Source organism: Stegodyphus dumicola, chromosome X1, assembly GCF_044657685.1.
Source record: "Stegodyphus dumicola isolate Sdum_Otavi_A_Nest chromosome X1, ASM4465768v1".
NCBI lineage: Eukaryota > Metazoa > Arthropoda > Arachnida > Araneae > Eresidae > Stegodyphus > Stegodyphus dumicola.
In genome coordinates, this window is record NC_140780.1 from 200,195,875 (window position 1) to 200,259,280 (window position 63,406).

At 32.1% G+C, this 63,406-nt stretch overlaps 1 protein-coding gene across 3 annotated transcripts; it reads right to left on the bottom strand.

Annotated features, from left to right (window-relative positions):
* Positions 1-45,916: 45,916 nt before the first annotated feature.
* Positions 45,917-56,348, bottom strand: LOC146993395 (THAP domain-containing protein 1-like). 3 transcript variants are annotated; one of them, XM_085807979.1, is made up of 4 exons: positions 56,084-56,348; positions 51,455-51,615; positions 51,086-51,178; positions 45,917-47,013 (listed from the first exon to the last, which is right to left on the bottom strand). In XM_085807979.1, the coding sequence occupies exons 2-4, from the start codon at positions 51,605-51,607 to the stop codon at positions 46,978-46,980; spliced, it is 282 nt and encodes a 93-aa protein (XP_085664105.1). In that variant the 5' UTR covers positions 51,608-51,615; positions 56,084-56,348; the 3' UTR covers positions 45,917-46,977. The 3 variants fall into 3 exon arrangements, with proteins under 3 accessions (XP_085664105.1, XP_085664103.1, XP_085664104.1); XM_085807977.1 differs by having other exon boundaries at positions 52,531-56,348; XM_085807978.1 differs by having other exon boundaries at positions 52,636-56,345.
* Between the last annotated feature and the right edge of the window lie 7,058 nt (positions 56,349-63,406).

Genomic DNA, 63,406 nt, shown 5'->3' on the forward strand with positions numbered 1-63,406 from the left:
TTCCTTTCTTAAACAGGGAATCCATATACTTTAATCTGTTTTTACACAAGTACTGTTTATGACTAATGGTCCAGGAGTAAAATACTTTATAGTTAATCCATCTAAATTTTTATTATTTCCGGTCATCTGTATAGACTGTTTATTTATCACGACTAAACTACCAATCTGCATTCTAGATACCTCATATAATTCTTAAAGTCACGTTTCGTAGCCTATCATTTCTAATACAGCAGGTACTTGCTGAGCGCAGACTTGTAAAGCGTGATTTTGCGTATAGCAGTACCTTACAGGATTCCATTTAATTTGTCCACTGCTAGAATTTCATTCATACGTGGTTCAACATTCATCCATCAACACCAGAAAGAATTTATCTGCTACTTTAAACAAATTCCATAGACTGAAAATGAAGTTAAAAAAGTCTTACAAATCTCAAATGTGAAGCATTCCGAAGAATTTTTACATATGGAAGATAGAGAAGTCAAACAATGAATCAGAAAATTACAAAAGAAGAATTGGGTGCTTATAAAACCCCTTGATAATAAAAGCGCTCATTACGAGAAAAAGCTTTTAACTGAAGATTAGATGAAGGAATCGTTAAATAACAGAGAAGCAATGTCTGATCTTCTAGCGGAGATGGACACAATTAAAGAAAAAAACGGACACTTTGAAAGAGCTACTGGGAAATATGTGCTCTTTACAGCGACATGGTTACAGTTGCATCAGTCATTCTTATAAGCAAAAGACGTCAGCTTTTTCAAAAAATAATTCTGCCATGTATTTGCCAAGAGAACGAAAACAAGTGCTAAAGAAACTTTCAGAGTGCTTTTCAAAACCAAGTTGAAAGTTAGTCTGCAGAATTTTACTTCGATAATAATAAAACATCTCTGATTTTATTTAAAAATGAATTTTTTTTTTATCGATTTTAAAGAGATCTTCGCAAATTGGTTCATAAAACTTCACCATATGCCAAAATTGTTCAGATTAGGGACAAAATATAATAAAGTATGCTTAAAACAACTAAGAAAAAGCACATTTTGAGCATCCTTAACAGAAGACAATTTGGCTCCACTAACTTTCTTTACAAGTATACATTAAATTTTTATTTACATTTCTTTTTTATTCAACACTTAACTTTCAATGGTTTTAAGAGAAACAGCACTTGATAGAGAGACTCTAAATTCGGAAAAAACTGAAACAAAATTGGTTTATACCCAGGCAGTGCAATTACACTGGCCTGTTGGGAAGAGAAGACCCCGTTGGACATGGAAAATATTAGGCCACACAGAGAGGAAAATGTTTAGCCTCCTCCTCGTAATGCGAAAGGAGGCCTCTTGGGAAAAAATTACACCACAGCAGTACTTTTGAAACCACTACGAAGCAACAGAACTCTAACAAATCTCAGACTTCTGATAATTATAGTGTGATTAACAGTTCAACCTCACTTCGAATATTACAATACAATATAGAGAAAGCACCAATTCAGACACTTCAATATGAAATTCAAAACCTACGAAATTAATGCACAAATGCTACCCTAAACATTAAAACATAATGTGACACGTTCATGTAACATAAATAACTAGTAAAGCTCCAATATAAAGCAACATGTGAAAAGGGATGGACAAATTATAACATTCAAGTATTTCTAGTGGAAATAAAGTTGATATAAAACAAGACTTACCAGCCACAGATGTCTTTTTGCTCTGCATTATTCCCCCGTTCTTTTCATCATCGTTCTTTTTCTTTCACGATATCATGTTCTGAATTCCAAGAGTGCACAAAAGTGATAAAAATTACACTAGAAGAGGCCAAAAGGGAAAAAAAATGAATCATTAGATTTTAACTACTTTGATATTAAAGAATAATTATACACAAAGAGAAATATCTAATATTGTTTCTTAATATATAAAACTTCAAGAGTCGCCTTCTTTGTTTTAAACTCCAGCAATGTGCTACTAAAAGCATGACTGCAATCGATAGAAAAGCTGATTTTCCTAATACGACAGAAGTACAAGTAAGCGAAAGGGGTTTTTAATATATGGGTACAACATGAATAATGAAAGAAAAAAAAATTAGACAGTTATTACGGATACACAGAATAAAAGGGAAAATGATCTTTGAGAAGAGTAAATAATTGCAGCGCTGGTAGAAAGATGGCACCAAAAGACAAAGAGCAGGTAATTTTAAATCACAAATAAACAAAATAAACTTTACTGCTAGCTTTGAAGCAGGTGTTATATATTAGACTATCTTAATTCACACACATTAATTACTGACATAACAGATCAAAATAGAGTAATCAAACTCGCAATACATTAATATTAAAAGAGCTATACATATATACTTTTAAAGATTTTTTTTAAAAAAGGGCACAAAAACACCTCTCTAAACACAGACTTGGAAGAACATCTCGGAAACAAAAGTCGTATACCATAAAAGAAATATTTCATTCAGAATTTTAATGTAAGAACCATTTCTAATTTTAAGTTCTCTACTTAGGTACTCTCATCCATGAGAGAGGACGGCTTAGTGCGATATACCAGAAATTATCTTGAAATATTACCAGGAGACTTTAATGTAATTACAGAAATATTTCACTCAGGGAAAGAACATATTGTGTAGCTGCCCGGTTTCGAGCCCAGCTTTAATATAGCAAGCTAAAACACATCAAATGCCATTGAATGATACAGCATTTTGAAATGTTACAAAAAATTCAAATGCAATTTCGTGGAAGAGCTATTGCAATTACCTACATACTAAAATTTTGACCAAAAATTCAAGAAAACTAAGATACTCCTTTTTCTTTCGAAGGAATCAAAGTCATACACTAATGTAGGGATGCTCAACCTATTGTACTATGAAACCTACACATAGGAATGAAATTTTGTCAGCTATGTGAGATGTCCAATACCGAGAAATTCCGTAAATTGTAGAATAGAACCTGCGTCTGAAAACAGACGAAAGGTAAAACATTATTCAAATACTTTACCTTTAGCCTTGAAGCAGGTGTTCTGTATTAAACTGTGTTAATTCACATACAGAATTAGTAATATATTAGCTCAAAATATTTTAAGAACCAAACACGCATTAAATAAACATTAAAAAATCTATATACATTTATTAGTGTTACGAGAGTTTATTCTGAAATATTATATTGTCACTTTCAAAGAAACGATAGAACTTTTCCCTCAGGGAAGGGACATTCTGTCTGGCTGCCCGGGTTCCATCCCAGCTTCTGTTACAAAAGTGTCATAGAAGAATTTTAAAAATCCAGAAACGAAACTTATGAAGAAATTATTGAACATACCTGGTTCTATGATTTAGCCATTCTTACAGACATAGTAACTAAATCTTAAATTTGAGGGAGGGGGCGGGAGAACTAAACTCAACTCTTTGAATTAAAGGGTATTATAAATTCATTTTAAATCAAAATTAATTTTGTGAAAATATTACACAAATATGAGGAATATACATTTTTACCATAATGTAATGTACGTTTTGCCCCTTTGAAAATCTGGAGAACTAAGGGGTAAAATATAAGAAAACTGAAAGAATCATTTGGAAAATCTCATCGAGCTTAAATTAGTTTCTAAATTAGATGTTTTGAGTGTATTTAAAATTAGGCTAACTACTTCATTCACTTCAAACCCATTACATAATACTAGTATTTAAGAAAAATGGTAAAAGATTGCAAATATGTTAAATAACAATTCTATTGATCTAGAAATGGAAATAACTGATTTTCATCCTAATTAAGATCAAGAATATCACAAAAAGCCATTTGAATAGTATTAGAACAGAAACATCATGAACAGTTAAACTTTTAAAAAGATAAATTCCTGCTTCCAATCTACTTAAAAATGTGAAAGAGGATTTTCAACAATGAACTTGTTAAAATCAATGTTTAGATACAGGATAACAAATCAACATCCCAACGACTGCAAGGATTTAGCCATAACATCGCATGTATCAGAGGCAAAAAAAAAAACTCGCAGAAGAAATGCAGTGTTAAATTTCACATTAAAATACGATTCCCCTGTATTTAACTTTCATCTTGCTGAATTTTTTGTAAATAATACAAAGAGTATACCTTTTCTTTAACATATTATACCACACGTTTTTATACTTTGTGTAATGCATTTATAACTGAAATATTAAAAGTGCACTAGATACTTGTAGCTCGCCAAAATTTTATAAACTCAAAATTGGCTCCCTTTAAGTTAAAGTTGCACATAACTGCACTAAGGGAAGGAATGCAATTTTATTTCTTTGTCTGTATTTGGTTTCATTTTCATACAAAAAGAGTTAAAAATAGGGTTATCTAATATTGTTATCTAGGTAACAAAATTTAAACAGACATTTTCAGTAAAAATTACAGAATAAAAGATTTTGTTTCCCTGAAGATGCAACACCTCGCTATTCCAGGTATGGTACAGACTGCATACTGTCAGAAAGAAATTCCTTTCTTAAACAGGGAATCCATATACTTTAATCTGTTTTTACACAAGTACTGTTTATGACTAATGGTCCAGGAGTAAAATACTTTATAGTTAATCCATCTAAATTTTTATTATTTCCGGTCATCTGTATAGACTGTTTATTTATCACGACTAAACTACCAATCTGCATTCTAGATACCTCATATAATTCTTAAAGTCACGTTTCGTAGCCTATCATTTCTAATACAGCAGGTACTTGCTGAGCGCAGACTTGTAAAGCGTGATTTTGCGTATAGCAGTACCTTACAGGATTCCATTTAATTTGTCCACTGCTAGAATTTCATTCATACGTGGTTCAACATTCATCCATCAACACCAGAAAGAATTTATCTGCTACTTTAAACAAATTCCATAGACTGAAAATGAAGTTAAAAAAGTCTTACAAATCTCAAATGTGAAGCATTCCGAAGAATTTTCACATATGGAAGATAGAGAAGTCAAACAATGAATCAGAAAATTACAAAAGAAGAATTGGGTGCTTATAAAACCCCTTGATAATAAAAGCGCTCATTACGAGAAAAAGCTTTTAACTGAAGATTAGATGAAGGAATCGTTAAATAACAGAGAAGCAATGTCTGATCTTCTAGCGGAGATGGACACAATTAAAGAAAAAAACGGACACTTTGAAAGAGCTACTGGGAAATATGTGCTCTTTACAGCGACATGGTTACAGTTGCATCAGTCATTCTTATAAGCAAAAGACGTCAGCTTTTTCAAAAAATAATTCTGCCATGTATTTGCCAAGAGAACGAAAACAAGTGCTAAAGAAACTTTCAGAGTGCTTTTCAAAACCAAGTTGAAAGTTAGTCTGCAGAATTTTACTTCGATAATAATAAAACATCTCTGATTTTATTTAAAAATGAATTTTTTTTTTATCGATTTTAAAGAGATCTTCGCAAATTGGTTCATAAAACTTCACAATATGCCAAAATTGTTCAGATTAGGGACAAAATATAATAAAGTATGCTTAAAACAACTAAGAAAAAGCACATTTTGAGCATCCTTAACAGAAGACAATTTGGCTCCACTAACTTTCTTTACAAGTATACATTAAATTTTTATTTACATTTCTTTTTTATTCAACACTTAACTTTCAATGGTTTTAAGAGAAACAGCACTTGATAGAGAGACTCTAAATTCGGAAAAAACTGAAACAAAATTGGTTTATACCCAGGCAGTGCAATTACACTGGCCTGTTGGGAAGAGAAGACCCCGTTGGACATGGAAAATATTAGGCCACACAGAGAGGAAAATGTTTAGCCTCCTCCTCGTAATGCGAAAGGAGGCCTCTTGGGAAAAAATTACACCACAGCAGTACTTTTGAAACCACTACGAAGCAACAGAACTCTAACAAATCTCAGACTTCTGATAATTATAGTGTGATTAACAGTTCAACCTCACTTCGAATATTACAATACAATATAGAGAAAGCACCAATTCAGACACTTCAATATGAAATTCAAAACCTACGAAATTAATGCACAAATGCTACCCTAAACATTAAAACATAATGTGACACGTTCATGTAACATAAATAACTAGTAAAGCTCCAATATAAAGCAACATGTGAAAAGGGATGGACAAATTATAACATTCAAGTATTTCTAGTGGAAATAAAGTTGATATAAAACAAGACTTACCAGCCACAGATGTCTTTTTGCTCTGCATTATTCCCCCGTTCTTTTCATCATCGTTCTTTTTCTTTCACGATATCATGTTCTGAATTCCAAGAGTGCACAAAAGTGATAAAAATTACACTAGAAGAGGCCAAAAGGGAAAAAAAATGAATCATTAGATTTTAACTACTTTGATATTAAAGAATAATTATACACAAAGAGAAATATCTAATATTGTTTCTTAATATATAAAACTTCAAGAGTCGCCTTCTTTGTTTTAAACTCCAGCAATGTGCTACTAAAAGCATGACTGCAATCGATAGAAAAGCTGATTTTCCTAATACGACAGAAGTACAAGTAAGCGAAAGGGGTTTTTAATATATGGGTACAACATGAATAATGAAAGAAAAAAAAATTAGACAGTTATTACGGATACACAGAATAAAAGGGAAAATGATCTTCGAGAAGAGTAAATAATTGCAGCGCTGGTAGAAAGATGGCACCAAAAGACAAAGAGCAGGTAATTTTAAATCACAAATAAACAAAATAAACTTTACTGCTAGCTTTGAAGCAGGTGTTATATATTAGACTATCTTAATTCACACACATTAATTACTGACATAACAGATCAAAATAGAGTAATCAAACTCGCAATACATTAATATTAAAAGAGCTATACATATATACTTTTAAAGATTTTTTTTAAAAAAGGGCACAAAAACACCTCTCTAAACACAGACTTGGAAGAACATCTCGGAAACAAAAGTCGTATACCATAAAAGAAATATTTCATTCAGAATTTTAATGTAAGAACCATTTCTAATTTTAAGTTCTCTACTTAGGTACTCTCATCCATGAGAGAGGACGGCTTAGTGCGATATACCAGAAATTATCTTGAAATATTACCAGGAGACTTTAATGTAATTACAGAAATATTTCACTCAGGGAAAGAACATATTGTGTAGCTGCCCGGTTTCGAGCCCAGCTTTAATATAGCAAGCTAAAACACATCAAATGCCATTGAATGATACAGCATTTTGAAATGTTACAAAAAATTCAAATGCAATTTCGTGGAAGAGCTATTGCAATTACCTACATACTAAAATTTTGACCAAAAATTCAAGAAAACTAAGATACTCCTTTTTCTTTCGAAGGAATCAAAGTCATACACTAATGTAGGGATGCTCAACCTATTGTACTATGAAACCTACACATAGGAATGAAATTTTGTCAGCTATGTGAGATGTCCAATACCGAGAAATTCCGTAAATTGTAGAATAGAACCTGCGTCTGAAAACAGACGAAAGGTAAAACATTATTCAAATACTTTACCTTTAGCCTTGAAGCAGGTGTTCTGTATTAAACTGTGTTAATTCACATACAGAATTAGTAATATATTAGCTCAAAATATTTTAAGAACCAAACACGCATTAAATAAACATTAAAAAATCTATATACATTTATTAGTGTTACGAGAGTTTATTCTGAAATATTATATTGTCACTTTCAAAGAAACGATAGAACTTTTCCCTCAGGGAAGGGACATTCTGTCTGGCTGCCCGGGTTCCATCCCAGCTTCTGTTACAAAAGTGTCATAGAAGAATTTTAAAAATCCAGAAACGAAACTTATGAAGAAATTATTGAACATACCTGGTTCTATGATTTAGCCATTCTTACAGACATAGTAACTAAATCTTAAATTTGAGGGAGGGGGCGGGAGAACTAAACTCAACTCTTTGAATTAAAGGGTATTATAAATTCATTTTAAATCAAAATTAATTTTGTGAAAATATTACACAAATATGAGGAATATACATTTTTACCATAATGTAATGTACGTTTTGCCCCTTTGAAAATCTGGAGAACTAAGGGGTAAAATATAAGAAAACTGAAAGAATCATTTGGAAAATCTCATCGAGCTTAAATTAGTTTCTAAATTAGATGTTTTGAGTGTATTTAAAATTAGGCTAACTACTTCATTCACTTCAAACCCATTACATAATACTAGTATTTAAGAAAAATGGTAAAAGATTGCAAATATGTTAAATAACAATTCTATTGATCTAGAAATGGAAATAACTGATTTTCATCCTAATTAAGATCAAGAATATCACAAAAAGCCATTTGAATAGTATTAGAACAGAAACATCATGAACAGTTAAACTTTTAAAAAGATAAATTCCTGCTTCCAATCTACTTAAAAATGTGAAAGAGGATTTTCAACAATGAACTTGTTAAAATCAATGTTTAGATACAGGATAACAAATCAACATCCCAACGACTGCAAGGATTTAGCCATAACATCGCATGTATCAGAGGCAAAAAAAAAACTCGCAGAAGAAATGCAGTGTTAAATTTCACATTAAAATACGATTCCCCTGTATTTAACTTTCATCTTGCTGAATTTTTTGTAAATAATACAAAGAGTATACCTTTTCTTTAACATATTATACCACACGTTTTTATACTTTGTGTAATGCATTTATAACTGAAATATTAAAAGTGCACTAGATACTTGTAGCTCGCCAAAATTTTATAAACTCAAAATTGGCTCCCTTTAAGTTAAAGTTGCACATAACTGCACTAAGGGAAGGAATGCAATTTTATTTCTTTGTCTGTATTTGGTTTCATTTTCATACAAAAAGAGTTAAAAATAGGGTTATCTAATATTGTTATCTAGGTAACAAAATTTAAACAGACATTTTCAGTAAAAATTACAGAATAAAAGATTTTGTTTCCCTGAAGATGCAACACCTCGCTATTCCAGGTATGGTACAGACTGCATACTGTCAGAAAGAAATTCCTTTCTTAAACAGGGAATCCATATACTTTAATCTGTTTTTACACAAGTACTGTTTATGACTAATGGTCCAGGAGTAAAATACTTTATAGTTAATCCATCTAAATTTTTATTATTTCCGGTCATCTGTATAGACTGTTTATTTATCACGACTAAACTACCAATCTGCATTCTAGATACCTCATATAATTCTTAAAGTCACGTTTCGTAGCCTATCATTTCTAATACAGCAGGTACTTGCTGAGCGCAGACTTGTAAAGCGTGATTTTGCGTATAGCAGTACCTTACAGGATTCCATTTAATTTGTCCACTGCTAGAATTTCATTCATACGTGGTTCAACATTCATCCATCAACACCAGAAAGAATTTATCTGCTACTTTAAACAAATTCCATAGACTGAAAATGAAGTTAAAAAAGTCTTACAAATCTCAAATGTGAAGCATTCCGAAGAATTTTCACATATGGAAGATAGAGAAGTCAAACAATGAATCAGAAAATTACAAAAGAATTGGGTGCTTATAAAACCCCTTGATAATAAAAGCGCTCATTACGAGAAAAAGCTTTTAACTGAAGATTAGATGAAGGAATCGTTAAATAACAGAGAAGCAATGTCTGATCTTCTAGCGGAGATGGACACAATTAAAGAAAAAAACGGACACTTTGAAAGAGCTACTGGGAAATATGTGCTCTTTACAGCGACATGGTTACAGTTGCATCAGTCATTCTTATAAGCAAAAGACGTCAGCTTTTTCAAAAAATAATTCTGCCATGTATTTGCCAAGAGAACGAAAACAAGTGCTAAAGAAACTTTCAGAGTGCTTTTCAAAACCAAGTTGAAAGTTAGTCTGCAGAATTTTACTTCGATAATAATAAAACATCTCTGATTTTATTTAAAAATGAATTTTTTTTTTATCGATTTTAAAGAGATCTTCGCAAATTGGTTCATAAAACTTCACCATATGCCAAAATTGTTCAGATTAGGGACAAAATATAATAAAGTATGCTTAAAACAACTAAGAAAAAGCACATTTTGAGCATCCTTAACAGAAGACAATTTGGCTCCACTAACTTTCTTTACAAGTATACATTAAATTTTTATTTACATTTCTTTTTTATTCAACACTTAACTTTCAATGGTTTTAAGAGAAACAGCACTTGATAGAGAGACTCTAAATTCGGAAAAAACTGAAACAAAATTGGTTTATACCCAGGCAGTGCAATTACACTGGCCTGTTGGGAAGAGAAGACCCCGTTGGACATGGAAAATATTAGGCCACACAGAGAGGAAAATGTTTAGCCTCCTCCTCGTAATGCGAAAGGAGGCCTCTTGGGAAAAAATTACACCACAGCAGTACTTTTGAAACCACTACGAAGCAACAGAACTCTAACAAATCTCAGACTTCTGATAATTATAGTGTGATTAACAGTTCAACCTCACTTCGAATATTACAATACAATATAGAGAAAGCACCAATTCAGACACTTCAATATGAAATTCAAAACCTACGAAATTAATGCACAAATGCTACCCTAAACATTAAAACATAATGTGACACGTTCATGTAACATAAATAACTAGTAAAGCTCCAATATAAAGCAACATGTGAAAAGGGATGGACAAATTATAACATTCAAGTATTTCTAGTGGAAATAAAGTTGATATAAAACAAGACTTACCAGCCACAGATGTCTTTTTGCTCTGCATTATTCCCCCGTTCTTTTCATCATCGTTCTTTTTCTTTCACGATATCATGTTCTGAATTCCAAGAGTGCACAAAAGTGATAAAAATTACACTAGAAGAGGCCAAAAGGGAAAAAAAATGAATCATTAGATTTTAACTACTTTGATATTAAAGAATAATTATACACAAAGAGAAATATCTAATATTGTTTCTTAATATATAAAACTTCAAGAGTCGCCTTCTTTGTTTTAAACTCCAGCAATGTGCTACTAAAAGCATGACTGCAATCGATAGAAAAGCTGATTTTCCTAATACGACAGAAGTACAAGTAAGCGAAAGGGGTTTTTAATATATGGGTACAACATGAATAATGAAAGAAAAAAAAATTAGACAGTTATTACGGATACACAGAATAAAAGGGAAAATGATCTTCGAGAAGAGTAAATAATTGCAGCGCTGGTAGAAAGATGGCACCAAAAGACAAAGAGCAGGTAATTTTAAATCACAAATAAACAAAATAAACTTTACTGCTAGCTTTGAAGCAGGTGTTATATATTAGACTATCTTAATTCACACACATTAATTAGTGACATAACAGATCAAAATAGAGTAATCAAACTCGCAATACATTAATATTAAAAGAGCTATACATATATACTTTTAAAGATTTTTTTTAAAAAAGGGCACAAAAACACCTCTCTAAACACAGACTTGGAAGAACATCTCGGAAACAAAAGTCGTATACCATAAAAGAAATATTTCATTCAGAATTTTAATGTAAGAACCATTTCTAATTTTAAGTTCTCTACTTAGGTACTCTCATCCATGAGAGAGGACGGCTTAGTGCGATATACCAGAAATTATCTTGAAATATTACCAGGAGACTTTAATGTAATTACAGAAATATTTCACTCAGGGAAAGAACATATTGTGTAGCTGCCCGGGTTCGAGCCCAGCTTTAATATAGCAAGCTAAAACACATCAAATGCCATTGAATGATACAGCATTTTGAAATGTTACAAAAAATTCAAATGCAATTTCGTGGAAGAGCTATTGCAATTACCTACATACTAAAATTTTGACCAAAAATTCAAGAAAACTAAGATACTCCTTTTTCTTTCGAAGGAATCAAAGTCATATACTAATGTAGGGATGCTCAACCTATTGTACTATGGAACCTACACATAGGAATGAAATTTTGTCAGCTATGTGAGACGTCCAATACCGAGAAATTCCGTAAATTGTAGAATAGAACCTGCGTCTGAAAACAGACGAAAGGTAAAACATTATTCAAATACTTTACCTTTAGCCTTGAAGCAGGTGTTCTATATTAAACTGTGTTAATTCACATACAGAATTAGTAATATAATAGCTCAAAATATTTTAAGAACCAAACACGCATTAAATAAACATTAAAAAATCTATATACATTTATTAGTGTTACGAGGGTTTATTCTGAAATATTATAAGGTCACTTTCAAAGAAATGATAGAACTTTTCACTCAGGGAAGGGACATTCTGTCTGGCTGCCCGGGTTCCATCCCAGCTTCTGTTACAAAAGTGTCATAGAAGAATTTTAAAAATCCAGAAACGAAACTTATGAAGAAATTATTGAACATACCTGGTTCTATGATTTAGCCATTCTTACAGACATAGTAACTAAATCTTAAATTTGAGGGAGGGGGCGGGAGAACTAAACTAAAGTCTTTGAATTAATGGGTATTATAAATTCATTTTAAATCAAAATTAATTTTGTGAAAATATTACACAAATATGAGGAATATACATTTTTACCATAATGTAATGTACGTTTTGCCCCTTTGAAAATCTGGAGAACTAAGGGGTGAAATATAAGAAAACTGAAAGAATCATTTGGAAAATCTCATCGAGCTTAAATTAGTTTCTAAATTAGATGTTTTGAGTGTATTTAAAATTACGCTAACCACTTCATTCACTTCAAACCCATTACATAATACTAGTATTTAAGAAAAATGGTAAAAGATTGCAAATATGTTAAATAACAATTCTATTGATATAGAAATGGAAATAACTGATTTTCATCCTAATTAAGATCAAGAATATCACAAAAAGCCATTTGAATAGTCCTAGAACAGAAACATCATGAACAGTTAAACTTTTAAAAAGATAAATTCCTGCTTCCAATCTACTTAAAAATGTGAAAGAGGATTTTCAACAATGAACTTGTTAAAATCAATGTTTAGATACAGGATAACAAATCAACATCCCAACGACTGCAAGGATTTAGCCATAACATCGCATGTATCAGAGGCAAAAAAAAAAACTCGCAGAAGAAATGCAGTGTTAAATTTCACATTAAAATACGATTTCCCTGTATTTAACTTTCATCTTGCTGAATTTTTTGTAAATAATACAAAGAGTATACCTTTTCTTTAACATATTATACCACACGTTTTTATACTTTGTGTAATGCATTTATAACTGAAATATTAAAAGTGCACTAGATACTTGTAGCTCGCCAAAATTTTATAAACTCAAAATTGGCTCCCTTTAAGTTAAAGTTGCACATAACTGCACTAAGGGAAGGAATGCAATTTTATTTCTTTGTCTGTATTTGGTTTCATTTTCATACAAAAAGAGTTAAAAATAGGGTTATCTAATATTGTTATCTAGGTAACAAAATTTAAACAGACATTTTCAGTAAAAATTACAGAATAAAAGATTTTGTTTCCCTGAAGATGCAACACCTCGCTATTCCAGGTATGGTACAGACTGCATACTGTCAGAAAGAAATTCCTTTCTTAAACAGGGAATCCATATACTTTAATCTGTTTTTACACAAGTACTGTTTATGACTAATGGTCCAGGAGTAAAATACTTTATAGTTAATACATCTAAATTTTTATTATTTCCGGTCATCTGTATAGACTGTTTATTTATCACGACTAAACTACCAATCTGCATTCTAGATACCTCATATAATTCTTAAAGTCACGTTTCGTAGCCTATCATTTCTAATAAAGCAGGTACTTGCTCAGCGCAGACTTGTAAAGCGTGATTTTGCGTATAGCAGTACCTTACAGGATTCCATTTAATTTGTCCACTGCTAGAATTTCATTCATACGTGGTTCAACATTCATCCATCAACACCAGAAAGAATTTATCTGCTACTTTAAACAAATTCCATAGACTGAAAATGAAGTTAAAAAAGTCTTACAAATCTCAAATGTGAAGCATTCCGAAGAATTTTTACATATGGAAGATAGAGAAGTCAAACAATGAATCAGAAAATTACAAAAGAAGAATTGGGTGCTTATAAAACCCCTTGATAATAAAAGCGCTCATTACGAGAAACAGCTTTTAACTGAAGATTAGATGAAGGAATCGTTAAATAACAGAGAAGCAATGTCTGATCTTCTAGCGGAGATGGACACAATTAAAGAAAAAAACGGACACTTTAAAAGAGCTACTGGGAAATATGTGCTCTTTACAGCGACATGGTTACAGTTGCATCAGTCATTCTTATAAGCAAAAGACGTCAGCTTTTTCAAAAAATAATTCTGCCATGTATTTGCCAAGAGAACGAAAACAAGTCCTAAAGAAACTTTCAGAGTGCTTTTCAAAACCAAGTTGAAAGTTAGTCTGCAGAATTTTACTTCGATAATAATAAAACATCTCTGATTTTATTTAAAAATGATTTTTTTTTTTATCGATTTTAAAGAGATCTTCGCAAATTGGTTCATAAAACTTCACAATATGCCAAAATTGTTCAGATTAGGGACAAAATATAATAAAGTATGCTTAAAACAACTAAGAAAAAGCACATTTTGAGCATCCTTAACAGAAGACAATTTGGCTCCACTAACTTTCTTTACAAGTATACATTAAATTTTTATTTACATTTCTTTTTTATTCAGCACTTAACTTTCAATGGTTTTAAGAGAAACAGCACTTGATAGAGAGACTCTAAATTCGGAAAAAACTGAAACAAAATTGGTTTATACCCAGGCAGTGCAATTACACTGGCCTGTTGGGAAGAGAAGACCCCGTTGGACATGGAAAATATTAGGCCACACAGAGAGGAAAATGTTTAGCCTCCTCCTCGTAATGCGAAAGGAGGCCTCTTGGGAAAAAATTACACCACAGCAGTACTTTTGAAACCACTACGAAGCAACAGAACTCTAACAAATCTCAGACTTCTGATAATTATAGTGTGATTAACAGTTCAACCTCACTTCGAATATTACAATACAATATAGAGAAAGCACCAATTCAGACACTTCAATATGAAATTCAAAACCTACGAAATTAATGCACAAATGCTACCCTAAACATTAAAACATAATGTGACACGTTCATGTAACATAAATAACTAGTAAAGCTCCAATATAAAGCAACATGTGAAAAGGGATGGACAAATTATAACATTCAAGTATTTCTAGTGGAAATAAAGTTGATATAAAACAAGACTTACCAGCCACAGATGTCTTTTTGCTCTGCATTATTCCCCCGTTCTTTTCATCATCGTTCTTTTTCTTTCACGATATCATGTTCTGAATTCCAAGAGTGCACAAAAGTGATAAAAATTACACTAGAAGAGGCCAAAAGGGAAAAAAAATGAATCATTAGATTTTAACTACTTTGATATTAAAGAATAATTATACACAAAGAGAAATATCTAATATTGTTTCTTAATATATAAAACTTCAAGAGTCGCCTTCTTTGTCTTAAACTCCAGCAATGTGCTACTAAAAGCATGACTGCAATCGATAGAAAAGCTGATTTTCCTAATACGACAGAAGTACAAGTAAGCGAAAGGGGTTTTTAATATATGGGTACAACATGAATAATGAAAGAAAAAAAAATTAGACAGTTATTACGGATACACAGAATAAAAGGGAAAATGATCTTCGAGAAGAGTAAATAATTGCAGCGCTGGTAGAAAGATGGCACCAAAAGACAAAGAGCAGGTAATTTTAAATCACAAATAAACAAAATAAACTTTACTGCTAGCTTTGAAGCAGGTGTTATATATTAGACTATCTTAATTCACACACATAATTAGTGACATAACAGATCAAAATAGAGTAATCAAACTCGCAATACATTAATATTAAAAGAGCTATACATATATACTTTTAAAGATTTTTTTTAAAAAAGGGCACAAAAACACCTCTCTAAAAACAGACTTGGAAATGACGAAACAATATTCAAATAGTTTACTTTTAGCCTTGAAGGAGGTGTTCTCTATTAAACTGTGTTAATTCACATACAGGATTATTAATAAAATAGCTGGAAATATTGTAAGAACCAAACACGTATTATATAAACATTAAAAAATCTATCTACATTTATTAGTGTTACGAGGGTTTATTCTGAAATATTATAAGGTCACTTTCAAAGAATTGATAGAAATTTTAATAAATATAAACTACAGATTTTCTTACCTTCGAAGTTCGAAAATGTAAGTTCATCACATTCAAGTACAATATCGTGTATATCCCCAATATGCTCTCTTAATTGTTGATTAGGTTAATGAATTTCTGCCGTAGGATGAACCAATTAAACTACTTCCTATTGATTCGGAACGTACATCATGCACATTACATAAATGGCGACGTGCTACATTGCTACTAAAATCATGACTGCAGTCAATAGAAAAGCAAATGATTTTCCTAATACGACAGAAGTACAGTAAGCGAAAGGGGGTTTTAGTATATGGGTTTAAGATCAATAATGAAAAAAAAAAAAAAATTAGACAGTTATTACGGATACACAGAATAAAAGGGATAATGGGCTGATCTTTAGAATATGGTAACTGCTAGTTTGGCAACATTTTGGAGGCGATAAAGGTTACTACCTGGGACTTTGGTAATAATGTGAGCAGTACTCAGTTCCGATTACGCATTATTTTGTGTGAGGGAAATGAGAGATCATGGGATATGTCATGTGATATTAATGGACGAATTACGGTTCTTTAATCGGAAAAGGGGGGAAATCGGGAAAAAATCTGGAAATTTTGTATTTGGCTTTATTCTGTGTTGTGTGAAACAGTGTTCATTAATTTTTGGATACCATGGCCCTAACTAAAGTGAATTCGAAATGGGTATTTAGTGGGATTGAAAGGGGTAGTAATAAGTGTTTCTTTAAGGTTGTGCGAGATAGAAGTAAAGATGTTTTATTAAGTTATTTATTTTACCTGGTACCTTGCTGTGAACTATAAGTATGATTTTAAAGATCCTGAAACAGGCGCACATACGCTTGCTGTTTATTTAGCGGAGGAAATAACAAAAATTTATCGGACACATAATCAAGATTCTGAAGAAGATTAGGTAAGTTAGTATTTTTAATTATTTGAGGATATTATTTTTATGCTTTGTTCTAAATGTAAGGTGGAAGTAAGTAATTTGGTATTATTGGGAAAATTGTTAATAGCAATGATTTAGTTTAAAGTAATTAGGATTGTAAGCTAATTTTTATTAATTTAATGTATGTGCTTATTTATATTTTAAGTAGTGTTTTTGAATTTAATTATATTTTAATCAAATGATAGTTATTTTGTGAATTTTATGTTTGTAGGAATTTGGTATACGTTTTAGTTGAAGTAAACGTGCATGGAAATAATTTAAATATTTGACACTAAGTATTTGTAATGCTTGCGGTATGAATTCGTTGGTGACGTTTATAATATAATAGATGATTTAGAGGTAAAACTTTTTGGATATTTTATTTATTTTATATGTGGAAATGTTCATATTTGGAAAGGGTATATACTTTTTCGCGATCAGGTAATTTCATATATGTTCTTTTTACCGGGTTTAAAGATTCAGAAAATTGTCATATATTTTCGTGAAATTTTTCTAATTTATGAGAAAAAAGCAGTGTACATGGATATAGTGAAGAGTGTGCGCAATGCCATTTTTGTGTAATTCTAGGATGTTTTTTTTTAAGTAAAAATAAGTCGACGTGTACATGGTTTTTGTGTATGTGTTATTTTGAAAAATGCATAAGGAGTATGGTATTGTGCACTTTTTCCCAATTTGGAGGTGAATATTTGTCATGATTAAGCAGTTTTGTTGGATAAAATTTCTAGCATAAGTGTAATTCGGCTAGTAGATTGTTGGAGGAAGTGTTCAGTAGATAAAAAGAAAAGAAACATGTCTTTACTTCGTCAAGACAAAAAGACAAGGCGGCGGGGAAAAAAATAGAGAGTTGCTGTAGGAGAGTTGGTGGCCAAAATGGTTGATCTTTACAATATGGTATCTGGTAGTTTGGCGACATTTTGGAGGCGATAAAGGTTACTACCTGGGACTTTGGTAATAATGTGAGCAGTACTCAGTTCCGATTACGCATTATTTTGCGTGAGGGAAATGAGAGATCATGGGATATGTCATGTGATATTAATGGACGAATTACGGTTCTTTAATCGGAAAAGGGGGGAAATCGGGAAAAAATGTGGAAATTTTGTATTTAGCTTTATTCTGTGTTGCGTGAAACAGTGTTGTGTAATTTTTGGATCCCATGGCCCTAACTAAAGTGATTCGAAATGGGTATTTAGGCATTGTGATAAAGAGAAGTTTGCTTTGTATTTAGCGGAGGAAGTATGGAGGAAAAATTCGCAGAAAAATCTTTGAATAATTTTATTGAATGAATTAGAAAAGTGTATCCGCCACGTAAACAAGATTCTGAAGAAGATTAGGTAAGTTAGTATTTTTAATTAGAGGATATTATTTTTATGCATTGTTCTAAATGTAAGGTGGAAAGGAATTTGGTATTATTGGGAAAATTGTTATTAGCAATGATTTAGTTTAAAGTAATTAGGATTGTAAGGTAATTTTTATTAATTTAATGTATGTGCTCATTTATATTTTAAGTAGTGTTTTTGAATTTAATTATATTTTAATGAAATGATAGTTATTTTGTGAATTTTATGTTTGTAGGAATTTGGTATACGTCTAAGTTGAAATAAACGTGCATGGAAATAATTTAAATATTTGATACTAAGTATTTGTAATACTTGCGGTATGAATTCGTTGGTGACGTGTATAGATGATTTAGAAGTTTTTGGATATTTTATTTATTTTATATATGGAAATGTTCATATTTGTAAAGGGTAAATACTTTTTCGCGATCAGGTAATTTCATATATGTTCTTTTTACCGGATTTAAAGATTGAGAAAATTGTCATGTATTTTCGTGAAATTTTTCTAATTTATGAGAAAAAAGCAGTGTACACGGATACAGTGAAGAGTGTGCGCAATGCCATTTTTGTGCAATTCTGGGATGTTTTTTTAAGTAAAAATAAGTCGGCGTGTACATGGTTTAGTGATATTTTAATTAAATGATAGTTATTTTGTGAATTTTATGTTTGTAGGAATTTGGTATACGTTTAAGTTGAAATAAACGTGCATGGAAATAATTTAAATATTTGATACTAAGTATTTGTAATGCTTGCGGTATGAATTCGTTCGTGACGTGTATAATGTAATAGATGATTTAGAGGTAAAAGTTTTTGGATATTTTATTTATTTCGTATGTGGAAATGTTCATATTTGTAAAGGGTAAATACTTTTTCGCGATCAGGTAATTTCATATATGTTCTTTTTACCGGGTTTAAAGATTCAGAAAATTGTCATGTATTTTCGTGAAATTTTTCTAATTTATGAGAAAAAAGCAGTGTACATGGATATAGTGAAGAGTGTGCGCAATGCCATTTTTGTGCAATTCTGGGATTTTTTTTAAGTAAAAATAAGTCGGCGTGTACATGGTTTATGTGTCTGTGTTATTTTGAAAAACGCGTAAGGTGTATGGTATTGTGCACTTTTTCCCAATTTTGCAGTGAATATTTGTCATGATTAAGCAGTTTTGTTTGATAAAATTTCTAGCATAAGTGTAATTCGGCTAGTAGATTGTTGGAAGAAGTGTTCAGTAGATAAGAAGAAAAGAAACAAGTCTTCACTTCGTGAAGACAAAATGGCGGCGGGAAAAAAAATAAGAGGGTTGCTGTAGGAGAGTTGGTTGCCAAATTTTCGCCAAAAATCGCCAAGTTACCATAATGTAAAGATCAACCGCCAAAATTTTCGCCAAAAAATCGCCAAGTTACCATAATCTAAAGATCAACCGGATAATGATCTTCGAGAAGTGTAAATAATTTCAGTGCTGGTTGAAAGATGGCCTTAAAAGACAATAAGCAGGCAATTTTAAATCACAAATAAACAAAATAAACTTTACTATTAGCTTTGAAGCAGGTGTTATATATTAAACTATCTTAATTCACATACAGAATTAGTGACATAACAGATCAAAATAGATTTTTTTTAAAAAAGGGCACAAAAACACCATTCTAAAAACAGATTTCGAAGACCATCTTGGAAACAAAAGTCATATACCATAAAAGAAATATTTAATTCAGAATTTTAACGTAAAAACCGTTTCTAATTTTAAGTTCTTTATTTAGGTACTCTCATCCATGAGAGAGGACAGCTTAGTCCGATGTACAAAAAATTATCCTGAAATATTTCCAGGTCACTTTAATGAAATTAAAGAAATATTTCACTTAGGGAAAGAACATATTGTCTAGCTGCCCTGTTTCGAGCCCAGCTTTAATATAGCAAGCCAAAACACATCAAATGCCATTGAATGATACATCATTTTGAAATGTTACAAAAAATTTTAATGCAATTTCGTGGAAGAGCTATTGCAATTACCTACATACTAAAATTTTGACCAAAAATTCAAGAAAACTAAGATATTCCTTTTTCTTTCTAAGGAATCAGTCATATACTAATGTAGGGATGCTCAACTTATTGTACTATAAAACCCAAACATAAGAATGAAATTTTGTCAGCTATGTGAGATGTCCAATACCGCGAAATTCCGTAAATTGTAGAATAGAACCTGCGTCTGGAAATGACGAAACAATATTCAAATAGTTTACTTTTAGCCTTGAAGGAGGTGTTCTCTATTAAACTGTGTTAATTCACATACAGGATTATTAATAAAATAGCTGGAAATATTGTAAGAACCAAACACGTATTATATAAACATTAAAAAATCTATCTACATTTATTAGTGTTACGAGGGTTTATTCTGAAATATTATAAGGTCACTTTCAAAGAATTGATAGAAATTTTAATAAATATAAACTACAGATTTTCTTACCTTCGAAGTTCGAAAATGTAAGTTCATCACATTCAAGTACAATATCGTGTATATCCCCAATATGCTCTCTTAATTGTTGATTAGGTTAATGAATTTCTGCCGTAGGATGAACCAATTAAACTACTTCCTATTGATTCGGAACGTACATCATGCACATTACATAAATGGCGAAATAAATTACAACGAAATTAAAAATATCTTTTCGCAGAAAAAGCAAATTTCATTTTTAAGAATTAATCTATCCAGAATGAAATAACTTTGTACACAATGCTAGAATATTATGCAAGAGCAACGGCTGGCATACAATACTGTCAAAAAACTAAAATGGCGGTGGTAAAATTTAGGCTGTGTTTACCCGTACGACGTCGGACGTTTAGCTGAAACATGGTAAAAATGCTAAACATACGACTAGAGACACTTTCGTGATTTAATATCAAGGAGGTTAGAATACATGGAGATGCCCTGCGCGCAGTCCAAGTGAAGCCAAAAAGTGGGGGAAAGCATGCCCTTAGTAGTCGTGGCTTTAGAAAGATTGACGAGCTCTTCAGCCAATGAGGCAGAACCGAGCCACACCCAGTTTCGTAAATTAAAGACCGTGGATTCTTCGCGCGCTTTTTCCTTCACTTTTTCCCGCCATTTCATTTTATTTCTACATTTTCTATCATCTTGTAGACGGCTGCAATATTGTTCCGAGAAGCAATTTTTATTCCTGCCAAAATGGTAAATTCCTGCGTCGCTTTCGGCTGTACAAATAGAAGAATAGCAAGATCCGGTATTACATTTCACAGGTAAATATTCTTTTAACATATATACTATCATTTATTTAATTATACTTTGCTCAAAGTTAGATAAAAATTTGCTGTGCATGTTTAAAACTGAGTGCTGATAAGTGCTGATAATTGTATCAATTCTAATGATTATCAGGATATGCAGAGGGAAAATATATGTACAAAGGGACTCATTCCATTAAAATGAGTTAAATGAGAAATGCATTATGTAATTACATGCTGTCATTAATGAATGCTAGCAATAAAGGTATTGTGAAAATAAATAAATAAATACTCAAACCATTAATTGATTATATTTTAGTTATTCTAAATATATACAGGTATAATTCTCAATTTTCCATGTTAGAAATACTACTTACGTTTTGAAAAATATTAAATTGCATGAACAATGATAAAAAATAATATTTAAATCCTGCATTGTTATTTTTAAAACTCCCACAAATTTCACCCCAAAATAAATCCTGTTATTAAATATTTACTTGAACAGAAAATAAAATTAAATACATAAAATATGACTTGTAATGTAATATGATCACACCTTTAAAATAACGCGTTTTCTTTTCCACGATGAGCTGACCACTCCCCCTTCCCTTGTTTACTTACCGTTTTGCTTTTACAACTTAGTTAATTACGAGTATAATACTCAAACCATTAATTGAAGAAAAATCTGAGAATTATAGATGTTTCTTCGCGCACGTCACACCGAGAAAATACTCAAACTCTTTTCTGACGGCTTTTCAAACGCACATTTCAATTATTCTACTTATTTATGCATGTTAAAAAAACATTCTTTTATATGGAAATGAAATCCGGAATGTAGACATTATTTCAATGTAACCATTCAGTACCTTATAACCCTCTCACGTCTTCACATAAGAAATCAGAAAACACACTCAAAACTTCAAACAAGCTGACGTTTAACCTCACTTCACATAGTAAGGGAAGCGTTTTCTTGCCCTCACGAGGCGTGGCTTATTTGCTTCCCCCGGCTTCACTCTCCTCGTATTGCGACAGCAGAGACGCCATCTCCATGTATTCTAACCTCCTTGTTTAATATAAAGACGTCAGGGGGGGGCCAAGAGCAATGCGCAGTGCAGGGAGAAAGTTATGCCACATACGCTTGACGTCATGTGGGTGACAGCGTTAGTTCTTGGCGTTTGTTTACTTTCGTTGCGTCAACAGTTTGATTTGATTTGTGTTCTTAATTTGTTATTATACCTAGGCGGAAGTGGCAAATTGTGCTATAGCGTTGTGTCAGAATTATACACGTTAATACGTTTTTTGCGGAAAACACTCTTTACAACCAGATAAAATAACTATTTTTCAATGAATTTATGTAGTTTTCATACATAACTGTGATGTAATTTTACATTTATTTTTCATTTTACTGCTATTTTACATTTAAATTGAAAAATTTCTCATTTTAAATCATTTTTTATCATAATCTTCATTTTGTGTATGAGACTTACAACGTAGTGAGATATTTAAACTCATGTCATGTTTACCAATACTGAGTACCTGAATGATTAGTTAATAAATTCGCGTATCCAACTTCATTCACATGTTTTGGTTACTTTCTTTACATCCCAAACGTAATTCTATGTATTGAAGCAGCGTCTGGGTTAAGCTTTGCGAACTAAGTAAACTGATACATGCCTCACCGTGAGGAAAGAACAATTTCTCGACCTCACTATGATGCAAACATCGAATGAGTGAGTGACATATTTCTTTCAGTGTTATTTAACTGATGCATACAGGTATGTGTGATGTAATTTAATTGATATAACTTACACATGCTTGAACCTGAAGGAAAACAAATCTGTGTATAATGCTAGAATAAAAATAGCGAAAGAGTAAGTAAGATATTCTGTTCAGTGTTATTTAACTGCTGCATATGTTTTAATTTTGATTCCATATAACTTGTTTTTAATTATAAGAGAAAGAAAAATAATTCAATATTGAACACATATTTCGAGTGTAACAAAAGTATTTTAAGAAACAACCTTATAAAAATACATAAGTAATTAAAAATATTTAATTTGTGTACAGTCTGAATTTAAATTAAGATGCGGTGGTGTATTTAATTATGGCAAAGCACACTAGGGCTATCTGCGTAATAGGTGTGATGCCTTTGTGGAGGACTTTCTCAGGGAAACTGGCTCGTATACACGCTACACATGAAGAAACCCACGAAAACGCCCATGCAGCCAGTCCGTTCGCGGGATTCGGACCGAACTACCAGTGTTCAGCGACTTTACCGCTCGGCCGCTGGTGGGCCGAAACTAAGATGTAGGGCAAGTTTATTATTATTATTATTGTGCGTATATGTGTAAGAAAATGTATTTTTATTGTTCCATTTTTAATGTATGGAAGGAAGAATAGGATGCCAATATCGAAGATTATTTACTAAAGCAAATAATCACGTCAGGATAAATGTTATATAGAAATCTTGGGAGTGTAAGGGATTATAAGAGTACTTTTAGATTATACTGAAAATATATGCACTTCTGCTAAAATCTGAAGTGAATCAGTATGAAGTGACTTTTCACTTTAAAAAGAAAGTGATAAGTATACTATTTAAAAGTATAATGACGGATATTAAGAAATTTGTAGAATTTTATGGTATTTAAATATGAATTTGTTAAGTCAAATCTTTTTATGTATATTTTTGCTTGAGGTATGTAATTTAAACTGAAAATCACGATCATATATTTCTCATGGAATGTCAAAGTTCATTTGTATTAAAAAAAGTGCATGAGCAATGAAAATAAACAGAATAATACTTTTTGATTATGTTTTTACATCTTAGCAGTTATGCCATCATGTGTTATGTTCAACAAGATTTATTTAGTGCAAACAATACTACGAAAAATATTCAAAAATACCTTGTTTTGCAATATTTATTTCCCTTAATTAACTTAAATATCGTTTTTCATTTTCTAATGTTTTCCTTTACGAAAAGAATTTAATGTTTACAATTATTTTCAGCATTCGTACGAATTCTGTGCATAAAATAAACATTTTCTTTAACAAAATACTTAATCGGAAAGTATATACCCGGTATTTCCGGTGTATCTACCACATATAAAATGATCATTTTGCTTTAGTTTACATTTTTTCCATTACCAAAATCATATAGCAGACGCGTCGGCCGATGCGTCTTGTCTCCCGGGTGACGTCACTACCAGCAACCAATGGCACGCTTTTTCCGTTTCTGGCCTAACCTTAGTATATTAAAGAACCTTGTAAAGACGTGAAAATTTTTGACCTTTTGATAGTGTACCTGATGATTTATTAAAAACACAATTGACTCTCTTATATTTAATATTGAAAAGAAGGAGGGGGATATGTACAAAATTATAATAAAGATAATTCTAAGGTATTTTTATAAATATATGTGACTTCTGAATATAGAAAATAATTGCTTACAAATGACTTATGCAGTATTTGTTTTATTATCATATCCTGTCCTCATAAGCTCAAAAATAAAACTTTATACAGGAAAGTCATTTTACCTCCAAATATATTTTATGGTATTGAAGTATGATAACAGATGATTATTTTTGTTAGAAAAATTATAATGTTATGAATATTTTCCTGAAGATAATTATACATTATATTCAAGCATATTTATATATTAATATATATATATTATATTCAAGTAATAGATGACATATTTATATATTCTATTTAAAAATAAATGGCAGCACTATGTCTTATCATTAACTTTATCAAAAGAACTTATAGGTTTAAAGCACCTAATTTCTAGTATAAGAACTGTACTTCAAATGTCCTTTTCTTTTCCTTTTTTTTTTTTTTTTTCTGTAACAGTTTTGCTTTATACTATTTACAGATGTGACATCTAAAAATGCTTGGCCTTTTTTATCCAAATATCTAAATATGGAAGTCTGAAATAATGCAATATGTTTGTATGTATATAGAGTAAAATATTAGTAAATTCTACATAAGTACATTATTATTCTAAGATAATGTTTTTAAAAATATTCAGTTTAATGCAAATATGTGAATCAATTTATACATATAAATTTTAAGTGTATGACTTCTGTTGGATGTTTTAAGTAAACAATCAAAAAAATTAACCTTTTTATCAACTTATCTTGCACATATATACATTATTACTTTTTTTTCCTATAAGAATAAACTTAATCTAATATAATAATCTAAAAATAAATAATACACAACATCTATTAAGGCAGACCATTTTTAGTACCGTAACAAATAATACAAGCAATATAATTTAATACTTTCAGTTGTCAGAGAATGAAGTGAGTTTTGTGAAGCTATTTAATGAAAAAATCTGAAAACAATTTTTGATGGTTCTAAAATACAAGTTCTAAAAGAATTAAAATATGTACATGAGATAAATGCCGCTCTTTTTGTTTTAACCCCTTTGAATAAATTTTAACCAATTTGATACTTTTTTTACTTCTTTTCAAAACCTTGAAATACATGAGAAACTGATTTCAGGACCAACACATTTCAAGAAATATTGCTAACTGCAATGAATCAGCACACATGTATGACTTCATCAGAACCATAAAAATGTCTTGTATTACCTTTATTTATTTATTTAAAGTTACTAATGGATTTATATGTAGAAGAGCTGAGATTTCTAATATGGTTACCACACTGGCATTTTTAATGATCTTTTCACTAATGATTTACAAGCTCTCTATATTTTTTTATTATTTTTCAAATGAAAAGTTTTTGTTCATTTGTTTCCAAAATAACAGCTACTTCCTTAGTTCAATTATTATTTTTCTTAACTGGTTTGTCTGGTGAACTCCTGTGATTTTTTTTTTTTTTTTTTTTTTTTTTTTTTTTTTTTTGTGTGTGTGTGTGTGTGTGTGTGAATACATTAATTCTGTAATTTGTTGTTTTCAGTTTTTTAATTTCTCTTTTGAAAAGTTTTCTGCATTTTAACTTAATAGCCTTGAAACTTATGATCAACATTCAAAATCTAACTTCCATTTTAAATTTCAATGTTTACCTGGATTCATAACAAGTGTATTATTTTTAAATTATTCAGACAACTTAAGAGCTCTGTGTCTTACATCTTTATAATGGTAGAAAATTTCATTGTACAGCCTATGTACATTTTAGTTTTGTCATGTCATGCCATTTGTGAAATATTCCTTCTCTCTGCTTAATTTTATTCCATATATAGAGATATTCAGTAAGTTTAAGCATAATAAATTTGTAGAAGATAAATGTCTAAAATTCCATTTTCAGTTTCCTATGTAGACTTTTACATTTGTATTTAGTACAGCAATCAATTACGCATTGAATTCCAATATAAAAATATTTTTTATCACAGCCTTCAGATCATTCCTGAACATCATTCTAATCATCATCAGACTGCAGTATGAAATATACAAATACTTCTTCTGTTTTTAAAACAAAAAAGAATGATGACAAGGTCTAGTGAACATTGTGCATAGGGTATAAGCTGAAATTATTATTCCTGGAACAGCAATCTGGCAAATTTTAGTCTTGTGTGCTGCAGCGCTTTTATGCATAGCGGAAATTTACTGCTGAGTTTGCTACACAGTTTTATAGTTAATAGGAATTGTATTGGATTATTACGTCAAAAAAAATGTGAGAACTATCTGTCTAAGAGAAGATATGCCTTTTCAAATGAACAATATAAGGAAAACTGGCTCTGATTCACTTTATACATGAGGAAAACAGCAAAATCTCCTCTGGAGCCAGCCTATTCGTCAAGATAAAACTCTGAGCGAATTACTAGCATTCAGCGGATTTACCTCTCGGCCGCTGGTGGGCCTAGTACAAGTTGAGTCAACAGGTTAGCGTAATAAACACCTTTTATCATGATATTATGTGACCGATAATCTATAAGCAATGCTCTTCATAAAAAATGTTAATTCCGTTTGCTTTCTGGATTCTGAACTTAGCTCTTGTTTATCTATTCTCTCGTTTTGAGATCTGCTCATCAAAACAGAGCAGCAGGTCAATTAAAGAAGGATATGCATGCAGTGCAATCATCTTCAGTACGATCTTAAGTCATAGTCACGTCTTTAATCCACCTAAAATCCAGTTCCAGTACTTTTCACTATTTGAGAAAAGTATAATTCCTGTTGGAGTCTAAATTAAGATGAGCTCCGGTATTTCAATTTTCTACTGAACTATTTTCATTAATTAAATTGAATTATCTAATTTTATTTATTAATTTACATTTTATTTTTATTTTTTTTTTATTTTTATCTTTGTTGACGACTTTTCATAGTCCTTCTTCTTTTATAAATTAAGTACTGACCACAATGCATTGAGGCATAAAATTGAACAGGCACTCGTGTAATCCTATGGCAAACATTCCACACTTGCTAGATAATGTGTTTCATATTGAGGACATCGAAGCACTGAGCCTACGCAGGCCAGATAGAGCTTAAGTCACATTATTTTGATCACTGCAAAGCACGCAAGGGCTTTCTGCCTAAGAACAGGGATGCTTTTGTGGAGCACTTTTTAAAGGTTCGATTTGGTTTGTTTGATTTTAGAAAAGCACTTGAGGGCTATTTGTCTAAAGAAGAGCAAAGATTCTTGATGGCTTCATGATGGACTTTTCGAAGAAAACTAGCTGGCATTCACATTGCGCAAGAGAAAACATCAAAAACTCCCATGCGACCAGTCCGTTCGCTGGAATTTCAAACCAGTCGAACTAACAGTATTCACCAAATTTACTGGTAGGTTTATACTCAACAAGGGACATATTTTTGGAGCAGGTAGGTAGTGAAAGTGTAAGTAAATGACGTAGCCAGTCTTGGGCAATAAGCTATGAGTGGCGTTCTTTATCCTACTGAAATATCGTGCTTGGATTCTTTGTCAGGTATTGGTGTATATTGGTTGAGACAGATAGATTTTCGCATGTTATGTCTCATGTGCAAGCAGTAATTAGAATGGTGCAAAGCATAGTATAACATCGTCAACGTATTAGACAGTGAGAAATGTGACAACACTGACTAAGAAAGGAATGTAAAAGATACAAAAGCAGATTCGAAATACATCTGTATTCTACTCAAATCAGAAGGTGAATGCCCATATGATAAGTGTAACACAAACGCAATTATCACTAGGGGATATAATCCTACTTAATTGTGATGCAGTCTCTCTACTGTATATTCATGCTCTGTACGAGATCGTCCACGAATTTCTGAGAAATTATGTTCAATTCTTCTTGCAGGGCTGATTACAGCTATGAAAGCATTGAAAGGCACTAGCGACGGGCTGTCAAAAGTCCCCAGACCATACACCATATATTAAGTTGGAGCATACGAAAGCCTTCAGAATGCCTACGCTAAGACAGGTGCTATATCTTCACTCCTTAACAAGCTAGCGACAGTTGGTATACCATGAAGTGTAGCACTATTGTTCGCAAAGAATCTTGGAAAAGATGCACGTGAGGAGAAGAACATTAGCACAACTGCAGTCAGTAGTGAATTAATCTTCTACAGATGTATGGAGCTTCATATAGCGACCAAGCATTTCACTTCCACAAACGAAAATTTGAGCACTTGCAAACTGTTTCCTTTCGATGATCTCAGAGGGACGACTGCGTAATCTCTGCTTTATCTAAATATTTAGACTTCCAGAATGGCTAGATAATCTAAATATAGGAAGATTAAAGCTGTTATCTTATTCTTGAACCGGGATGATAACGCCTCATATAATATTGCAGCGGCTGCTCTATTGTCCTACAAAACTGGATGACACCCCCCTTTCCCTGTTTAGTCTTGCCAGCGACTGCTGCTATCCTTAAAGCTCAACTCCATTGCTGAGCTACTCAGTGGCGTAAAGGGGGTGTATGATGCGCCGGTCGCAGAGGGGCGCCAAACAAGATTTTCATCATATCACTGTGTTTTTTTCGGGAAGGGGGACGCCAAAAAGGTATTTTGCCCCGGGCGCCAGTTATGCTCGCCACTCCACTGGAGCTACTCAGATCTTTTGTTTGCAACACTACAGAAGACAGTGCCTCCGACGAGAAGGCATGAAAGTCCGCAAAGCGATCAAAACACCATGAGATTGTTTCGTAGTGAAATCAGTGTTATAGCTAGAGACGGGCGAGGGTGGACAACTGTCCCTGGGCGTAGTGTCACGGAAATGCCAAACTGACGAAGTTTTAGAATGAAACAGTTTCCATACTTAGAAAACAGAAGGGTGTATGAAATCTGCAGTTGTCTTTAGGCGCTGAAAACTATAGCCAAGTCTTTAGCCATATTGGATATCCAGTAATAGATTGCATGCATCTTAGGATGTCACCCACTGTCACCACCACCAGATGATGGGAGTCATTAGCATAGATATCGCATCATCTAAAGACGGCTCTCCAGTGGCCGAGCGGTAAAGCCGATACACTCGGGCGGGGGTTCGAATCACGGCGAGCAGATTGGCTGCTAACTAAGCGTTTTCATGGTTTCCATATGTGTAACCTATATACAGTCCAATTTCCCTTAGAAAGTCTTTCACGAAGCCATCCCTTCCCTTAGACAGGTAGCCCTCGAATGTTTCGCCATAACTAAATAAACTGAACCCAACTCATCATCTGTAAGAGAAGATATCAGTTCTTCATATCCTGGCGTGGTTGTTTGTGGAAAACCACTACCAGAGTTGGATTAGCCATTAAGGAAAGTAAGCACGTGCTTAGGGCATCAGGTAAAGGCGGCGTTACAAAAAGGTGCTTAAAGATTCAAAGAAAGAGTGCAAAGGGTCCACAAAAATAAAATTCTCACTGCAGATTTTAGAAGATACCTAGTGCACTTAATCCAAGCCCGAGAAAGAGGCGTTATACTATAGATGTATGTGGAGGCAGCAAAATCTTTGAAGTGCTACGGGCATATAAAAGTCTAATTTGGCAATGAGCATTACTAAACATTCAGATAGCTGCTCCCTTTGTTCGAAATGTAATCCAAACTACTGACATGATGTGTATAGTCGCACTTTGGCCTTCTTTCAAACTTCCAGACAAAGTCGTCCAGATATTGTCTATAGAACTGTCACGCTGAGACTACAAATCGATGTTGTTAAAACCGAATGTACCGTGCAGTAGCTTCCGTTCATGTTTTGAGCATACACCATGCTTTATACCCTCTCCTACACCCCATAGATGTCATGCTACGTATATGTGCATGCTGTACAATACCGGACCCTAAGTGATCTCCTAATTGATCTTTTTGTTGCATCTTCTTGTTTGTACTAACGTTACATTAATTTCTCCATTTCATTCTTAATTTTTATTATTTATATAATTGCAGAACTGATCAGCTATCGTGGATGACTTCTTAAATCGCAATATTTTACAGGAGCGGAAGCACGCTGTCCACTAGGAAGGTTGGGATTTATGCTACTGACCGGGAAATTCGCTTAGCTACATATAGGAACTGTGTGCAGCCAAAATAAAATAAGATACTAAGTCACTAATTTTCTCTTTCCTTACCGCTTGGCTTCGTGTTCTAATTAAAAGCACGTTCGGCTGGCAATAGGGAAGTCCAGAATGCAAATCCTGGGGCGGTCATTCGCTGATATTTTCTATTTCAAATAAATACCTAAAGGCTCAACCAACTAACCAAGTGGTTCCCAAACTAAAATGTGGTAGACGATAATTCTTCACCACCAGCAGGTGGCGATTAGGTTACCACCTCCCCAACTGCCTTTTAAATGGGGAAGAATGTACGGAATTTTCTTTTTTCTCAACGCATGCTTTCATGATGTAATTAGAAGCACTTCTGGATGGCAGTCTTTAAGCCCAGATTTCGAATCCAGGATAGGTCATTTCTAATATTTTTTTTTTTTTTGGCTCCTAAATAAACCTGATATTATACATCACCATTCTATGGTGCTCTACACTCATCTGCAATAGCACAATCTCAAATAGAGCTACCAGTGCTTTAATATCGAGATTAGTGTACATAGTGACTCTGAAATTGCAGTTTCGATGGTAATGGTTCAGAGGCACATGTTCTACTGTAGTGTGGATTAGGTTAACATGTCTTTCTGGAGCTGTTTCCAAAGCAGAAGGGTGCTGATCATTCTACAGATTTAAGGCGAATGATAAGGTCTTTACCGAAGCTTATAAGTTGGGTAAATCAATGTCTACATGATATTTTTTCTGATTACATACTTTTTGTTTTGTGTCATATGGGGACAAACTGTATACTAGTTTTTATGCCTGCTTTGAATCAGACACTAATTTTTGTTTGCAACACCACTATAGGGTTTGCAGTCATACCCTGCTACACGACACTTGAACCATTAGCATCTATGTTCACATATTGCTCAATTGATTTATTAGTTATAGCTTATGTGCATATATTTCTTTGTCATATGTGTATGTATTTTAATATGAATCTTTTGTAAAAAATAACTTAGACTTGCATATATGCATAGGCAAGCTAGTTTGCTATACGAAAAGAAAATAAAATTAAAAACCCTGTTCCTTAGATCATACCAACTAGCTGTTTACCCAAGTCACATATATTGCTATAGCACCAGATGTTAAATTTAAATCGACCACTTCATTTGAAAGTTATAAAATGGACATTTGTATACTATGTTATCTTTTAGTACATGCTCAGCTGTTGAATTTTTATGGCAAAGGTCCTGAGGGCTATCTGCTTAAAAGAAGAGATGCCCTTCTTTGAGCACTTTTTGAATGAAACTGACTTGTATTCGTATTAAACATAGGGAAAACTGTAAAAACAGAGATCTAGCTAACCCATTTGATAGAATTCAAACCTAAATTGTATCACCAGTATTCTGTGTCTTATCTATTCGAGAACCGACACCGGTGAGTATTCTTCTAAAGCAAGATTTTGGTTTATGTTTGCATATAGATATTACTTATGCAGTAGATCATTATCAGACATATAAAAATAGTGATATCATTGAATGAAATTAAAAAAAAATAATAATTCCATTTTGCTACAAACTTCATACACAGAAAACAAGAGAAATAATGCTTTGAATTTTGCTCATCAGAAGAAGCATTAAATAATACAGCACATTTGATGAGCACAGTTAATTGGTGTGTATATGTATTTTAATCAGTGAGCTGTTCTAAAAATTTTTCATGGAATGGTCAGACTTTCTTAATTTCTCAACCAGACTAGCAGCATTGTTCATCTGACATGAGACAAACTTAAATTAAGATATACATAATTTTTAAAACAGGGCACATAAATTTCTATATAATGGTTAACATAAATTATATTTTATGTTAGCCATTATATAGAAAACTGGCTAAATAAACAGAAAATATAAAAAATACAGCCGCCTATTCCACAAACAAAAAAAGGACAAATAATCTTAAAATGAACTCAATGATTGCAGACTATAGTAATAACAATTTATTCAAAATTAATGTAGATACAATATTTTACTTTTAAATATGTCAAGAAACTTGTAGTGATCATCCAGCTAATTCAGTTTGCTTTTAAAAAAAGTGTGCATTGAAATAAATAAATAAAAAAAAAAAAAAAAAAAAAGAATTTAAAGAAAAAAGAACAAGAGCTTTTCATTATTAAAAACTGTTATGACCTAGAAGAAATCTAATCATATCCTTTCACATTACCATCCATGCACACCAATCACATAATCATCCAGCTAGTTGGAGAAAAACGGTTTCAGGTAATGAATGTATTTTGCTTTTTTAATTCCCCTGATATGAAACTCAGCCAGATCAGGTTCATGAATTTAATTGTAAAATACGGGTATTGAGAAGCAACTGTCATTGGCGAAGGGCTTGGGCATACTGTAGATGACAGTAGGAATCTGCCCCATAGTTATCCCTATGGGACGGACGGATAGAGGACTAATGTCAATTTCAAAAATATGTCTCTGCAATAATATTTTATTAAATTAATTATGTGAGGTTTGTTTGGTGCATTATGAAAAATGAGCACTATTTATGAACAACTTAAGATACTTAACAGTAAATTATCATCACATACATCACAAAAAAGAAATGTATCTCTTTGAGTGCGCATATAGTGAGCTTGGATATATATATATATAAAAGTATATTTTATTTAGTATTATAATATATAATTCTTTTTCATATTTTTATGTTAAATGACAATTCTTAAATAGATAAGAATGAATGAATTTATAAAAACAATCATCTCAATCTTTATAATAAATGACACCTAAAGGTTTTCTCAAAATTTAATACAGTTATTCCCATATATGTTGATTTGGCATCCATAGTTGTTATGGCCAAACTATTATAATGCAAATAACAGAAGAAAAAAAATACAAAATGCATTTTAAATGAGAACAGGCCACATCATGCCAAAATAATTTGTACTAAAATTCCAATCATAAGCAAAAATATACAAGTATAAAATAAAAAAATAAAAAAAAAAAATATTGTTCTGACATCAAATACAAAACTGCTTACTTTGCTTATAGTACTTAACATTTTATTCAGGGTTAAATTAAAACATCAAAATTCTCAACATTAGAGATACAGAAAATATATTTTAAAAATGTATATGATATAGTATACAATCTCAGCATGCACAATTTATCAATTAAATTTGACTTCCTTTATACGTATTTTTCAAATCATGAGAAACAGTTTTTGGCTGATTTTTGTGATGAAACATTAGAAGATATTTTCCAAGAAGGGATGCTTTAAGGCAAACTGGCTTGCATTCATATTACACGTGGAAAAATCATGACGACGCTTATGCAGGCAGTCCATTCACCAGGATTCAAGCTATTAGTGTTCAGCTTCTCACCAGCTTGTCCACTGGCACACAACAGCCTCTTGTAATACATTATCTGCAGACATGAAATCCTTCTGTATTTATATGAAAAGAAAATGTTATACATTCAATATTAATTACAAAACCCATTTTCATACATGCCTACTGACAAATTATAAGTAATCCGCAACTCATGATGAGTATTGTTCCAATAGTTCCATCATAAGTTCATACTGATGTAACTCAGGGTCTTAATAAAATTATACCTTGGTATGTTTGATTATATTGTTATGAATAAGGCTTCTGTTTCACATGAAAATGGTTTAAGGAGGTATAAACTTATGTGACATTTATAAACAATTTATTTGCATACATTCACATGAATTTTATAAAATTAATACATATACATCCCTTTCATTAGTTGATAAGAACAAAAATATATACAAAATTCTTTTAATTAAAATAATGGATAAGTAACTGTTACTTATTTGGAAGAATTATTGTAAAATACAACTTAGTGAAAAATTATTATTCAGGTATGATCAGAATCCTATAAAAACAATGCATGTATGCATAAGCTGTTTATATTTTTCTGTAAAATAAACATTTGATCTGGACAACTGCATACTTTTATTTCAAGATGCTTTTTTAGTTAGGACTACCTAATATACACTAATGTTTGTGAAAATCACAACCATGAAGGAATTATGCACTTTGAACCAAACTTACATGAAATGTAAAGTGAGTTAAGACATACAAATGATTAGAATTACAAAGGGATTATGCATGCATGAAATGAGAACTGGCAGTTGTAAAGGACTGTAAAGTTGTGCTAAAATCTGTTTATCATCCTCCGTCTGCAGTGAACATTTAATTTGTGCTCAGTATGCCTCGTCAACAGCAGAGGATGCCATACCAACAAGTTTGAACGAGGCCACATCGTCTGTATGCAAGAAACAATCACAGCCCGCACGCAGCACAATGCCACAACAGTGATGCATGTTTGGAAGAAATGGACAGCGAGAACCAAACAAGGTGAAATCCTGGCAATGGGGCACACAACAGCACAGGACGACAAACACCTCATCTGCATGGCTGTGATGGATTGTAGAGCATCCTCTCGTATGTTAGTACAATATTGGAGCACGGTTACAAGTGTTCGTCGCTGTCTGCTGCAACATGAACTACATGCAAGGGTTCCTCTACGCAGGATTGCCCTGTCGCTGAGTAACATATGCCTCTGACTTCAGTGAGCACTGCAACTCAGTGCGTGGCGTGCTCTGTGGCAACAAGTTGCTTTCTCCAACAAATCTTGCTACAATCTGGAGTATAATGATGACAGAGTATGCATTATTTGATGCATTCCAGGCACTATATTTTAGGGAAAAAAAATGCCTGTGCACAAGCCTTCTTTAAGGTTCAGCAGGTTTTGCATCTTCCCCAGATATGTTGCTCAATCAGCATGCCTAGGATTTCATCGGTCAGCGACTCGCACGTACAGCTAGTGGGCCACACACTGAAACTGAACTTTCACATCAAGTCAAAGCCATTCCCCAGGATTACATTTAGAACCTATACGATTCAACGCCACGGTGTGTACAGGATCTTGCTCAGCATGACAGAAACCCAAAGTACTGATTTTCCAACTTTCATTTTTTTTTTTGTTTTTGTTTGTTTGTTTGTAAATGTGATCATTTACTTGTATCACTATCGGTAATATGCGGAATAAATTTCATTCATTTCCGACAATTCCTTCATGGTGTTGCATTTTTCACAAACATTAGTGTGTGCTCTACAGCTTCCAGTGCCTGCTTGCATCCTCTCGTATGTTACTGAAGATAAATGACTAACTGAAGACAATTTTTAATCTCTATTGAAATGCCCGTAATGATTCATTGCTAAGCACAGAATCTTAAATAACACTTGTCACTCCTAACAATGCCTCATTCTGCCTCTAGTCCACCATCAGAAAACTCCATCAACCTGCTGTGGAGGAAGCTCCACGTTTATAAAATCATTGCCATCATCTTCAAAGGCAGAATTGCAGAGGTTCTGGGAATCCCATATTATCTTTAAATTCTTTCAAAGCTTTTCTCAAGCCTTTTCTTGTACAATGCAATCATAAAATGCTTGTTGAAATTCTACTCAGTATTAACTGTAATCTCCAAATGCGGCTTTATGAATTTGTGTCCATCATCTATACAAATTACACTGACCAAAAAAAAAAAAAAGCATTATCTAATTTTTAAAATTACATTATCTTTTGGCTATGCCGAACTGGATGACGAAAGGGGCAATTCTCAGAACCCGCACATTTCCAGGAAACCCGTGTAGCTAGGTTACCATTTTCACTTACTACAAAGACAACGCAAAACAATAATCGATTATCGCTCAGATTGGGACCACGTGATCCTTCAGAAGCAGAACTTTCATCTGATTGGTTCATTTCTACCCCGGACAGAGTTTCAGTTGAAACATTTTTGGCGAGGTTTGAAGAAATATCACATAGCCGCTACATTGCTTCTGTAGCTAGGTGGGATTCTTTTTTTTCTAAGAATCCTCCCATTTAAACCAGTGCTACCAAAAACTTGTTTCTCAGGAAAGTTCCGTCTAGCAGGGACTGTTGATAGAAGTAAATAACCGCTTTAATCAACACTCACTAATAATATAGTAAAATCACAATGACCAAAATTAGCCTCAATCCACTATGTCTAATCTGTTTTCAAAACACGTTTCACTTTTGTGATAAGAGGAAAGTGGAAATGAACATGAGCTCAGCATAAGAGCGTATAGGTAGTGATCACTTTAGGTTTTCTACAAATGACATTCAGTGGATGAGTTGAATGTTGCCTTTTTTCCCCTCCGAGATAGCTAGATGGTGTTACTAGGTGTCTTAAAGTACAGTCAAAAGTCTTTAATCTGGAATGATCTATAATCCGGACCTCAAAGCTACAAACTTTCTGCACATGTTTAAACGCATGCGCATATGCGTTTAATGTATAATGGACGGTATAAGCTAAGCTAAAATTATCTATTTCAGTTAATGTTGCAGATCGCGTTGTTCCTTATTCTTCTAATTGGATCTGGCTTATTATTTTTTGCAGACTGTTAGAGCAATTTTATAAAAAGTAAGCTTGAACTTTCGATTATGTCAAAAAGAGTTTCCGATTCTGGAGACATCAAAGGATTTACAAGCGAAAGCATGTTTTGATGTCCATGAAACAAAAAGTGGAATTGCTGCAAAAAATGGTTAAAGGCATGAAGAAAGTGACAGAGAGGTGATTTGTTTCTCTAACCATTCCGAAATCTGTTTATCAATTTCGCGCTGCTCTGCGGGAGAGGAGGGGGTACATTGCAGCGCACAATGAAAGTTGATCTGTCAGCACTATCCTCATCTTCAGGGCAGATGTTTTTATTTTATTCGGCTTATAATTCCTCACTAAATGCAGTATTTCATCTCGATGTACTCCGTCTTTGATATGATTTAAATCAAATTCATCATTATAAATATCACGAATACACATGAAATAGTTTTCTGGTTGCAATTTTCTAATTTCAACTATGCGTAATGTATGCTTTACACATGCGCACGTTGAAAGAAAAGTTTATTAAAGTAAACAAATAAATAAATATTAAACTTTTTTTTGTAAATTTTGATCATAATTGCTCTTTATTTCACATTTTTAATTTTATAATTTCTGCATGCCATCTTAAAAGATTTAAACTGATGAGCTATAATACAAAAAAACCGATAATCCGAAATCGCCGAAGAGTACAAATTAAAGACTTTTGACTGTGTATGATAACCAAATGAGCACCACAGCATTTAATGGGTTAATATATGACATAATTACACAGATTGGAATTTGCTAGCAAGTTTGCCCTTGAAACAGAAAAGAAAATTAAAAATCCTGCTCCAGAGGACATTCCAGCTGGCAACTTTATGAAATTTATATACTACTGTTACGAAATGATTTGATCCAGTTTTTTAAAATTAAAAAAATATATGGCATTAATGAACTATACAATCATCTGATGCATATTTTAACTTTGAATGTCAAATCAGAATAGGGATTTTTTTTTTTTTCACTGTGGCTGATTCTTACCTTTAGTCATAAAGATGATTATTATGATGCATGTTGCTTTATCGAAGACCTGCCAATGATGGATTACTATATTCCCGCCCCACTTTACAGTGCTGAAATTTATTAAAAATATTTCCCTCATTTTCCACTTTTTTCAATAAATTAATTAGAACGAGCTTTCCTATAGTTTAAAATGTATTTGTTGATGTGGTAATCATTGTCTTACTTACAAAGACAAAACCCCATAAATACATACAAAGGTTACATTGAACCTTTCTTGTAATTTTTTACCTTAATGCCAACTTAACACAAGAACTGTTGAAACACAGTGAAGCAAACACAAACTGACATTCATTCTATGATTTCAGCTGCATACTCAACTTCTCGCCTACGACTCTGCAGTTGTGCAATTCTAAGATGTTTCTTCAAGTAAAAAATTGGTCGATGTGTACATGGATACCGAGGATGTGTAATTCTTAAAAACGCACCAAGCAGTCGGTGATTTTTCATTGTTTTTCTTGAAGTCCTGTTTTAGATATTTTTGCATGTTTACAGAATTAATTCAAATTTGTAACCGGCGATATGATGAGTCAGCGATTTTCTAAAACATACGAAAACAATCGATTTGGCGACTTGGCAATTTTTTTAAAACTCACCAATCTGGACCGTAATATCTAGTTTTACCATATTGCTGTTGTGAAAAGACATGTTTGAAGATGAGTACAAGTTTAACAATTTAAAAATACTGTAATCTTAAAAACAAATCATATGGACCATGGCAGACAAAAAAATAAGAAAGGCACTGCAAAAGCATATGGTTAGACATGGCCAGAATCTCATAAAAAATAGCACACATTAGCTTCTTGGCAAAACATACTTTGGCTCAACTTCGATGTTAATGTTTCTGGTTAAGTAGAAGCAACATTAAAACTGGTTTGCAGTAAATGCTGCCAAATGAACACATAACTGAAATATTTGCTGATATTAAGAAAAATATTAATTTGTTCAGCTAGACATTTAGCACCAATGCTCATCCAATAACAACAACAAAATTATAAATTTGTTCACAGAATGTAATAAGAAATTTGTGTAAATAAGTACATAAGCAACAACAACAAAAGGCACATCAATATCACTGCCACACCATACAATTACGTTTGAATAAGAAAACAGAGTTATGCGCACAGCATTAAAAGAATACCTTTGAAGTACACCATATTCATTTCTTACCCTGAATCGAGCAGAACCATGTAATTATTTAATCTGCAACTACATTTTGAAATTTAATAATACACACAAATTATATACATTTAATACACATTTTGGGAAGCACTTCCGGAGAGAACCCGGTGAATGTAAACGTTGCCAAATTTGGCGATAATAGTTAAAATCTGGTAACCCAGCGGATTCAACCTATTCGCTTATTGCAACCATTCATCTTGCATCCATTTTGTTTCGTTATCACTGTGGTTCTTCGCATTTGCAGATTTCTATTCTTCTTCTTTTATTTATTTATTACTTTTTTTCTTAATTTTTTAACAACGAATAGATAGAAATATTTTCGTAGATCCCGGTTCTCGGTTCGGGATGAAAGGAAGAAAATAAAGTGGGAGGGGTGAATGCTAATTTGTAACACGGCTGTTCACGTTGTGTTCTTAATTATTAACAGCTGTACGCACGCAGAAGCATGAGGTTCGAAACGCTCAAATAATTCGTTTTCGTACTCCGCAAAAATGTGCGTTTTAAATAAGTAATGCTTTTATTTTTATTATTGTTTATTGTCACCTAAAACTATGATAATAAATCAATTTTTATGGCGTAAAATTATAACAATATATTGTTAATGCTTTTCTTACAATAACCTTTCAGAGGATGGCAGGTGTGACAAATAGATTATTAAATTTTAATAATAAATACTATTTATTACTGATTATCTGTGACAGAATAGTTTGATGTATTCCCATGGTCATCAAAATTAGCAAACCACTGCTGGTGTAAGGAATATAGTTCAAATGACTCTTGAAAAGTAATGAAATGTGTAATGTTCAAGTTTTATTAACAATGCTACTGAAGAAAATTTGATTACTGTTGAAAGTTATTAGTATTGTGAAATAAATTATGAAAAGGATGGGTATTTGTTTCAATGTAAATAAATTGCTTTAACCTATATGCAAGTAACTTAACAAAAAAAAAAAAAAAAAAAAAAAAAAAAAAAAACTGAAATCTGTTAATCAGAGTTCATACACATTTCTGCACACAGAAATTAAGGACCATTAATGAAAAAAAATTCAGGACCTATGAGTAAACGCGAACTCAATAAATTCAATTAAAAATATTAGCGATGCCTGCATTTCACATTTGTAATACCATCCTAAAAATAAAATAGATCCATAAGTAGTATGTATTATTACTAAACATGAATCAACATAATTATTAATAAGTTTGAAAATGAAATAAACTTTAAGTAATTGATCAAGTAGCATTAAATATTTTACACTTATAATAGTTGGGCATATTTGAAAGAAGTGACATTTACATTTTACTAACTTTATGTAACTTTTTTTTTATGTCTCATAATGTCACATACTTGGTCAGGCTAGTGGTTTAGTAAGTAGCAGGTTGATTTTATGTCAAATGGCATAGGTTAAAATGAGAAGTATCATAATCAGCAAAATTCATAACAAAAGTTAATAATTTAATAAATTTCTGTTTAAATTTAATACCAATTTATTTCCTTATATCACGTTTAACCTGTTAGTTTTACATCTACATGCTTATTATCTGTGAATTTTTACTACCATATGCTTAATATATTGTTTAGTCTGCTAACTAGAATTTACATGCACTAAAAATCACGTTTACGGCTCGCCTCAAGCGTCGATGAAACGCGAGCTTGGCGAGTAAAAATGGAACGGCGCCAACGGGTTCTCTGCGGATGAAAACCCACATTTTGTACCGAAATTAAATAATTACAAATATAGTTTTTACTAACCTATACATGCAGAAATTCAGGGAAAAAAGATCGCCAGATCGCATTTACCAGTTTGCTTTAAAAAATGAATTAACATAAATAATTACAATTGAAAACCTATTCATTTAAGCAAATAATGGATTATAAATTTTAATTTTACCTTACAATCAAGAATGAGAATAGCCACATCACACCCACACCACGCTGCATATAGGCAAGAGAACATTAACTGGGCTGAATAACAAAACAACCATCACAGCAAAAGCTACTGCTTCTTGCTGCAATTTTTAATTTCGCTACAAATAACAGAATACTAAAATTGCTTACAATAAGTGTACATAGAATGTTAGGCTTTTGGTATTAATATTACACGCTCTAGCTCGGCTGAGGTTAATATGATAATGTTTCTGGCTAAGCATGTTCAACTAGATGCATTATTAAAGCTGATTTCCTATAAAGTTGAGGGCAGATAACCAAAATATTTGCTCAGCCAGATATTTAACATTACTATTAATACGATATCAAAGAGAACATGAAAAAATGAGTATATTTGTTCAAAAGAACACAGAAATACAAGAATATATTACATTTCGCAGTATTTAAAGAAAAATGGGTGAATAAGTACATAAACGACACGAATTTTTTTTCTTCCTTTTAACTGCACACACAAACCAATAAACTATATACAATTCATAAATAATTTTGTATTCAAAGTTAATTAAATATTTACAAAATCAAAAATAATTCTTACCTATACATTCAGCAGAAAACGAATTATGCCTATAATTGCGGTCTGTGCAAGAAAAAAAATGATTAAAATTAATCAAAAAGACAATTAAATTAAAAAAAGACTATTCATTTAAGTGGAAAAAGCATTAGAATTTTAATTTATTTGAATTTCAACTTAAAATTTGGAACAATAGATATCACTTGTATACTCACCACTACACCATCCCACCACGTTCGAGAACAAAATGGCGCTCGATTCGCATGGCACATTGGAGTAGAGCTGGAGCAAACCGCATGTATTCGTTACTGAGTAACGGGTACATCGGTTGACTCGAAGTACCGATTCGGTACTCACAAATTCATTTCGTTACTCGCATCTGTTCGGTTTGTTCAACACCGACTCTACTACAAGCCAGATGGCGGTTTTGTGACGTCACAAGTTGTGGTCATCGGGGATTTGATGCGTCGTCCGTTGTAACGAACGAAGCATGCTTGTTGCTATCGCTATTTTACAGTGTCCTTTTGTTGACATATTTGTTGGTCGATTCCGACTTAATTTTGACAAATATGGGTGGATGTGTTGCATCAAATTGTTCCAATCATTCAAAAAATAAGTTTAGGACGTTTCGCCAAAAATGAAGAAAGATGAAGAAAATGGATAATTAATTCTCGTCAAAATCAATGGATTCTGGTCTCAAAAGCATGTTTTTGAGGTAAGTTCAGCTTCGAATTTTCTCATAGAATGTTAGAATAAATTACTGTTCGTATTTCTTTAAAACGTGCATTTTCGTTTAACTATCATTTATTAATGATCAAATGATTTTATAAATACAAAATAAACTGCGGAATGTGTGTGTGTTTGTGCAGTAAATTATAGCCGATACTGTTTGTGATGTTTCTTTTATTATCGTTTGTAAAATTGTACACTACATTTCATGTAAATTTTGTGCTTGGTTAGAAATGTGATATGACTTTTCGTGTTTCAATTTTACTCTACGATTGGTAATTTAAAGTCGCATGCTATATTTTGATGCATTGTCACCAAACCTATTGGTTTGCACCTTTGTTAAAAATTGGATACATAGTTATGATCTAAATTATAAATTATTTAGGTTTTTCGTTATATTAAGATAAATAAATAGTGTATTTGTCTAGGCATTTTGAAGAAGTATTAATTTAAATATTCTATGCATCATTTTGATCCTATTATAATGCCTTTATGTTACAGTAAACCTTCATGTTGTCTTTCTAACTATAGTTACTTTAAAATTATTTTCAATGTGTGAACAGGAAATATGTTTTAATTAGCAGTATTAATTAATTAATTTTGCAAATTTAGGGGGGATTTAAAAGTCCTCCTGAAATTTTTAAATTATGCTTTCTATGTGAAAAAAAAATTCAAAATTTTCAAGACAAAATAATATGTTGAAATATAACTATGGACGAAGAATTTATAAATATGCAAAATCAGATGAGGTAAATATTCCCTCCTGTTACAATATCAAAACAAAGATCATAAAATGTTGGACTGCACGTGGAATTTTTTTTTCAAGAAGCTTATTCAAAATAAAAAGCAGTATGAGGAAAGTTTTGAAGCTCCTGCTTTTAAAAGGAAGAAACTAAATTAGAATCTGAATCGACAGTTTAAGAAGTTTTTACTGTTCAGTTCTGTCTGTGAAAAAGTACATTAGTTATTGCTGAAAAATTGTTGCTTATCTCTTAGAACAATAGTTATACCCACGAGTAGCTGAATGGTTAAGGTTACTGAATGTTAAGAGTACATTTTCTGTTCTTTTTCTGAACATGCTGTCTGCATGGTTTTTTTTTTTTTTTTTTAGTTTTTTTTTACGTATAAAGTGAATACAAGCCAGTTCTCATTAGAAAGTCCTTCACCATGAGCAGATAGCACTTTTGAGCTTTGTGATAGTCAACTAACCAAACTGTTATGAATATTAGATAATAAGCTTAACATTGGTGAAGATCTTTCTCGTAAATTTGACATGGAATATCTCTTGGTCTGCTAAATCAAATTTACTTTTGTGTGACCTTAAATCAGAGGCACCAATCGTGAATCTGTTTTGGCGTGTTTTAAGAATTATAAATGAAAAATTTATTGCTACTGTGGAAGAATGCTCAACTAATGTTTACCTTACTAATCAATTCTTATAGTATTGTAGTATTGTAATGGCATGCTCTATTGCAAATTTTTCGCTAACCAGAAACTTTCAGTACTGCATTTCCTTTAATTGTGTTTTTGTTTATGCCCTTTCAGTTATAATTCTTATAATCATAGGGATAACGAAAGTATTTAATTACTTTATATTTAAGAAATAATTAAGTTTTTTTATTTATGGTAATATTTTGCACAGATTATAAAGTAAACATTTCACAAAAGAGAGCATATATTTTCGGGAATATTGTTTAAAGTAAAAATGATATCAGTTTTTAAACATTATATATATATATTAAGAAAATAAAATCAGGCTCTAGTGTAGAATTGGGTGCCCCTTTGATTAGCGACATTTTTTTTTTTTTTTTTTTGGCAATGAAACCTCGCTTCAGGTTACCATGATAGTTTTAACTTTGTTTTAGCTTCCTTATTTAAATGGAAATAGATTGATGTGTACATGGACAAATTTAAGGCAGTGTGCAATGCCTAGTTTGTGTAATTCTAGGATGCTTTTTTAAGTGAAAACATATCGATGTGTACATGGACACAGAGTTCGTGCAATTCTTTTTTTTTCCTTTTACTTATTACATGCTCCGCCTTTAGGCACTACAGGAAAAGGAGGAATGCCCCGTGGAGGTCTTGCTAAAATCCTAGTATACGGTGCAGCCTTGGTGCAATTTTGAAAATTATCGCCAACATCAAAATGACCTGTTTAACTACTCATCGTATATGTGCCGTTTACTGCTCATCATAAAGTGGGCAAAAGTAGCCAAATCCCTTGTGCACCAGATACTGGGATTAAACTTTTAAAATCCTAGTATACGGTGCAGCCTTGGTGCGATTTTGAAACTTATCGCCAACACCAAAAATGACCCAAAGAACGTCTATGTATATACTATACACTATATACATAGTATATGCTATGTATAACTATATATATTCTTTGAATGACGCATTTACTACTCATCATATATGTCCCGTTTTTACTGCTCATCACAAAGTCGCCAAATCCTGTGTGCACCGGATACTAGGATTAAACCGAGGTCTTTTTAAGGTAAACTGGCTCATATCCAAGTTACACATGGGGAAAGCCACGAAAACGCCCATGCAGCCAGCCCATTTGCCGGGATTCGAACCCTGGACCGAACTACCAGTGTTCAGCGGCTTTTACCGCTTGCCCACTGGTGGGCTTGTGCGATTCTTTGACTTCTTATTTTGGTTTTGTATAGCGGCCATTTTGAAATTGTGCCTTCCTGATGCCAATCTTGGTGTCAAAAAAGAATCGCCAAAATACAAGGGACACCCAATTGTAAACTTTTACCTAAAATCACTACCCATCTTGACACCAAATTTTTTTAAATGATTTTAAATCAGTAAAATATTCAAGACTATGCAAATTGTAAACAAAAACCAATGCACGTATAAAGAATTCTTTATTTGATTGCAGTCTTAATGTGACATGTCAGAACACTTTTCATATTTCACATTTTATTTATTCATTAAAAATTATTATGCATTCAAGTTTGTTTTCATTTTAAACTTAGTTTCGAAAAGGCATAATAAATTATTTTCCAGAATATAATATCTGTTGTAATGTCCATAGATGGATTTATATTAAAATATAAAATTTTATTTGTTAGAAAATAATACAAATTTTCATAAATTCAACTGCTAAAGAAAAATACACAACAGTACATTTATAACAAATTTTATTACAGCATCTTTACACATATCATTATAACTGAAATCCGACACAATTTATTCTGTGTTGACACAAAAGAAATACAAAGCAAGAATATAAAACTCGATCATTATAAGAAATGAACATTCATAATATGAATCATTTATTATCTTCATAATAAATGGTTTTCTCTCCTTTTAATGCAATATTCAGGTATAGAATCCAGTACAGTTCTGTTATGGGGAAGCCATCGGCAAATTTTTTGCTAAACTCGCCAAGAGACTGGTTCATATGAAGTCACCAATGTTTACTTCTAAAGTCATTAGAATGTTAACTTTTTTAAGAAAATGTAAAAGAATGTCTTTTCAAAATTGGCAATGAGAATGCAAATTCCAAAGATGTAATGGTCACTTGTATTTCAATCAACAGGCCTCCAACACAAGTTTCCCATATTCTATTATAAAATCTCTGGTTTCAATGATAAATGTAAGAGAATACATGTCAATATAGAATAATGACAATACACCAATGGCATTTTAGGGGAAAAAAAAAGTTTGCTTATTATCAATAATTAAATTTACAGTTATATGAAATAAAATAAACATACCCATTACATGTATCACAAGGTAATTTGTTTAAGAAATATTTTTCCATTCTTATGATACTCAGTTTCATAATATCCATAATTATCTGGGACATTTTTTTACTTCTTCAGCACATAAAGCTCTTGCAATAATCAAAGATCTTTCCATCTATTTTATAATACTGACGATTTGTTACACAAGACACCACACTGATAAGCACAAATGTATATTACCAAATGAAGAGTTTTTGTTGAAAATAAGGAGGATGAATTATTCCAATACTTATATTTGGAATTAAATCATGCACACAATCAAGTTCTAGATATTCCTTTGTTAATCATTTTCTTTATCATTCAGGACTGATCGATATTCTTGAACAGAGTGGTGTGACAATGGATATTGCACATATTTTTTAGTCCACAAAGCACCAATTCTTAACTTCAATAAATTAAGATATATCCTATGCATTTTTACACCTGAGAGCCATTTCATGATAAAAACACTCCTTTCTTTGTTATGAATACCTGAAACAAAGAAAGAAAAAACAGAACAAATTTATTTTTTAGTCTTTAAAATCATATATCATATAACTATTATACAGGTGAAATGTTATAAAGACCTATGTATGTAACTTTGTAAAGACTTATAAATTAATATCATAATATATTTATAGAGCTTGGGTCAAAATTATTATTATGAAATATAACTATTGCTGTATGTCTCTTTTTCTTTTTAATAAACAACAAGGTGTTAGCCGAGGTTTCCAAGCCTCGTTACCAAAGTGTACGTGGTAGAGCCTTATCATGTCAGGAAAAGTGCAATGACAGAAAAGGATACCGGACGTCCCTTGCAGTCACACTTCATCATTCTTTATTTAATTATTTCAATAACTTTTCAAACTTTTAGTCTGTTTGCTTATTTTTCATGTTCCAAAACGAAAAGTCCCTAGGCCATTTCCAAGTCGTTTTCCAGTAGAAGCAGTCCGGCTAATTCTATCTTTGGATTTCTTAACAGTGAGATTTTTTATGGGGTGGGGTAGTTAGCCCCACACCCAACCCCCAACCTGGAGGACCAGTTCCCTGATATAATCCCCAGGGGCAGGGTGCCCGGCTATACCCCCAGACCCTGGGTACCCATTTTAGTCGCCTTTTACGACATATATGAGCTACATTGGGACTATTCTTTCATACCCGGTCACCACACGGGTATATTAGTAGATTGATTTGTGCTTATTCACTGTGAATAATGTGAAGAGCAAATATTACTTGAGCTGAACATGTAGTACTATCCAGAAAGAGTCCATACAATTATTGCATAAATAGAAATATTAGAGTTAGATTGTGCAGAAAGAAGACATTATGGAATTTGTCTTTTTTTTACACTACTACACTATGCCATGTAATATGTTCTTTCTACACTACTACACTATGACTACACTATGCCATGTAATTGCAGGATACAAAATCTTAAATAATGATGAACATTTTAAGAAACACAATTGAAATACAAAATAGAAACTTTGGGAACTTGAGAAGTAACTGAGTATAAAGAAAATTTTAAATAATATAAAATCTTCAGTAATACCAAAAACTTGGTTAAATAACTAAATAAGCAAAGAATAATATCTACAAGTCCAGAATAAATTATGATATTTAGCATTTAAATGTATAATAAATATGCTTCTTAAATCTCAGCTGCTCAGCAACGATGACACGTAGATATTTAGCAAAGGCGCTTGTAAATACAATATAGAAATTTCAGGACCTCGAGAAGTAACTTAGTATAAAGCAAATTAAAAATTATATAAAATCTTGAGTAATATTAAAAACTTGGTTAAATAAGCAAAGAATAATATATACAAGTCCAAAATAAATTTTGGCATAAAGCAATTTAAATGTATAACAAACATGCTTCTTAAATCTCAGCTGCTCACCAAAGATGACACGTAGATATTTAGCAAAGATGCAGTTTAAGAGAACTTTAAAAATTACTTTTAAAGACAGCATCAATGTTACTTTGCAAGTGTCTGAAGTTTTCTTTTTTTTTCTTTATTGGACTTAATATCGTCATTTTTCCTATTGCAAAGATTCTTGAGCGTGATATTTGTTGATATCCAAATTATCAGTTTGCTTATACTTTCACTTGTATGACCATTATCACAAATAATATCATCAAAGAGCATTTCTTTTAATTCTAAAATTTTAAAAGTCAAATTTGCAACAATTTTCCTCTGGTTTTGTTCCAACAAAAAATCTTCATATTCTTCACTACACAGCTTATTTACAATTAAATAATTATACATAATTATATTTACAATAAATGGTTTTGGCCACCTGAGTCCACCACGATCAAGATTCTTTATAAGATCATACGTTTGATCATGATTAACTGTGGAATTTATTGTAATGTTTTGTTTGCAGGTACAGCATTTCACTTTCTTTAAAACTGCATGACAACAGTAACCACCCAAATAAGTCAGAACTGGCAGATGGCTACTAATGCCCTTCACATCACTCTCCGTAATATTTAATGATGGGTAATATACTGTATTATCTAATTCTATAATATCATGAAGATTATCATCATATTCAAATGATGTTAAAGGGACAGTAGTATTTTTAATAATCAATTCTAACTTAATACTTGATTGTATTCTTAATTTTTTTTTCACATTCTAATAACTGTCTCATTGAAATATGATACTGAGAACCAGAAAGTTGTCTGTATTTACCAAACCGGGCTTCAAGAGCATCAGTCTGAATTTTTCCTGGAAGCATATATTTCATTCCAAGCTCTTCAACACAATATCTAGTCAACTCCAGTATATCATAAGTAGTTTGTTTCAGAGCTGCATGAGTTTCTTTTGTAAGCATGCCTGTTGAACATTTCATTGATTCCCATGCATCTAACCAGTTAAGAAACTGATTGAGGAAAATAACTTTTGGATCAGAATCATCTGCTGTTAATGGCTTCATAAATTCACTCTTTTGATGTATACCTTTAAACATAGTTTTAACATTCATAATATCCCACCATTTGCATATTATGGATATAAACTCAGATGTATCTGAATAGTGTGGTATTTCATGCAAAGGACCCAAATGAATCAGACCTTCAATAGTAAATTTATTGAAAATCTTAAGAACCAGTTTAATGTTTTGTTTCTCTAAATTAGAAGGTGAAAGATTTTTTAGAGTTAAACCATTAGAAAATATAATCAGTTGGTTATTTTCAATTTCATGTAGCTTTCTCAAAGATATAAACGAAGCAGTTTTGAAGTGCTTCTTTGAAAGACCTTCAATATTTGGAAAAAACATACATGTACCAGGATTTTTCTGGTTCAGCCAATTGTTCCTTATATTTTTAAATAAATGAACTGCATCTATTATGTAGAAAAGAGGCCTATTCCCATTCATTGGATGTTTGTAAACAAATGAATTACGTGGTGAATTTGAAAACAAACTCATGGCTTTTCTATTTATTGCATTGTTGTCTGTAATAACACAAATAACAATAATTCCCATATTTTCAAGACCTCTAATCACTTTTTTAATTACATAATGTAATGTTTCAAAATTTATTGTGTTAACAGGCATAATATGTACTACCTCTTTGAATGAAGATTCCAAACTGGATATCATAAAAGCAAATGCACTGGTTGCCGGACTGGAAGAATCAAATGCAGCCCCAACGACAGAGCCTCCTTTGTAATCAAAATATGGCTGAACATAAATTTCATCTACCAAAAGAATCACTTTTCTTTCTCGATCCTCAAGGAAAGTTACATGATTTTTTATATATTTTAAAAAATTTTCATCAATAGTTTCATTACATGGTGACAATACTAAATTGCTACAAATTTTTTTTAAAGTCGAAGGATGAGGCATAATAATACTGCTACTATCCTTTAAAAATTTATATGCATGTGGTGATATAGTATTTAACAAGCATGCTAACACTAGTACATCAGGATTGTATCTAAAATTATTTTTAGGGCAAAGTAAAAGATTCATCTGGTCTTGCAAAAATTTAATAATGCTCTCATTTTTGTCATTAGAAATAGTTTGCGGTAATTCATTAATTATATCAATTGTTATGGTTAATTTTGAATTTAACTCTTTGGTTTGAAGATTAGCCAATTTATCTAAAACAGTCCTAATTTCATTAAAATTTGTAACTTTATGTGGGAATGTGTAGGGAGATAATTGCATAATAGATTTTTCTTTAATAAATACAGACATTTCTTGATTGTCATTCACAACTACAGAATAATCAATTGATGGCCCAGGACTAAAAACAATATGAATAAAGCAAACAGTTGAGGTATCTGGAACTGTGTATACATGCCAAAATGCTGATATTCCATAGCGATCAATACATGACAAAATATCATTAGAACAATTAATTTTCAAATCATTATTATACATTTCATATTCTTTAAGGCTTTCACGCAATGCTTTCTGTAAATTATGGCACTCGCGGGCAGTTTTTTTTTGCATCAGGATCTTCTCGTACAATGGTGCTACTTTTTGAACTGTATACAGATGGATAGTCCTTAAATATTGATGGCACTGTATTTTCTTTTAATCTACGCACCTGAAGTGGAGCAGAAATTAAAATTCCATTCTTAGAATCAAATGCTGAAGCTTCAACTTTAAAATCACTTTTCTTGAAATGCAATTCACAAACCTTTAGAGAAAATTAAAAAAAAAAAAAAAAAAAAAAACATTATGTTAATAGTGATAGTTTAAAAATCAGATGGTTCATTCTGAGCATTTGTAGTAAAGAATATTCATTTCACAGATAGAACCAGAGAATATTTGCAGTGATTAAAGCTCTATTTCAATCCTTTATTTCTGTATATCCTGGTTTATGTAACAAAATATTATCAGTTAAAAATTTCTGAATGAACCCTTATATGTAATTAGAATCTACACTATTAATTAACAACTCTACTTTACTTACCTTTGAACTCTTTTTGGGTGAAAAGTCTTTCCGTTGGATTGCAGAAAGCCACTCTCTCTTCAAATCTTCATTTTTAGGAAAGGAGAATACAGACACTTTTGGTCCTGTTGGGTAGTTTCCCTTACATAATGGTACACAGCATCTACCCGGCATTTTAATAACTGAAATGTTTTTATTTAAATTAATATATAAAAGGGAGTAAATAGTTATGTATAAAATATAAATTAATTATTTCTAAATATAAAAGGGAGTAAATAGTTATAGTGTATAGCTAATGGCATAAAATTTTAAGAATAAGCTGTGTTAGCTTATATTATAACATCAAATTTATACAGGTCCATAAAAAAATGTTTTATTCTGAAACAGATCAGGTAATATAATTATGCAAAGCCCGTTTATTCTACGATGGGCTGACACAACATTATTCAAAAAGAAATTATACATAGCACAGCAGCCTTGTCTCTACCAGATAACATTTAAGTTGATACTTGAAAGGGATTTTTTTCGTGATGTGTAAGTACGTATGTATGCATTTTGCATAACTCAAAAACGGTTAGTTATAGAACGTTGAAATTTTGTATATGGGTCCGTTATAACATCTAGATGTGCACCTCCCTTTTTATTGCAATCGGTAATACTACCAAACGTAAATATGTATATATATATCAAATAAATTATAATTAAATGTAAAGTACATATATATATGTCCTTATAATTAAATGTAAAGTACACACACATATATATAAATATAAAATAAAAGCCAAGTAAGGCGAAAATAAAAGCCTTGGCTTTTATTTTATTTAATTATCACTAAATAAGTTACTTTTATTTTCGCAATCATTGGTTGTAGTCAGGACTTAATTTTTAAAATTAGAAGTGCTGGAGCTCTATGGAAGGCCATCAGGAAAGATGAATAAATAAATAAATAAAAATAAAATAACTATTACAATAATAAAATAATTAGCAACTAGAATATTAAATGATTATTATTATAATTCAATAAAAATTTAAAGACAAATGAAAATTTAATTAATTCTTAAATTAATGATGAATAACTAAGTAATGAAATAAAATACCAGACATCGTCTTGTTTGGGGCCTGTGGCTAAAATTACAATTTAAGAACTAAGCCGAGCATTAGATAAATTTAGGCTTTTGATGAGCAAATAATGTACTGTTTACCAGAGTATAGATAGAAATTTGGTTATGTAGCCCATTCTTCTAAAACGACGTTCCGTAGCTGCCTTCCACCACCAATTCCCCCCCCCTTTTTTTTTCCAGTTTCGGTTTATTCGGTTATAGCAAAGCACACTAGGCTATTGCCTACGGGGAGGGAGGCCTTCGTGTAGGATTTTGTAAAGGGAACTGACTCATATGCAAGTTACACACGGGAATAATAATGAAAACGCCCGTGCAGCTAGCCGTTAGCCGGGAATTGAACCCCGGACCGAACTATTAGTGCTCAGCGATTTTACTGCTCAAGCTCTGGTGGGCTCTTTTTTTCTTTTCATTCGCTGTTTGAAAAACGGGTGTTCACTTTACGATAAAGTAAGCACCTGTTTACTTCAATTAAAATGGGTTAGACGATATGACTCTTCCTACTTTAATCTCACTTAGCTTTTGATTTCTAATATTGATTCAATGTTTTCTGTAGACAAAGTATTCTGATTAGAATAATAGATTTCAAACATGTTCAAAAGTTGTGTATCTGAATATAATTAGGTTTTTATAACATAGGGCACATTTTATTAGTTTCACATAGTTCTAAAGCAATTGAACCACAGCATCGCTGTTTTAAAAGAAAGTAAAAATGTGAGAAATGTATAATGAACATTAATATACAGGCTTTATTAAAAGTAGTCAGCCTTTTAAAACGTGACCGTCTATGCTTTTAGAGGATTTTTGGAGCTCTGTGCATTTGCTCTGGCATCTTAAAAAAGTAATGTTCAATATCAACGTATGTTTATGTTCTCAAAAATACAGGTCTCTTTCAGAAAGCGACCTCTTAGAAGTCGTCAATAAATGATTCAGTATAGTTATTTTCTAATAGACCATAGAATAAATTTATTTTAACATCAATTTAAAAATGGCTGCTTGTACTAAGAGTTAAGAGCAATAAGACTAATTTTTCTTTCGCAATTAGCTATCATGCCAGCTGAATTGTTTTCTGCATAACCTTTATTGTGTATAATTGAAATATTTAGCTATGCATTCAACAAATATACAACAAATGTAAGACAAATCATTAAAAAAAATAAAATTTGGAACATTAATGATAATTTTTTGTTATACATAAAATATTATTAATGAATGATGAATTTATATCATATTATATATAAATCAAAATTTAAACTCCTATTCCTTTATAATAAATTGAAGAAAAGCTATAAAGTGAATTAATTTTTAATAAAAAAACGAAAATTAAAAAAAAAAAAAAATTCATATACCTAGAATCTAAAAATGAAGAATACTGAATTTTACGACTCATGTGTGTATAGGTGTATTTAATTATGGCAAGGCACACTATGGCTATCTGCCTAAGGGGGGATGCCTTCGTGGAGGACGTTCTAAGGGAAACTGGCTCGTATACACGTTACACATGAGGAAAACCACGAAAACACCCATGTAGCCGGACCGTTCGCGGGATTCGAATCTCGTACCGAACTACCAGTGTTCAGCGACTTTACCGCTCGGCCGCTGGTGGGCCATTTTACGACTCATATAATAATAAATGCATATTCATATTGTAACAGAAATTTTGTTAGAAGTCTAGCATATGTATAGTAATTTGTGATCTTTTAAAACTGTCGTAACATGATGCATATTTATCATTATCGTGAACCAAAACAGTATGCTTTACATCCTTACAAATATACGTGATAGATTTTAATATTTATTTCTGCATATACTTACGTTTCCCAAAGACACGAAAGCAAGTCAAGCAGATTTTTGTTGTATTAAGCAGACTTAAGTTCTCTGTTAACTAGTGTAACATAATTTCGGATGTTAGTGTAACATAATTTCGGATTTCATGAGCCTTCCAGAATTATTAGCAAAATAGTGGAAACGTCTTTACAAAGTGTTTTTATAAGCAAACAGCAGATGTACACCGAGCAGTGATCAACTGATATATTTCTTAAATGATTTGGTTTAGTTGATTATGACAAAACACACTGGGGCTATGTGCGTAAAAGGAAAAATGCCTTCATAGAGCACTTTCTTAGGAAAGCTGGCTCGTATGGTACGTGGTAAGCTGGCTTGTAAGCTGGTAAGGGAAAAAAACCACGAAACGCTTATGAAGCCAACCCGTTTGCCTGAGATCGAACTCAGGTCGGAACTACCAGTGTTCAGCGATTTTACCGCTCGACCGCTGGTGAACCATTTCTTAAATGAATAAAGGTATACTCATAGCATTATGAAATAAAACTGATTGAAATATTTAGTGCTTCACTATTATCTCTAATAAAGTAACATAAAACTTTCCTTACCTTTTATAGATTTCTAAATTTCTTTTAAGTTCTTATTCGTACTTAACCTATACATTTGCGAATGTTTTTATCGATTTTATTGTTAAGTGTAAAAAGCAAGTTGACATTTATAATATAGCATTCCTTGTCTCAACAAATAACAGTCTCAACAAAGAGTTTTTGGAGAGGGGATGAATCGGGGAAATTTCAGCTTTTCGTCATTAGCGGTTCTGATGAAGGGAATGGGGGAAGCAGCAAACGAAATAACGAATAACGGACAAATAACGCAAGCTAATCTTTAATGCGGTTTCCCAGTTTCTGTATTTGTATTTGGGAAAGTTTTATGGTCATTATGAAAAAGTGAAAATTTGATACGGATTCGGCATGACTTCCTTCTATGACTATTTAAATTATGCTTATTTTTTCTGCACTTCATTTAAACTTATTTCCTCGAATTATTCTAACTCAATTAAGCGATACCCGAAGGCAAGTTACAAATGGCATCAAACATTGCAAATTTTGAAACTAAATTTCCCGGTCAATCTTTGTCCTACGGGACTCAAACTTCTTGTATTTTTATTTTTTCATACCGAGTATAAAACTTTGCCAGATATAAATGTAGAAACCAGAAGACGACATTAATTAGTCGACATTAATAAGTTAGATTAATTAGACGACATTAATAAGTTAGATTTCATAATTTGTCCAAAATTAATTCTTTTTTAAATTTGACATTGACAAAATATGAATATTTTCATCATTTAATATACTTCTGTATTTTTGTTGCACCGTATTTTAACTTGCTTCCTCGAGTTATTGACATTAAATTACATTAATTCTATTATCTATTGGAAAATAATTATAGCAAATCATCTATTTACGACATTATTTAAGAGGTCACCTTTTAAGAGATCTCTATTTTTGGGAACATAAACAAACATTGGTAGTGAACATCATCTTTTTAAGACCACCACATGTAAAATCCTCTAGAAGCATGAATGGTTGCATTACTTTTAATAAGGAATGTAACATTAATCTTAATTATACATATTTTTGATGTGTGTGCCAAAATAGTGATACCTTACTTCTGTTGCTTTAGAAATGTGTGAAATTAAAAAAATGGATACTATACAACAAAAATGTTATTATATTCAGATACACACCTTTTGAACACGTCTAAAATTCATTATTCTGCTCAACATAATTTGTCTGCATAAAATATTAAATAATATTAAAAAATCAAAAGCTAAGTCGAAGTAGAAACAGTCATCTCTTCTAAGCCATTTTAATTGAAGTAAACAAACGTTCGCCTTATCGTAAAGTAAACACCTATTTTTCAAACAGCGGATGAAACGGGAAAGAAGGATTTGGCGGGGGAAGGCAGCGAACGAAATAACACTTTTTCGAGCTGAGAATGAAATGAGAAAGGACGAAACGATACTAAGCCAATAAGACAAGATCTGGTATTTTAATTTATTATTTAATTAGTCATCATAAATTAAAAAATTATTTTAACTTTTATTTGTTTTTACATTTTTATTAAATTGTACTTATAAGTATTTTATATGTCAGTTGCTAATTATTATGTTACTTTAATTATTCATTATTTTAATCACTATTTTTTATTATTTTAATTATTAAGTTTTTAATAAGTAATTTTTTGTTATTTTAATTACTAATTAATGTTATTATTGTAATATTTATTTCCTTTCTTTCTTTCTTTTTTATTTTATTTTTTCCTGTTTTCTGACGGCCTTCCGTAGGCCCTTCTGACTTTAGAAACTAAGCCCTGACAGCAATAGAAAAATTAATAATGAATCCAGTGCACCAAAAAATAATAGCCAAAATAAAGTGAATTATTTCTACCCCAAAATGCGACGCAAAGCTCCCTATCGCAGCACTACCCAGTTCCCGCGGGGTAGAATAGCTCACGTGATTCAATGCAATGCGACGTTTCAAGGCCCTTTTTAGGGCCGTAGACCGATAAAATAGGCTCAGGATACTGATACCGATCGATTTTACCGAAAGTAACGAGTAACGATACGATAGTAACGAGTACTGGTTCACCGAGTAACGAATACATACGGGTACACAATTTCTCGTTACTTCTACAGCACTACATTGGAGGCATGTTCATGCGCAGATGGTCTCTGCGCAACCAGTCGTACATTTAGCATTTTTACCACGTTTGAGCTAGCCGTCCGACGTCGTACGGGTAGATACTTCCACATAAAATTATATATTATTGAGAAATCAATTATAGTTATCAGTGTTCCACGGAGGAAAGTACTGAAAGAGGGTTGAAGCCTCTCTTTACTATGTTGCAACTCTCAGGGCTACAACGTGCAGGTTACAAATTAAATAATCACAGCAGGAATTATTAATATAAAGATTTAATATGGATATCTCACACAAGCTGAAAACGTTACATTACTCTATCAAGTGCATACATATAACTGAGTAAAAAAGAGAATTTCCCCGCTTAGTTCGCAGTTAAAGGGAAAAAAATAAGAATAATAAAAAATAATCCAATCAAATGCGGCGCTCCTTCTGTCGACTTTGCACGGCCGTTACGTAATCGTCTGTCTGCAGCCACCGTCTCCAACAGTCTCCCCCTCTTTCAGTCGACTTCATGTTGGCTGAAAGACATACAGTACCTGGTCGAAAAGATCTAATTTCTGAGGCACCTTGATCACACGTCCAAATCTTGACACTTTAGCACCTTGCAGAATGTTACTAGAGCCATTTGAAGAATCGTTATAATCTGAATGCTCATCACTATAAATAGAAGAAATGGGATTAGTAAAGGAGTTACCGTGTATGGGATCAGTGGGTGTGTCCGTTAACTGTACTTTCAATGGAAAGACTCGCTGAATGGGACGAAGCAGCGTACCAGCTTGAGTCTTCAGTTCTACAGTTCTCACCTTGCCATCTTTCCCAGGAATTAGTCGAATGACCTTAGCTAAAGTCCAATGCATCCGTTTTTTTACGTCATCTCCTATTAGGACAATTTCATCCAACCGTAGCTCTGACTATGGATCCTTCTTATTTTGGACCAGAAGGCCTAAATATTCTTTCCCAAATCTATGCCTTAAATCATTAAGTAGTTTTTGGAGATGTCTAGCCCTTTTTCGAAGACCTTTCGAATCGCAGAAATCAACATCAGGAACATCTAAGCTACGATTCTCGATGAGAAACATGGCTGGGGATGTGGAATTAAATCATCCGAATTTTCAGAACGATACGTAAGAGGTCTAGAGTTAATTATTGACTCGCAGTTGCACAATAATGTGTAGAACTCCTCGGTTGTATGAACCGCGTTACCGAGTGTCCTTCTCAACAGTTCCTTTACTACACGAACTAACCTCTCCCACCAAGCGGCTGTGGGAGGATTAAACTTCCATATTATGCGTTGTATAGCCGTTTGCCTCAAAATTTGTTCCCAATCAATGTTACTAAGTTCTCTTTGCGCTCCTCTAAAATTAGTTCCGTTGTCGGAATAAATTATCTCGGCCTTCCCCTTCTGACTATGAATCGTCTCAATGACAACAAGAATCCGTCGGTAGACAATGAGGAAGTCAATTCCAAATAAACGGCCTTATATATTGCACATATGAACAAAACAATCCAAACTTTTCACCTTCCTTCACAAACAAGGGTCCTGCCAAATCACCTCCTACTACCTCGGACACCGCTGCGTCATTGACACGATCGCCTGGTAGCGAACCCGGCTCGCAACCGAGAGACTTGGCCTTGTATCGACTGCATCTTACACAACTTTTTACGACTTTCCTGACCGCTCTTCTGCCCCTCACTATCCAAAATCGCTCCCTTAATATTCCGAGTAATATTTGGGTTCCAGTGTGACCATTTTGTAAATGATAATATTCTATCAGACGCTGGGTGAAAATGCAACGGGGTGGTAAAATAATTGGACAAATAAATTCAGGGTCGTCTAATCGCTCTGTAATGCGCGTTTGCACCCTTTTTATACCCTCACTGTCTGAAATGACACTCATATTGGGAATAGAGTCGGCAGAGGGAAAATACTTATTTTGTACAATTTTTATAAGAATTGTTTCGGCGTATTCCATCTCTTGAGCGGTTAAATCTCCAGTTTCTTGAAATGCACGTTTACTTTTTGCACTTTTTACAAACCGCAATATCCATGCGACTAATCGAATGAGGGATTGAAAATTCGAAAACCTAATTGCATACCAAGGTATTTCCTCTTCAACTGAATTAAGGTTACACAATCTGACCTTCCTTTTTTCTCGTTCTACCTCAGAGGTCTCGTAAGCCAAACGGTCTGGTGGCCAGTTGTTATTAGGTTCTAGGAGCCAGGATGGACCCTCCCACCAAAGACAATCTGAAAATGAAGAGGAGAACTGCCTCTTGAAAGCATGTCTGCCGGGTTTAAATCACCTGGTACATGGCGCCAACGCTGAGAAGGAATCAGAATATTTATTTCTTTTACCCTATTCGCAACGAAAACTGACCAATCAGCACGGTTCTTAATCCACCAGAGTGCTACCATAGAATCACTCCATGCAATGATTTTCGAATCAGGCAACTCTAAGGCGGCGTATACTGAGTGAACCAGTCTCGCGCCAATGCAACAGGAATCAATTCTAACCGGGGTATTGGGCCCGATTCATGACATTTTTAACCACAGCATTAAGTGAGATTTACGGAATCACGTGGTACTCTGACGTCACAAGTAGTTAAATCGCAAGTATTGGTATTCTCATCAAAGCTAGCGTTAAATTTGACCGTTAAATTGACGAGACGGCTGTTAAAGTAAGGACAGGTCTGACCCTTCGTGTTAAATAAACAGATGGTTATATTTCCGGCAATAAACATGGCGGAAGGTTTTGCGTCAGTTTTAGCTGAAGCGTATTTGGATGAAATTAGTCGAATTTCTCTGCGACGGCAGCGAATTTTCCGTGATCGAAGCAATGCGTTCGATTTACATACAATATAGACAATGGATAATTAATTATTGTCAAGATTAATGAATTCCGGGCCCAGGAGAGTGTCGTTGGTGAGGTAAGTTCAGCTTCGTATTTTTCCATAGAATGTTACAAAAATTACTCTTCGTATTTCTTCAGAATGTGTATTTTTATTTCACTGTCACTTATTGACGATCAACTGATTGTATAAATACAAAATGAATTGCGGAATGTGCATGTGTTTGTGCAGTAAAATTATCGCCAATACTGTTTGTGATGTTTCTTTTATTATCGCAAATAGTTTATGCTGTTTGTAAAATTGTATCCTACATTTCATGTAAACTTTGTGCTGAGTTATCACAAAGGTTAAAAATGTGATGTGCTTTATTTTTATTTAATTTTACTGTACGACTGATAATTTAAAGTAGCATTCTATTTTGATTCTAATATATTGTCGCCAAATCTGTTAGTTGGCGCCAGTGTTAAAAACTTGATAGTGTGATCTAAATTATAAATAATTTTGTTTTTTCTTTATAGTAAGATATATTATGTACTTTTTAGGAATTTTGAAGACGTTAAGTATTAATTTAAATATTCGACAAATTGTTTTGAGCCCATTATAATGCATCTAGTAGTAGATCTTCATGTTGCATTTTTAAGTATACTTACTTTAAATTTACTTAAATGTGTGAACAGGAAATATGTTTTAAGTAGCTTTACAAAATTAATCCAATTTTCGTATAAAAATTAAAATTTATCAGAAAATTGCATTCTTAAAAGTGTGATTTAATTCATTTAATACATGTAACTGTTCTTAAATACTAGTGCTTTAGATTTTAATGTTAAATTTCATGCATGCTTTTGTTAAATTTGCAAGTACATTTTAAAGAAAATCAATTTGTTCATAAATTTGTCGTGGAAGATCTCATGTTCAGCTAAATCAAATTTACTTTTGTGTGACCTTAAAGTTGGACACCGATAGTGAATTTGTTTTGGCATATTCATAATTTTGATTGGAAAGCTTAGTGTTACTGTGAAAGAATGATCAACTGATTTTTACCTTATTATTGTAATGACTTGCAGGATTTTTCACAATGTGATGTTGCATACGTTTTACTCTTCTTTGTTATCAAATACATAAAAGAGTATATTCCTAATCTGATATTTCTTCTTTTGTAAGAGTGTAAATATATCAAAATGTGATACTTGGGATTTTTTTTAGAGTACATATCAGTATTTTTTTTTTTTTTTTGACATGCTAATAGAACCAGTGTATTTTATTTACTTGTTGCTTTAAAACAGGTTTTAAATCAAGGCTATTTTTTTCTGCCTACTCAGTATGCACATAAAACTTACTTAAGCTATATTTTTAACAAATTAATGAGATATATGTTTTAGGTTAGCTGCTTTAATAGAAAAAGGACTAAACTAAAATGATATATATACCTTGAAACATTTTATTGAAAATAAGAATATCTTAGCAGTGTTGGCTAAGATTTATTCAGACCTTTTTTTTTTTCATTTATTTTGATATTTCCATATACATTCATTTAAATAAGGATCCAGTAAAGTAAAATCATTCTATATAAAGCTGTTGATTTATAATAGAAAAACATATCAAATTACTGCTGTATTTTAATAAGATTTCAATATAATGGAATGAATTGCACTACATTAAGGGGAAAAAAAAGTGAAAAAAAATTCTGTTTTTGCATTATTTTCACTATTTGTGTTTTGCATATGCTTATTACAAGACGCCATAATCTATAGATCTGTAGCTAAATGATATTTTTATGTTTTTACATATGGAAATTAACTAATAAGAACTGTGATTTAAGCATTGCCCTTGCAGTGGTATAGATTGAATCTTATATAGGTTATGGAATTATCATTAAATACTCAGATAAGTGTAATATTAACAGCATATGCATGTTTTTTTTCATCATTTAATGCATGTAAATTCTTACAAATTTATCAGTATTTTTTCCATGTGTTATAAAAAGTAGCTATCAATAACAAATAATTGATTAGTAAAATATTATCTGCAAATTCCGTATGTAAAAGTATTATTTTTATTTATTTATGTACGTATTATTTTTAAATTTCGTTTTACCTAAATAAGGGTGAAAAAATGTTTTTGATGTGGAATTTTTACTCTACTAAATCTATACAAAAATTTATTTTTTTGCCATCAGAGAACTGAAGTATTTTTTACAGCATTTTGCACTTCAATCTGAGCATTATAATTTAAAGGTGCATGTCTTGAACCAGTATTTAAAATCATAAAGCCTTTTCTGGAAACACATGCAAAATAACATTTTTAACCAGTTTGCTACAATAATAGATGTTAGATTCCATGTAAGCAAACTTCAAATAGCATATTTAAAATAAAAAACATGCTTTATATGCAGACATGCTATTAATTTTTTTCAGAAGTTTAAACTGTGAACTTGCTAGATATATTAAAGTGCCAGCATGCACTTATGTATTCATCATGTAAAAATTTATTGACAATTTTAGAAAATTATCTGTTGATTCAGGAAAGCTTTAGAAACTTAAAAATTACTGAAGTTGTATTTATACCAATTTGTACCCACAGCTTTAAGGCCTCTAAATAGTTTAACATGTAACGTAAATAAAAGTAATATGCTTAACTCCATCAGTACTGAAATGCCATAGCTCAGAAATTAAGAATTATCATACAAATAGAGACGTCTAATTTTTATATGACACATGAAATTACCTTGAATTCTAAAAGGAAAAAAGTTAAATAACTATGAAAGTATGATTATAAATCCAGTACAACCTCATAAAAATTAAAGCATACAGCTGCGAGGAATTTATTGTCAAAAAATAGATTTTCAGATGCTGAACATTATGCATGTATTTACAAGTAAAAATTGAAAATTCAATAAAGAAAGTATTTTTAACTAATATACAAATGTGAAATATAATATATGAAAATGTTTTAGAAACTTTCAAAATATCTTAAATCATATGAGAAATTTGGCAGTTTAAAAAAAAAAAAAAATACAAGAAAGAAGCTGAACTGCAGAGAAAAGAAAGGAGACAAAAGCCACACATCTTTATATGAATGAAAAAAATCGGAAGTTTGGATACCCTAGAATGTTAAATAGTAACGTTTTAGCGAACACCGCTAAAGTGCCAAAAATGGCACCCCAAACCTGAAATACAACCCTAAAGCGTGGCTACAATACGAGGCCCACGCTTGAACATGGCTGATGAGTCAACCTGTCTCTAGTAGCTGTAATATGATTGGCTTATTTTAACGAAGTTTCCCAACTCTCGAACGAAGGTTGCTTACCGTAAGGAATCCTCCGACGGTCGTTGTCACGAATGCCAATTTAACCAACAGTCCTTACGGTTACTGGAGCCGTGAAATTTAGCGGTCGTCCGTTAAGAGAAGATCGTTATTTACGCTCCTTGTCGTGAATAGGGCCCCTTGTCAGATATTTTAACGGCGCTACCCTGGATTTGGCTCGGATCAATCGAATTTTGACTCCCACGGACGTT

What these genes read in the sequence shown, in the direction of transcription:
- LOC146993395 (XM_085807977.1), bottom strand. An exon ending in CACCCAAAAAGAGTTCAAAG is followed by an intron (nt 51,179 to 51,454) that starts GTAAGTAAAGTA and finishes TTTTCTCTAAAG; the next exon opens with GTTTGTGAATTGCATTTCAA. An exon ending in TAATTTCTGCTCCACTTCAG is followed by an intron (nt 47,014 to 51,085) that starts GTGCGTAGATTA and finishes TCTTTGTTTCAG; the next exon opens with GTATTCATAACAAAGAAAGG.